Raw genomic sequence first — 60,948 nt, 5'->3', positions numbered from 1 at the left:
CAAAAAGTTAAATCGGAGAATTTCTTCGAGAAAATTTCTGATACACAGTTAATGCTAAATTATATTCATGCTAAATTATCACACGCAAAATTATATTCACAAAATGCAAAAAATTAAATAAAAAAAAGAGCAACATACACAATTATTTTTGTATTTGAATAAATATTCTCCTGGATGCAAAACCTGAGAAATAATTTTCTTTGCACCGTTGGTATGTTAAATTTCACAGAAACGAAGAAATTAGGTTTTTATTAACGAGAATAGTATTTTAAATCCGTATAGATTTTTTACGAAAATTGTCAGCAGAAGACGACAACTAATATATTTTAGTTCGCGGGCCACAAAAATTGGCTTCGAGGGCCGGATGAGGCCCGCGGGCCGCCAGGTGCAAACCACTGTTTTAAATAAAATATTGTTCGCCGATTTTTGTAGACTCCTGATCGAATTTTATTCTTGATATCCTAACCTTAATATTTTATGTTTAATTAGTATATTTAATAATAATAACTAATAACTAATATTTTATGTTTAATTAGTATATTTAAAAAAAATAACTAATATATTTTTGTTCGCGGGCCGGATGCGGCCCCCGGTCCGCCAGTTGGAAACCACTGCTGTATAACGTTTGATCTAATGATTGGATCTTCACGTATGACTCAATCTTAATGGTTCGAGAGGTTGACCTCAAATATGCTAATTAATAAGTGCAGACAACATTAGGTGTTTTTACAATTAAGTTTAGATATTGAAGAAGTCACCAAAAATATTAGAAAAGGATATTTAATTCTTGCACAAACTGAATGGTTATGTCTAAACAAAAGGATCGATCTAAACCAGGGGTTTCCAACTGGCGGCCCGGGGGCAGCATCCGGCCCGCGAAGCATTTTTTTGTGGCCCGCGAACTAAAATATATTAGTTGTCATTTTCAGTTCGGACAATTTTCGTAAAAATTCTATATGGGTTTAAAATACATTTCTCGTTAATAAAAACCTAATTTCTTCGTTTCTGTAAAATTTAACATACCAACGGTGCAAAGAAATTTATTTTTCAGGTTTTGCATTCAGGAAAAAATTTATTCAAATACAAACATAATCGTGTATGTTTGTCTTTTTTACTTCACTTTTTTTGTATTTTGTGAATATAATTTAGCATGTGCGTATCAGAAATTTTCTCGAAGAAATTCTCCGATTTAACTTTTTGAAACCACCCATTTTGTATGAGAATATTTGCACACACATTTGTAAATTTTAAATTTAAAATGTAAATATCTATTCTCTGGTGGTTGCATCAGACAAAACCTCAATTTTCTCATTGAATATTATAAGTTTTAATACCTTAACAATTAGATATCTGTTGCACATTAATTGCTTAATACATAGGAGCACATTAAAGTTATTGTAGCCCGAAATGTTATTATTTATTTAATATTTTTAAAAATATTATTAATAACAATTAAATCTTTTTAAAAATCTACTTCTTATTTTAATTCGTCATTCAATACTTTTGTTTTATACAACTTGGTAAAACTCTGACAGTAATATTTAATATTCCTTCAAACATAAAAGAGTCCTACAAAAACTTTTGATAAAGTTGCGGCCCGCCATTTGATTTGCGTTTTTAATTGTGGCCCCTGACCTCATGTAAGTTGGAAACCCCTGATCTAAACGAATGTAACTATATTTTGCTTTTTTTTATAATAGCTTACAAATAATATATTCTGCACATTTTACTAATATAATACTTCGTTAGGAATGTTTTTTATTTCATTTTTAATAACTCGTATTCGTACTTAATTCACATAATCAACTATAAACAAAGCATATGAACCTTCAAATAAAAAAATAGGAAAAATATTTTTTTTTAAATCTATTTTTTTTTGAACTGTAAGAATTAGTTATCGAAATTCCACACTTGTTCTATTTTTTAACAGAATAAAAAATCAAGTATGTGAACATCTATAGTTTGTATTGAAATGTATTGTTTGTATTCTTTTGGTTCTATATAAATTTAATTATTGCACTTTTCTAATATCTGTGATTTTTAAATCTAATATGTAAAAAGTTTTGCCTAATTCGGTTATGAAATTTTTTGTATGAATGAATTGTGTATAGCTAGCTATGTATGATTGCACTATGATCTTAAATTATGATTAATAATAAAATGAAGAAAAAAAGAGCCCGTATTTAAAATATTCCCATTCTTTCATTTTTTGACAGTTGATATAAATGAAGTAAGTGAAAACGTAATTTCAAAATTAGGCTGTATAGTCCTTTTTCTACAACAGGGTAGGGTATCTGCTACATTTTAGATTTTCAAATTCATGACTAGTTCCAAGAATTTTTCATGACTTCATGAAGCTACTGTTTTCTCCCACAAAAACACAACAATAAATTTAAAATAGCATTATAATAACACTAATTGAAATGATAGTTACAACCAAAGCTGTTATACTCTGCATCTTTATATTTATAGATTTTAAATTTAAAAAAAAAACAGATAATTGAAAGAGTTGAAACAATAAAATAGCTGAAAAAAATATAAAAGCAAATAATTTTTTGCAGAATTATATTCTAAAGATACTTTTCTTGTTCATCGGAAAGGAAAGAAATACTCCTGATTTTTCTATTATCATTTTGGAATAAAAAAAATTCGCCAATGACTGGCTTGCTTCAGCTACAATTTGAAATTGATAAAATAAAAAATAACAAAAATACTGAAATCACAGAACTTCAAAAGATAATTAGCTCTAGAAAGGATGTTTTTTCTCTCATTTTTTAAAAGAACACCATAAAATTTAAAGAACATGATAAAACATTTTATATTTTAATAAAATACGACTGTGAGTGGGGATTTTGTTACAAATTCAGATATTAGGAACACCATGAAATTTGGGGGGGGGGGTAAATTCCATTTTAAAAAATAGATTTTTCGGCGACCTAAATCCATGAATTCCTATGATTTTTTTTTCTTTTTGTAAAACATAGTAAAAATTATGACATTTCATGACAAATTTTGCTCAATACCGAAATTCATGACTTCCCACGATTTCTCATGACTTTCCAGGTGAGCAGATACCCTGTATTTAAATCATTTTAGTTCTACTTTTCAGCTTGTAATTAAATTTTTGTTTTACACGTAAATGTTAAACAGTTATGAGCATTTTAGTGCTTTTATACCGTATAATAACATTCTGAATAATTTTTTTAACCTTACAGGAGTATATATTTAATATTTTTGAAGAATAAAAAATTTACGAGATTAGAATTATCTTCATTTGTAAGGCATGCGCATGCTAGCGCCAATTAATTGTAAATCATAAATCTTAATTGATCCTTATGCATAAATAATCATATGCAAACCATCTAAAAGTAGATAACATATTTTTTATTACATTTTAACATTTTTTTGCATATTTTTTAATTTTTGTTGCAATGAAATGATCATTCTAGAATTGTTTTTTATTAATTAGGTGAAAATTTTACTCGAATCAAATGCTTTGAATTTTCATTAAATCCATTAATATTAGTTAAAACATAAAGCATTTACTTTTTAATTTAACTTATTTACCATTTTTCAACTAATATAGTGAAGAGAGGATTTTATCGAATTTTATATTTTATGCAGGAAGTGGATTGGTACTCGGAAGGATAAAATATTATTTAAAAAAATTATTTTGTGTGTTTTTCAAAATTAATCAATTAATTACAGATAATTAATTAATTATCTGTAGATTTTTGAATTGAAGTTATTAGAATAATATTATTAAATATTTGAAGAATGTAATTTATTTTTTTGCAATTAAGTATTTTAAGGAATTTTTATAGATATAATCCTTAATATTTATACAGGGTGGTTCCAAATTCTTGGTACAAATTTTAATGGTAGGTGCTGGACATTGTAACAATCATTTATTGTAAAGGATTACGTATCATTTATTGTACGGACGCAAGTGAGACAGTTAGGCGCCAACACACAAAAGAAAGAGACAAACGGAAAAGACAAATTTTTTTATTGAAAACGTCGTTGACAAGAGTAATGTTTACAATAACTTGTCAAAATTGCGTTCACCAGTAGCGATACGTGCTTGACAGCGTCGGTGGTGCCATTGGCGCGCACGTTCAAAGATGCCAGTTATTTCACACACACGTGCAGCCCTTTCGGATATTTGAGCAACTGAAGTGGGCTGGCGCATCATCATGCTGAAACCACATGCGGTGACGAATCTCGATCGGAACATCCTGCAGTAGTTCTGGCAACACATGTTCTAGAAAAATAAGATAACATTCGCCATTAAGTCACGTCAGTAGTAAGAATGGGGCAATCAAGAAGTCGTTGACAAAACCAGCCCACACATTCATACAGAATCATTGTTAATGCGCATGTGGTCGCGTTGCATGTGGATTCTCGGTTACTATACACATGGGAATTGCGCGTATTAAAGTCACACTTTCGCGTGTAAGCGTCGCCTCATCTGTAAATAGTACATGAAGTATAAAGTACGGCTGCAGCGCCCATTGCTGTACCACCCACTGAAAAGCTCAGGCGGAGAGGATTATCTGCCGGATTCAAAGCTTGTACTCACTGAAAATGGAAGGGGAGAAAGCGATTTTAATTTAATATTCTACAAACTGTCTGATGACTCAGACCTACATGATGAACAACAGCTTTTGTACGAACTCGTGTCTATCAGCCACAATGTTCAAGATGCTTTCTTCCAGGCTTGGACTGCGTACAGTTGTTCGACGACCAGTTTCATGTCTGGTGAAGTAGAAAAAACCAGTTTCGCGAAGTTCACGATGTAACAGCTGAAAAATTCTGTGAGCCGGCATTCGTCGATCTGAAAACTGCGCGTGATACATTCGTAGCGCAACTCTGCCGTTATCATTTGCGCTGCCGTACATGCAATGCATGTCTGATTTTTCGACATATGTAAAGTCTCCCATCGTAGAAATTAGCATAATTGAGAATGGGGCTTTCCTTTTCTGAGATGCATCAAGTTGAACGGTGGTTAAACATCCACTGCACTCTGCCGGCAACGCAACCAACCGATAACTAAATATCTCTTTCTTTTTATTTCTCCTGTTTCAGCCTCATCGCTTCACTTGCGTCCATACATTCCTGAACAATAATGATTGTTACAAAGTCCGGTATCTAACTTCAAAATTTCTACCATGAATTCGGGACCACCCTATTATAAATATATATATATATATATATATATATATATATATATATATAAAATCATTGCATATCTCCAAGTTTACTGGAAAAGCTATAAGCATGTTTTTCGACTTAAAGTACAATATTGCTGTCTGAAAATTTCATTTTGACGTGTACAACTTTTTTTTGGCAAACCTAATTATGTATATTAATTATTCCTTTTTTAAAACAGTAGCGTTGTAAAGCATTTTTTACAAAAGAGTTGTAAAGTTTGGAAGATTGTTGTGCAGTAGTTTTCCATTGTCACCACCTTTAATATTGATTTCAAAATTTTTGTCAAAAGTGAAGTAATGCATATTAGTGAACTCACATTATTATTTAAGCGAGGAGGAAAGAAAACATACGATCAAAAACTGTCGATTCAAAGGTAAGGAAAATGGGATGAAAAACATCAAAACCAGTAACTGATTAAAGTAGGAGTTTCTAAATCACATTTAAACTACTCTTTCGTTTCTTTACGGCATTCAAACACGTTTCGATTTTTCAGTAAGTAGGGGAGAGTGGGGTCAATTGTAACATTTTTTACTTAACTATTTTTAACTAACAAAAAATCCAATATATTATTAGTATTAATTGACAGACGAGTAAAGTAGACTATCCTCTACTAGAAAAAAAATAAATACCTGATTTTAAATATTATTATATTAGTTATTAACAATTTTTGACAGTCGTGCAGTTGTTACAATTGTCCCCACTTACGGGGTCAATTGTAACAGTTCATAAATTCAACTAAAACATAGTTAATTATTCATATTATCATAGTTGTGATATATTTTTTTATTGATCAAAATAGTAGTGATATTTTAGGAGTAAAAATAATAATGAGCAGAAACCTAAAGGGTTAAACTTTTAACTTTAAGGGGTTAAAACTTTTAATTTATGCTGTGAAAGGTGACAAATAAAATAATGCACATGCAACACAATATAAATGATATAAGAAACTATTGATGGTTCTTAAAGAGTTAAGTAATGGTTTGTAAACATAAGATTATTTATTTTCAGCTGTTACAATTGTCCCTTTACTTATTGTTACAATTGTCCCCAAGACGCCCTTTCAGCTTCATTTGTTAAAAACAATGCTAGTTAATAAGCAAAACTAATCTTTTTTTTATTGAAATGTTAATTAAAGTGTCCACTTACATATTCGGTTACTAATTTTTATTTGTTTAAACAAAATTACTTTGTTACAATATAATATTCTAATACCAAAAAAAGTACTTGCGTGGCGTGAAAATATCTTTTGTGATGTAACTCTTTCAAAAGTACAAAAAAATGGTTGCCATCAGGGGTGTACATGTAGATTTATTAAATACACCTTGTGCGCCACCTAGGAACCAAATCTAGAACCCGACACTCGAAATTTTTGCTCTGTTACAATCGTACCCTGTTACAATTGACCCCACTCTCCCCTACCATCTTCAGTTTGATAGATATTTTTTCTCTTTTCTGAAATATTAGTTATGTTAATGTTATATACTATTTTGCTTAAATAAGAATTATAAAAAAATGTATATAAAGGGCAATCGTTATGAAATAATCTGTATGCGTAATTGTTTGTTAGCTAGTTAATTTTGAAAGGTGTTCCGTAATTACCACTTTCAGTACATATTTTTGAAATTTTTGCCAAAATTGAAACAAAGAAATTAACAAATTAGTGCTCGTCAATTAATATTTTAGTAAAGCAAGAAACAAAAAACTATCCCAGCGAATCACTTTAAAAAGGAAAGCGAGGTTAAAACAATCTAAACCTGTTTGATTGCCAAAAAAAAAACTGAGAGTAGTTGAAACCAGATTTTTATGAATATTTCTTACTTTTATAAGACAATCAAACTAGTTTTGTTGTCTTTATTTTTCACTTTTGGCAAGAAATTCGACGAAGTTTGATGATTCATTTCTTTATTCTCTAAATATTAAATTATTTCCGAATTAAGATTAATTTGCATCTCCCAACTTGTTAACTTATTGTTTTTACTTTTGGCAGGGGTACTGAAAAGTCCTATACTAAGGGTGATTAGTTCAAGAATCCAGTATATAATTTCTTTAATTCAGGTTTCTTGAAGCATAATTCATATATAGTCTCTGGCATAATCGGGAATTCCGTCAGAGGACAGCAAAGCGCCATCTTATGATTTTGAACTGATATCAAATACCACATGTTACGTGAGTTTAAAACTTATAATATTTTCAGTATAATTATTGAAGGCTGAAACTTGATAAATTACAAGGCAAATATAATAAGTTAGGCAAATATATAAAATTAATAAGTTTCAAGGCAAACCAAAATTTTTATAAAAAGCGACACTGAAAAGTTAAAACATTTATTTATGCAAAAATATCACCTTTTCACACTAATAGAGGTCTTGGAATAATTTATTTAGTTTAATTTATTTTAATTTAATTTTGAATAAAGTTAATCAGCAAATAGTCAAATGAAAATAATTTCCTTATAGTTTATTATAAGTCACCAAACTTGTTTGATTAAATAATAAATTCATAAGTAATAAGTTAAAATTTTTCGCCGGAATGAATAAATAAAATTAAAGTAATAAAACATAAAAACCAACTTTTTTACTAGAAAACCTATTCATTTAAAATGGTAAAACTTCATTACTTATATGGAGTTAAAAAATTTTGATTTCATCATTTTTAAAAATGTTTTCTTCGTTATAAAGAAAACGAGGGGGCGAACAGGAAAATCCTTTTGTCTGGAAAAGTTTGTGTGTATAAAAAAATTGAAGTTGATTCTAGTATATATATATATCGTTAGAAGCACTTAAGAGTTCTTTTTATTTTTTGCGAGTGAAGAAAATAAGAAATTTTGCTAATGATGCCTTTTAAGGAATGTTTTTAACAATCTTTTTGGAGATTTTAAGAGAGCTAGTATCTCCGAGAAGTTATTTAAAAAAAACGGTTACATGAATGGTGTATAAAATTTAAAATTTGCAATGTATAAGACAGTTAACAAATAAAAATAAGGATGGAACTTTTTACTTACATTCTTTATCTTTCAAAAGCAAGAATTCCTCTTCTTCTGCTTAAAGAGAAAGAGGCAGGTAATGTTAGAGTCAATCTAGCAGATTCTAATGAGTCAGGCATACACTTTTATGTCGGGTAATTGTGAACAAATCCTCAAAAGCTGAAAAATAATAAATTAGAATTTAAAATCAACCGTTTTTTCTGATTACAGGAATCGTGAAAAAAAATTGTAAAGAAAATGTGAAGTAGATATTTGAATCCATGAAAGCAAGAACCGAAAACGAGTTGAATTTTTTTGTACCTGAAATTTTGAAAAGTGAATGCTTTTGAATAATTCATGCTCATAGGGTTATTACAGAATTATTGATATTTGTATTTGTTATTTCAATTAATTGATATTATTCAATAGTTTACCATATTATTTGTTTAAATTAAAATATTAAAATTTAGTGCTTTCATTATATTTTTTTTCACTTTTGATTCAGTGTGATTATAATTATAATTAATGCCTAAATTATTTTAAGGAATCACTATCTTTTTATTGCATTATATATCAGAGTATATGCTTTATTGATTGCATAAGTAAAATTTAAATTTTTATTTTATTATGCTGTTCTTTAACAGCAAATAAGCTATTCAAATATTTGAATTTTTTTTCTTTTAAATTAAATATTTAATAATTGAAATTTATTTTTAATGTTGAATGTCCTAACAGCGTAGCAAATTATAAATTCAATATGATGACCAAAAATAGCGTCACAAATAATTTTGAAAATCTGTAAAATATTATTTTTTAAATATTGAATTTAATGAAGAGAGACCCGAAGAGAGTTCCGATATTTCTATAACAGACCAAGTTTATAAGAGAGAGAAAGTCAATCTTAACATAAAGATCAAGTGACCAAACACAAATTGACAATGAATAGTACCCGGATACACTCAAAATACATTCAAAATAATTTTTGCGATTGAAGGAAATAAGAAATTTTGCTCATGATGCTTTTAAAAAAATGCGTTTAGCAATCTCTTTGGAGATTTTAAGAGAACTAGAATCTCCAATAAGTTATTAAAAAAACTGGTGCATAAAATTTAAAATTTGCAATGTATAAAACAGTTAGTAAAGAAAAATAAGAATGGAACTTTTAACTTACATTCTTTATCTTTCAAAAGCGACAATTCCTCTTCTTATGCTTAAAGAGAAGGAGGTAGGCAATGTTAGAGGCAGGCAATGTTAGAGTCACTCTGGCCGATTCCAATGAGTCAGGATTTCACTTATATGTCGGGTAATCGAGAAAAACCCTTAAGAGCTGAAATATACTAAATTAGAATTTAAATCAAGCGTTTTTTCTGATGACATGAATCACGAAAAAAAAATTTGAAGAGAAAATGTGGAGTGGATAGTTGAATCCATGAATGCAAAAACCGAAAACTGGGATGATACTGAAAAATCACACTGAAGGGAAAAAAATTTGAGGGAAATTGAATGAAGTGCTGTGAAACATATTAGATATAAACCAGAAACCAAACTGAAAATTACTTCGGAAAAATATGGTAGACATAATGAATGAAAAGCTAAAACTAAATGAGAAAAAAAGAAATAAAAACTGGAAAAAAAAATCTAAATCAAATAGGAAAAAAAATAAGGAAAAAATTGGAAAAACGAAACACATGGAATGTAGAATTCGAATTGGTAAATAAAACTGAATACACTGATAAGAAATTATAACACATAATTAAAAATTGAAAAAGTATTTTGTAAAAAATTTAAACCCATACTAGTATTGAAGCATGCAATGAAACAGACACTAATTTGAAACAATAAAAAAAAAACAGGACATAGAAAAAAAAACGAAAAATTTGAAAACTGATAAAAAAAATGGGATGACAAAACATGACCAGACAATTGAACTTCAATTGATAAGAACAAAAAAATGGTAAATACATTGTAAAAAACCGGAACTAAAAAAACTAGAAAAAAACGAAAAGAAAAAAGAAATAAAAGTTTATAAGTTATTAAAAAAAATAATAACTTGAAAATTTGACAGGTAAAAATTTGAATAATAGAAATATGGAGAAAAAAAACTGACAAATGAAAAATATTGAAAAATACAATGACAGAAGTCACGGATGGAATTTATCAGATGTAGTAAAAAAATAGAAAGCTTAAATTTAAGCAAAAATGAGAAAAAACTGTAAAACAAAGAATTGCGAAAAATATGGAGAAAAACTGGTGGAAAAGACAAGATTGAACACACTGAAAAAAAGTATTGAAAGAAAATCAATGGAAAATACCAAAAAATATTTATTGAAAACGCACCAAATACTATGGAAAGCAAAATGCAAAAATGGGAAAAAACGTAAAACACATTAAAAAAACAAACAATGGAAAACACACCGATTGAAAAATCAGTGGAAAAACAAACTGAAAAAATCCAACTGAGAACACACACACAAAAAAAGATAAAATACCAATGGAAATTACACTGACAGAACTGATGAACCACATTGAAAAAACCAAATGAACAACACTGAAAATACAACTGATATGAAACTAATTAAATAAATCCAGATAAACCACATTGAGGGAAAAAAAAATTCCGACGAAACAAACTAATAAAACGCTGAAAAGTTATTTTTAGCTAATTAAAAAAAAAGACACAAAGTTTGTTTTAAAAAAAATTATGAGATAACATTAAAAAAAATTGGAAAAACTTAGAAAAAGACGAGAAAAGCAAAGAAAACTTTGAAAAGACGAAGCACGCGATACAAAGTTTGTATCATTTAAAAAAAGAGGGAAGGTAAAGTGACGAAATAGAGATGATTCGTCAAATGCAATAGAGAAAATCTAAATTGTTATCAACTATAGGAAGATTGAAAAAAAAAACGCAATGGGAGAAAAAAATGAAAAAAGAGAAAAAAAAGCTTTGAAATTTCACAAAAAATGGGAAAAAACAATAGAAAAATAAGGAAAACTCAATGGAAAATATGGAAAATTTCACACAGGAAAAAAATCGAAAAAACACTGAAACAATAAAAACAAAAACATTGGAAAAATACAATGGATAAAACTGAAATTAAAAAAACTCCATACGAAAAATCGGAAAAATACAATGGAAAAAATAGAAAAAACACAGACTGGAAAAATGTAAAAAAACGATGAGAATACAAAACACACAATGGAAAAAGAATTAAAAAAAACCTGGAAAAGGAATTAAAAAAAAACCTGGGAAAAATCAAAAAATACACTGGAAAAAATTCAAAAAACACAACGGAAAAAAACAATGGAAGAAACACAATGGAAAAATGGGAAAACACACATGAAAAATGGAAAAAACAATAGAAAAATAAAGAAAACACAATGGAAAAAAGGAAAATTTCACACAAGAAAAAATCGAAAAAACACTGAAAAAATAAAAACAATGAAAAAATACAATGGATAAAATTGAAATTTAAAAAACTCCATACGAAAAATCTGAAAAATACAATGGAAAAAATAGAAAAAAAAACACAGATTGTAAAAATGCAAAAAAACGATGAGAATACAAAAAGAACAATGGGAAAAAAATTAAAAAACCCTGGAAAATCAAAAATACACTGGAAAAAATCAAAAGAACACAATGGAAAAAAACCGAAAACATACAGAATGGAAGAAACACAATGGAAAATACACATTCGAGAAATGAAAAAAACACACTGGAAAAATGGAAAAAAACAATGGAAAATAGAAAATATCACACAGGAAAAAATCGAAAAAACACTGAAAAAATAAATATAAAAACAATGGAAAAATACAATGGATAAAATTGAAATTAAAAAAAACTATTGGAAAAATAAAATGGAAAAAATAGAAAAAAACACAGAATGGAAAAATGTAAAAATACGAGGAGAATACGAAACACACAATGGAAAAAAAATTAAAAAACCCTGGAAAAAAAATCAAAAAATACACTGAAAAAAATTAAAAATACACAATTAAAAAAACCCGAAAAAAACAGAATGGAAGAAACACAATGGAAAATACACAATGGAAAAATGGAAAAAACAATAGAAATATACAGAAAACACAATGGAAAAAAGGAAAATTTCACACAGGAAAAAACGAAAAAAACACTGAAAAAATAAAAACAATGAAAAAAAAACAATGGAAAAATAGAAAAAAAAACAGATTGGAAAAATGTAAAAAAACGAATACAAAAAAAAACAATGGAAAAAAAATTAAAAAACCCTGGAAAAAATCAAAAAATAAAGTGGAAAAAATAGAAAAAAACAAAATGGAAAAAAACCGAAAAAAAAAACAGAATGGAAGAAACACAATGGAAAATACACATTGGAAAAATGAAAAAAACACACCGGAAAAATGGAAAAAAACAATAGAAAAATAAGGAAAACGCAATGGAAAAATAGAAAATATCACACAGGAAAAAATCGAAAAAACACTGAAAAAATAAATATAAAAACAATGGAAAAATACAATGGATAAAATTGAAATTAAAAAAAACTATTGGAAAAATAAAATGGAAAAAATAGAAAAAAACACAGAATGGAAAAATGTAAAAATACGAGGAGAATACGAAATACACAATGGAAAAAAATTAAAAAACCCTGGAAAAAAAATCAAAAAATACACTGAAAAAAATTTAAAATACACAATTAAAAAAAACCGAAAAAAACAGAATGGAAGAAGCACAATGGAAAATACACAATGGAAAAATGGAAAAAACAATAGAAATATACAGAAAACACAATGGAAAAAAGGAAAATTTCACACAGGAAAAAATCGAAAAAAACACTGAAAAAATAAAAACAATGAAAAAAAACAATGGATAAAATTAAAAAAACTCCAAAGCAAAAATCGGAAAAAATGGAAAAATAGAAAAAAAAACAGATTGGAAAAATGTAAAAAAACGATGAGAATACAAAAAAAAATAATGGAAAAAAAATTAAAAAACCCTGGAAAAAATCAAAAAATAAAGTGGAAAAAATAGAAAAAAACAAAATGGAAAAAAACCGAAAAAAAAAACAGAATGGAAGAAACACAATGGAAAATACACATTGGAAAAATGAAAAAAACACACCGGAAAAATGGAAAAAAACAATAGAAAAATAAGGAAAACGCAATGGAAAAATAGAAAATATCACACAGGAAAAAATCGAAAAAACACTGAAAAAATAAATATAAAAACAATGGAAAAATACAATGGATAAAATTGAAATTAAAAAAACTCTATAGGAAAAATCGGAAAAATACAATGGAAAAAATAGAAAAAAACTCAGATTGGAAAAATGCAAAAAAACGATGAGAATACAAAAAGAACAATGTGAAAAAAATTAAAAAACCCTGGAAAATCAAAAATACACTGGAAAAAATCAAAAGAACACAATGGAAAAAAACCGAAAACATACAGAATGGAAGAAACACAATGGAAAATACACATTCGAAAAATGAAAAAACACACTGGAAAAATGGAAAAAAACAATGGAAAATAGAAAATATCACACAGGAAAAAATCGAAAAAACACTGAAAAAATAAATATAAAAACAATGGAAAAATACAATGGATAAAATTGAAATTAAAAAAAACTATTGGAAAAATAAAATGGAAAAAATAGAAAAAAACACAGAATGGAAAAATGTAAAAATACGAGGAGAATACGAAACACACAATGGAAAAAAAATTAAAAAAACCCTGGAAAAATCAAAAAATACACTGGAAAAAATCAAAAAAACACAATGGAAAAAAACCGAATGGAAGAAACACAATGGAAAATACACATTGGAAAAATGAAAAAACTCACCGGAAAAAAACAATAGAAAAATAAGGAAAACACAATGGAAAAATAGAAAATATCACACAAGAAAAAATCGAAAAACACTGAAAAAATAAAAACAATAGAAAAATACCATGGATAAAATTGAAATTAAAAAAAACTCCATTGGAAAAATACAATGGAAGAAATAGAGAAAAGCACAGACTGGAAAAATGTAAAAAAACGATGAGAATACAAAACACACAATGGAAAAAGAATTTAAAAAAAACCTGGAAAAAATCAAAAAATACTATGGAAAAAATTAAAAAAACAATGGAAAAAAACCGAAAAAACAGAATGGAAGAAATACAATGGAAAAATGAAAAAACACACCTGAAAAATGAAAAAAACAATAGAAAAATAAAGAAACACAATGGAAAAAAGGAAAATTTCACACAGGAAAAAATCGGAAAAACACAAAAAATAAAACAATGAAAAAATACAATGGATAAAATTGAAATTAAAAAAACTCCATAGGAAAAATCTGAAAAATACAATGGAAAAAATAGAAAAAAAACACAGATTGTAAAAATGCAAAAAAACGATGAGAATACAAAAAAAACAATGGGAAAAAAATTAAAAACCCTGGAAAAATCAAAAAATACACTGGAAAAAAATCAAAAAATACACTGGAAAAAAACTGAAAAAAAAACAGAATGGAAGAAACAGAATGGAAAATACACAATGGAAAAATGAAAAAACACAACAGAAAAATTAAAAAAAAAACAACGTAAAAACACAATGGCAAAAATAGATAAAAAAAATACGGAGGAAAAAAAAAAATTACTCAATCGAAAAAAAAGATTGAAAAGAGACAAAAAAAAATACACTTCGAAATTACACACAAAAAAAATGGAAAAAATAAAAAAATAAGGAACAATGGAAAAAAAGTAAATTATGCACAGGAAAAAATAGAAAAAAATACTGAAAAAATTAAAAATAAAAAAACAATGGAAAAATTGGGAAACGCTGAGGAAGAAAATGGAAAAATTCAATGGATAAAATGGCAAATAAAAAACTCCACAGGAAAAAATCGGAAAAACTGTTGGAAAAAACACTGGAAAAAAAAAGAAAAATACACTGGAATAAATTAAAAAAAACACAAAGTAAAAAGCACAATGGAAAAAAAGCAATAAAAAAGTAAATAAAAAAAAGCAATAAAAAAAATATAGAAAAAGTACTAAGGAGAAAATATAAGAATTACACAATGGAAAAAAAAAGAAAAAAAATTGAAAACGAAACAATGAAAAAAATTTTTTAATGCATCAATGGAAAAAAATTTAAAGAACAAGCAAAAAAAATTTGGAAACGAATAAAACGTGTTGGAATAAAACGTGGAAAAGGCACAATATTCGTCGCATATAATTAAACGCGGACGTAAGAATGATGAATTTTGCGGAATGTGTGACGGGATCCCCCGAACGAAAATGTACCAAACGGAAAAAAACCGGACAAAATTTTACCCCACCCCCTTTTCTTTTTTTTTACCCTGAAGAAAAAAAACGCAATATTAGATTACTTACTCTACCTTTTTAGGATTACTTTGAATATCGTACAAACAAACATTCAGGATAAATAAATAATTTACATTATAATTAAGTATTATTAGGAAGCTTACCTTTACAAAGCACAGAATCATACCATTTCTTGAATAAATAGAACTTAATATTTTTTTAAGCTTGTAAAACTTACCGATAGTTACCTTACCTTACCATTAATGACTGTTAGATGTCTTTACAAGGCTTCTTGCTCATTTTTCTCTATATCCTGAGGAAAAATTAAAGATCATTAAATCTTAATGTCGTAAACGAAATATAATTATTGTATTTTAATAGATTATTTTTATCTCCACCTTCTTAATTTTCCTAACATTAAGAAAACTAGGATGTCGGAGTCAAGAATCTCTATCAAGATAATTTGCAGATTAACTGAATTGCTCAGTTAAAGTGCAGAAGAATTAAGTATTTTCCTCATTTTCCCTAGCTGATGAGCACATAAACGACTACATGCCATTAAAGTTAGAAAATTTGTTTCTTTCATTCTATCAACTAATTTGTTGGCTATATTTATTGACTTGATTCTAAAAATAAATGATTTTTTTTTTTAGTAATAATAATTTTTAAAACCATTTTATTCATTGTAATATGGTTTTTAAAGTGACTAACAACTATTGTAGTGATTGTTGCAACTTTTGAGTTTAAGTTTTCATAAAGTTTTTTTAATTTTTCTAAACAAATGGTAATCTAAAAGTGCCAAATTCAGACTACATGGAGGATGTTGAACCGTATCCCAATGAAATGTCTGAAACTTTGGTTGCGTTACTTCGGTTTTTGACAAACTTCTTTTTTTTGCATACTTTTGTTTTGTGTTCAAAATTCTAGGTACCCACCTAGCTGAGATTTTTCTATATTCCAAATCGTCATGAATTATGCTTTGCATACTTCCATAACTCCACAGCACAAATTTCTCGAACTTTCATTCGTCAGTCATTATTAAGGCCCGGATTTTGATGGCATTTGCATTTTTTTGCATTTTTTGCATTTTGGACATTTTTTGTCTTTTAGAGCATTTTTTTAGATTTATCGGGCAATTTTCTTTAAATTTTGGGGCGTATTTTGCATTTTAATGCATTTTTTAAAGTTTTTTGTTAATTTTTTCCAATTTTTACTTTTTTTTTTATCAATTTTCATTATTACACTGGCTTCCAAACAATGAAGAAAATCTATAGAATATTAACAGGAGAAGCAAAATCATTTCAAATTGAAGAAGAATTGTAAGTAAGTGAGACCGTCTTTTTCAAGTACGCACCTATAACATCAGTAGACGTTGAAAGAAGCTTCTGCAGGAATGAAAATTTACTTTCAGACAAGAGACGCTCGTTTACATTTCAAATTATCAAAAAACATTTAATAATCCAATGTAATTCTGATATTTAGTAATATTATGAGATGGAAGTTGTTATATCCATTAAAGTTTCTATACAAAATAAATATATTTTGGTGTCAATATATTTTCCTTTTTTTGTTATTTTAGGATATAAAACATATTTTTCAAACTTTAATAAACGTAGAACAAGTATTGCATCGCTTTATATTTTTTACATGACTCATAATAATTTTAAAGACCAAAATATTTTTTAATTCAATATTTTTACTTTATTTAAGGCATTTTTTGCGCAATTTTTGTATTTTTAAGGGCATTTTCGGCCCTTTTAAGGGCATTTTTTTGCACTTTTTAAGGTCATTAGTTGAGATTTTTTAGGTCATCAAAATCCGGGCTCTAGTCATTATGAACAAGGTCTGTAGTAAGACTCAATCTTGGTTGAAGAGCATGAGACAATTTCAATTTCTTAACGGCCTTGTTTAAATGACTAGTGCCGTTTGCATACTTGAGCTCTAGACAGGATATCATTGCCAAAGTTTGCCTGTGATCTGTTCAAATTGTCAGTACATTTGATATTTCCTCTTGTTAAAAAATTTATTAATATGTGCTCTGAAACTGCGTTAAGAATGTTACGACCGCTCACTTATGATTAAAGTAACTAAAAAAAAAAAAAACTTAACGAAAACTAAACAGTGCCAAGCTATTGCTTATATTTTAGATAAAGTTTATTGTTCCATTGATAATAAGAATAAAAATCGTATGCTGCTATTAGAAAGGTCTCATTTATATTTGATCCACCAACGAAAATTCAGAATGCATTTAATTTTGGTTTTAAAAAATTGCTGTATTTTGTAAGATAAAGAAAAAAATGCCCCTCAAGCAAAACACGTATTTAAATATGGATCATGGAGATATCTATCTCCGTCTGTTATTTAATATATATATATATATATATATATATATATATATATATATATATATATATATATATATATATATATATATATATATATATATATATATATATTTTTATATATATATATATATATATATATATATATTTATATATAACTGTATATATATCTATATATATATTTATATATAACTGTAACTCACTTAACATTCGAATTAATCAACACCGTTCTGATATTAACAGTAATAAGACTATCAATAACTTGGAATTGAATCATTTTAGAGTACATAAATTTAACAGTGTCAAAATTAATATCTTAGATATTATAGAGGATTTAGATTTAAGACTACTGAAAGAAAATTACTACATGCTTTTATATAAAACAATTTTGCCTTATGGGCTAAACGATTCCTTCCAACATACACAGATTAACTACAATAACTCATCAACTTATTCACTTTTTCATATTAAAGACAAGCGTACTAATCGAGGTAAACGGGGTTCAAGAAGTAATAGAAACTCTCTTAATAGTGACAAATTAAATATAAAATTTCTTTCTAATATGGAAAATGACTTTAATAAACAATATAGCATTAAACCAATTAAAGATTTTGTCTTCTCCCTTAAGAATTATGAAATATATAAATTCCACGATCTTATTATTAACTTTTCTTTCTTTAATTTACATTTTAAAATTCTTTGTTTCGATCTTATAAAAGCCAAAATGAGCAAAATTTTGCCTAATAAAAAGAAAAGTTTAGATAATTTATATTTCGTTATTAACTTTCAAAATCCTATTTTCGATAAGATCAAATTTCACAACATTTTTGAAAATTTTAAAGCTTTATTTCCATTAAAAGATTTTAACATTATTAAAAGTTTTAAATATAACAAATATCTTGGTAGAACCATATTTAACTATAATAATATAAGCAAAAATATAGGGAGTATTAATATATCCGATTATGAATGTCACTGTGAGGAGGATAAATATTTTGATTTTGTTGATAAACATCATAAACATATTATTACTGGTAATTTAAATATTATAGAAAACTTGGAACTTAGGAATTTAATGATAAAAGGCACAAAGTTTAGACCCATTTACCGTATATCAATCAAAAAGATTCTAAAATACGTTCTTAATGATCTCAATAGTTTTTGTTTAAAGATATCAAATAGATTCTCTTTACCTTTAGGTATGCTAACAGAATGGAAATGGGGAGTTTATTATTACTTTAAAAACGTTATTTTCAATAATAAGGATAATTTAAATAAGAATAACAATTCAACAAATTTTTCTAATATTGTTCAATCAATTAAGCAACTTCAAAAAGATTTTGTAATTACTCCCATAGACAAAGCTAACAATAATTATGCTATATTCTGTAAAAAATTCTATGCTGAACTTTTAAATACGGAATTAAAAAATAGTAAAAATTTTGAACTTAGTAATTTCAATAATAATATTGTCATTAAAAAAATTTTAGCTTTTTACAAGAGATTAAAAATTAAAATTAGCAATATACAATTTCCTTACTTAATTATCAGTCCTAAATTTCATAAAATTCCAATAAAATTTAGAACTATCACATGTGGGTCTAATACTTATTTAACTAAACCTGGCACCCTTTTCTCTAACTACTTAAATAAGATTATTAACTATATTACTAAAGAAGGTTTCTCTTGGATTGTCACTAATAATCAACCGATTTTAGATTTCATTAAACATAATAAAATTAATTCTATTGCGACTTTTGATTTCCAGGATCTTTTCAATAGCATTCCCCTTTCTAAACTAAAAGATGTCCTTTTGAATTATTACCATGATTTTAAAAATACCCTTTGTTGCGATTTTGATTATTGGGAAATTCTGATTAATCTTTGTCTTTTTAATAATTATCTTTACAATGGAAGGGATATTTTTCTTCAAATTAATGGAATACCACAGGGATCTAATTATTCATCTCTCTTAGCTAACTTATTTTTGCATTATTATGAAAAAATTTTTACTCTTAGTATTAAATTTGTTTTTAGATATATTGATGACTTAATTGTCTTTAATTTCCTAGATTTTACTGTTTTATTGAGTGATATATACCCTGAGGAATTAATCTTACTTCGCAATCATGATGATAACATTAATTTCAATTTTTTGGATTTGGGTATTATGAAAGTTGAAAATATCTGCTTTGTTGATTTATACGATAAAAGAAATGATTTTAATTTTAATATTAATAAACTAGTTACTTGGAATTCTAATGTTTCTAGGAGCATCTATTTAAATACCACTTTTAATGAAATGAACAGAATTAAAAGAATATGTAGTAATATTTATTTATCCAAAAAACAAATCGATAAACTCTTTCAAAATCTGATAAAAAACAATGGATACCCAACTAATGTAATAAAATTTTATATAAAATCATTGAATTAATCGTATATTTTGGTGGATATATTTATTAAACATTTTTTTGTTAATTTTTATGATTTTCCCATGTGTAAATCCATTTCAGGTAAATCCATTGCCAAAATTATTTCTTTGTTAATTTGTATAATTTTTCCATGTGCAAATCCATTTCGGGCAAATCCGTGGTTAGAATTATTTACTAAAAATTCCTTTACTAAATAATTTTCTTTGTAAATCTATACAGTTTTTCCATGTGCAAATCCATTACGGGCAAATCCGTGGATAAAATTGTTTTTTAAAAATTTCTTTATTAATTTATACAATTTTCCATGTGCAAATCCATTTCGGGCAAATCCGTGGCTAAAATTATCTACTTAGGTTTTTTCTTTGTTAATTTTTCCATGTGCAAATCCATTTCGGGCAAATCCGTGTCAAAATTATCTATTGAAAGAATTTTTTCTTTGATAATTTAAATAATTTTTCTATGTACTAATCCATTTCGTGCAAATCCGCGGCTAAAATTATCTGCAAAACAGGCAATTTATGTTTCTCTTTTCTATTTTATACTTTTTCTTAAATAAACATCTATCTTCTAAAACTATTTATGATCAATTTTTAAAATTATCCAGTATAATAGTACCTTGCGCACATCCATTTCGGGCCCATCCTTGGTAACTAACAAATCAAAACTCAGAATAACAAATCACTTCAACAGTGCAGTAAGAACGACACTTTAAAACCCTCTTGTTACACTCGATTTGCGCTTTTGTTTTCATCTTTTGTTTTCACATTTTGTAATCTGGCAATCTTTCTGTGAAAACATTTTTAAATCATTCTTGAAAAATATTCGTCCATGTAAGTTGAACTGATTTTGCTGCTCGCTTTATAGTCTTCCCTTTTTAATGTTTTTTCTTTTTATTTTATTTTATTATCTGTTTTTTCATGTTATTTTTACTTATTTGTACTTTTTGTGATCTATTTCATTTGTTGTTATTTTTTAAAAAAATTTTTTGAGTGCTCCTCACACTATTGTATTAATTTATTTAGCTTTGGCTTTATTGATACAATATCAGAAAGCACTCTGTTTTGCGGATATAATCGTGTGGGCTGAAGAAAAGATTATATCCTTTTTTCCGGTTTTTTTTCCGGTTTTTTAATTAACATTTCATGATTTTTTTTTTTTTTTTTTTTTTTAATAAACTGTTGTTTGTTATTTTTTACTTATTATTTCCCCCCCTTTTTCATTTGTCTTTTATTTTTCTTTGTTTTATTCTTCGTTGAACTTATATATTTATATATATATATATATATTTATATATATATATATATTTATATATATATATATATATATATATATTTATATATATATATATTTATATATATATATATATATATATTTATATATATATATATTTATATATATATATATTTATATATATATATATATATATATATATATATATATATATATATATATATATATATATATATATATATATATATATATATATATATATATATATATATATATATATATATATATATATATGGGTAATTCTTTGGAAACATGACAATTCGGAAAAAAAAGTTTCTTCAAATTTAAAGTCTTCAAAATAATCTAAATTTTTTTTATATATTTATTTAGTTACATTTATTAATATTTTACAGACAGCAGCGTAGTTAATCGATATTTTCTCAAAAAAAGTAGGAATTCACCAAATTTTGAATACCAGAAAAATGACATATTAGATTAGGAGTTAAGAAAACAGTCATTTTAAGCTAATAGTAAGTAATTCAACTTAAGAAACTCAAGAAGACAAAGTTGAAAAGTTAATTTTACATTTTTATGTAAATAATTATTGTGAACAATTTGAACATACTATTTCTTCTCGGCTTCCCGTTTTTTTTCTCAGTTTACTTTTCCTTGATTTTTTTAGGCCCCATGTTTTAAAATAACCCAGTAAAATTAATTTTATAATAATTTACATCGGATTTTTTTATTATATTATTTTAATTTAAAATATTTCAAATCATTTTATTTTCCAACTTTATTACATTCTTTAATTTATACACCCAAGTAGAGTTTAAAGACTATGACAGAATTAAATTGTACAGTGATGTCCTTCATATTTTAACTATCTGTGTTTTGAAAAAAAAATAACCTAAAGACTTTGTGTTATATGGACCATGAATTGTTTAAATTAATTCTTTTATCCACTGCTAAAAGAATCAAAAGTAATTTTGAAGCTGATATGTACAGAATAATATTGTGTATAATAATCAATCATTAAATAAGTAGATAACTTTGTACAAGCATATTACAATCTTACATAAACTGGGTATTAGGTTAATATTTGCGTTCACTCTTTACATTATACTGCTTAAAAAATTTCTGGTAACTGATGGCATTCATAAGCTAGGAAAATGACAGGCAGGATAATGACAATTAGCCATTTACAGCATTTATTTTAATTTAACATTTCGGCCTAAGAAGTTTACTTTCCGCAGAAAACTATAGGGATTTATTGAAATAACTCATGTAAATCTATGTAGTTCATGTTATTGATTTCAAGAACACAGTAAAATGACAACAAAAAACCTACTCACCTTGTAAAATTCTTTGAAATAGATTTTGAACCAGAAAGTAAGTTCTTAAATCCTGAAATAAGACATGTTCTGATAGGATGGTATTCTAATCAATCGCTTAACCTAAAATGACTATCTATTTTAATTTTAAATTACTAAAAAAAAGTGGCCAGTAAAATGACTGCTTTTCATGTGACAAACAAATTATTGACAGAAAAAATTATTTCTAAACAAGGTTTTTGGAACTAATACCTCTGTATATATTCTTGAAATGCTTACAACGGTTGAGATAAAAAAAAAATTAGACATTGAAAAATTCGAGGGAAGTTTTAAAGCTAGTTATTATTGGAAATATTGCTTGTGACATACCAGGAAAATGACATTTTGATATTCAATTAAATTTTTTAAATATACAAAACAGTCAATGCCAGTGCAAATTTACATTTTAAAATGCTAGCAGCAATGCTATTTATTAAGAATTTTTATAAAAAGTTCTTTTAGTAGTACAGTATTGGACCAAAAGACTGTACTATTTATACAAAATGCATTGTTTTTAGAACAATATCCATAGCTGCCAACTTGTACGGCAACTGAGATATAATTTTCTTAGTATTACATTAACATTCAACATAGGCGTTTTGGGGTATTAACTCTTGAAGTTTAAAGTTTCAAAAAAAAATTTACTACGACAAATCAATAATTTTTAAAAAATTTGTAATTAAAATCTATTTCATGGCTAATTATGCTTAGAGATGTCTTGATAGTTTTGTTCAAAGAAAATTCCTACGAATTTAATTGTTTTACTACCACTTTCTAAAAAATATTTTTTTAGCGATATTACAAGTTGGTAAGTATGATTATCGTAAGTTTAATAAGATTTGTCAAACTAACCTAATTTGGAAAAAAGACCATCTTTTAAGTGTTTTCTGAAGATTTTCTGCCGTCTTCATCTCTGTCTATTAGTAGCAGACACAAAGTCATTCATTCTCAGGGAGGAAACCAATTGATACTGTTTTATTAGTTGAACTGAGCATCTTAATGAACTAAAATGAATCTATAATACTTATTAGTTTTACCTGAAAAAAATTGACATTAGAGCCTGAAATGAAAACAAAATTTAATAAGTAACTATTGTAATCATTTTTAAAGAGGTAATAAGTTGACTTATGACGACAGACGCACAAAAATTAAAATTAATAACAAATATTTTCTCTTAAATTTGGTGATTGAAAAAAATGAAGAAATATTTGAAAACTTTTTCGCAATCAAAGTTAAAAGCAAAAGTGCAACCATAAAATTAAAATGAAGATAAAAAAAAATGAGCTACAGAAAAATAATATCTTAGAATTTAAAGTAGTTCTAATCGATATAAATCAAACTATACTTTGTCATACATAATCAAAAAGAAAAGGCACAAAACTTGAATATTAAAATTTGATAAAATGCGTTTGGTTTTAAATTAGTTCAATCTATTTTTATAAATCCACACTTAGCTAATCCACAAAGTAATAGTGTGGGAAGAACTTTTACTATTTTTAAGTTTCCTTTGAACCAAGAACTCAGAAGACATTCAAATCTCTTCATTATCCATATTTACTTAAAGTATTGGCTTCTGTTTTATTTCATAAAACAGACTTTCTCAAATTAATCAAGTTAACTTAGCATTCAGGGAAGTCTTTCCATAGATTAATAATATAGGTAGACTGTTGAACTTTGACAGTCCATTTGGCATCTGGGAATAGACTGCCCAAATGGCAATCTGAATAAGATACAAAATGACCATAGCTTACAGTGCTTGAGGCTACAACTACAACGAAAAAATACGTTTTAAAAACGAAATATTACAAAAAGAAAAAAAATGGCGTTCTTGCAGTATTAAATTTCCTATCAAAATGTTTAGACACTCTTAAAATGTATGTACTAAAAAATACCTTAGTAGTAGGAGCAAGCTTGGTGATAAATATTATAGTTCGGAATTAAATTCACATTTTAATCATTAGAGGTGATGAACATTCTATATTCCAATTTTGATTAACTTATGCGTAATGTTATTTGGAAAATGTATTATTGATGTAAATATATATAAAGAAATTGGATAATACTTAGACAGGGGGGAGTGAAGTAAAACCGGCACATCGATTTTAAGAAAATTAGTTCCGTCTTCTGCGGACAAACTCTAAATTACATTTTACTAGTTAAAAAGAAGGTCCTACTATATTGGCCTCTTGTTGATAATTAATTCACGGCGTCAGTGTAGATAAGTTTGCTTCATTATGCAAACTCTCTAATGTTCCCTCATTTTAAAGCTATCCTTATTGATGATTATAATTATAAAAATTATTTTTAGTTCAGCCTATTATATGTTTACTAAAGATTCATACCTTAAAAAACAATACGGATTTAGCCCGATAATTAGCTGAACCCACAAAAGCTGCAGTGCAGCAGAGGAAGAAGATAACTACATCCAAAGTTGAACAAAGGTTTTACGGGTTCCAGAACAAAACATTTTATGAGCCTTAGCCTCAAAGTACAAAAAGCCTGATTCTCATATATTATAGAATTTTTGAAGGCCCTTTATACCAAATTTACATTTTCGTATAGATTTTCTCTGCTATTTTCTTTCTTTATTGAATAATAATTAGATTTAAATTATATTTTTTTCATTTGATTTATTAGTAAAAATAAAACCATTTTTTTATTGTTGCATTCATGCTCATAATGAACAAACTTTATTTTCTTAATTAATACACACGAGAAAGATTTTTATGCTTAGAGATTAAAATTAAAGCATGTCTCTATGATTATTTATATATCTCTTTTAAAACTCAATTCAGTTAAATACTTACGATATTAGTTAACGAATTGTAAAATTAAAATTTTGAGCTCAAAACTTGTTGTTTTTTTTAAATCTGAGAGCAAAATACTTTCGTTAGAAATAATTCAAATTTTCCAATTAAAAATTATTCAGAACAAGTAAATTTTTGCAGAGAAGATAAGCGCAATTGGCAGAAATCTCTCTATATTACCGATATTTCGGAAAATTTTCGCTAAGCGAGTGCCTCCTACTTCCATAACTCAAAATAAATTAAATAAAACAAAATGAAATTTTGCATACTTCTAGAGATTTAAAAAAAAGCATTCTGATATTAAGATGTTATTAATGCAGTCATCATCATTATTACTTTTTTAAGAAGGTTTATTTAGTTTAGCAAAACTATTAGCAGGGGATTTAAAAAATTTTTTTTTTATTTATTGTTATTTTCTTTTTTGGCAGCCACCTACTTTAAAAACTGAAAATGCATAACAGTAACACGTCTTATTTCATTTAAATTTCGTATTACTTTAAGAGTAAGTAAATAGTTCATATTGACCAATTTTCCGATGTAGATAAAAAACGATCAAAAAATGAAACAAATGAAATATTTATTGAATAATTAAAAATGTTTGTAACCATGTTCTCTTAAGAAAGAAAAAACTTTACACTTTTAAAAATTTCAAATTAGCGTCAAAGTTATTAAAATTTAAAATGCTGGTTCTGTTTTATATTACTTCGAATGGTTGAGAAAAATTTAATATTTTTTCTGCCTTGGATAGAATTAAACTCAATTATTAACCATTCAATTAGAATAGCAATAGCATGCAAGTAACAGAACCATCTAGTTTATAAGAAAATAAATTTTTAAAATTGATAATTTTTGTCAAACCCACGACAACCAATCAATGTTAATAATTCTTTTTTTTTTTTTTTTATGAAAAAGGGGCAAGGTGGTCTTTCAGAGGAAGTGTGCCTCAGGGTTAGGGGGGTGGTTTGCGCGATCAGTCTAATCCGATTTTATTAGTCTATGGATAATTTTAGACCCCAGAACTGAATGCTAAGCTAACTAACAAATTTTTAGATGCTCTCTATCTACAAAAGTAGAAAAGAATATGATTGTATATTATAGTATATAATAAATACTTTACAGGAGAAACATAAATAAACATATACTATTTTACTATGTGTCAAGACAGGAGTCTATCTCATAGTAGAAGCCCGTAATAATAGCTCATGACTATAAATAGAAAGTCTTATAAGTTATAAATTCTAAATTTGCATATCTGTGATCTCAGTTGAATCCAGAATACTTTAAAGCATAAAGAAATAAAATATTTTTAGAAAGCAAGATTCATAATTTGATTGAAACCACAACCAAAGATTGTACTATTAAAACTTTCTATTTAGGTAATAAAAAAAAACAATAAAACAAGTTAAGCTAAAGAGAATTTTTCTCCATCGAAGAATAAAAATTGTTAATAGAGAAATATGAGAATAAATGGAAAGTTTCAAAATATATAGCTGTTTTTCTTCATTAACCTTTCAGAGAATTTTTTTTTCAGTTTTCTAAAAGTATAATTGTTAAATTTCCTTATTCAAAAAAATTTTCACCATGTATCCATTAAGTGCAAATAAAAATTAAATAGATTTAGAAGAGAGGATAAGTCTTTAAGACTTATGTGTATTAATTTGTGTTAGAATTCTTATTTCTATATATTGCATATCTGGGCCATATAATTTTGAAACTTTCTTTTTAAAACAATATTTTATAACAAATATGGAAAACACTTTCTTTTCCTATCAGTAACACATTTAAGATATGCATATTTATGATGCATCATGTATATATAAGTATACATGATGCACCATAAATATGCATTTATGCATTTTTATAATACTTATATACATTTATGCATTTGCATTACACAATATTGTAAATACACGATTTTTTAAGCAGGATGATTCAAAATTTAAGTAATCATACTTTGCTTTGCCATGAAATAATTTAAGCAGCATTTTTCAAAATCAGAAAGAAAATAACTATACTTTTAATTAAAACAATTATTAAAATTTTACCTTCTAATTTTTTTACTTGGTAAAATGCACAATAAATGGATAAAACAGAATTATTTTTCGCCTAATCATTAATCACATCAATTTCAAACAAAAATTTTATAATAATCAATATAGAGAATTTTTAGTGACACATTGCTTGGTTATGATACCATCAACAATTATTAATTTTTTTCCCTTATCTTTTTGAATTTCGTATATCATTTCTCCAGTTGAATTATTTGAAGAAGTAAGTTAAATATTTTTTTCCTATTTCTAAGCTTTTGCGCTTAAAGTTTAAAAATTCAAAAAAAAAAAAAATAAATAAATAAATAAAACAAATTAATTATGCTATTTTGTTTACTGCCATAAATGCAAAAGCTGTAATTATTAATTTAAATTACGAAGGATCTCAACATTTTACATTTGAAATTAGAGTGAGACTGTTTTCTTCCTTCACACATACAAAAAGTAACGTACTCGTAGTTTAGTTATAAATTACATGAAACAAAATTTCGTGAACAAATCAATGTATTTTAAATGGCATGATGAAATCCTTAGCTGAATAAAATATATATAAATGATTTTGTTGTCGATTGAGTGTGATAATTGAAAAATCATTCAATTATCATTCTCAATAATAAAAATAATTTTTTTCTTCAATTTTTAGAGAATCCCTCATGTTAGAAAAAAAGAGATTGTATTTTTGCAAAGAAAGGAAAGTGAGTATTATAAATGTGAAGCAAAATTAACGGTCACACTGGCCAGAGGATGATTAATAAAAAAAATGCTATTAAGAAACTGCCTCTAAACCGAGTCCTTTTTTTTCACAGAAAATGCAATTATTTTAAACTTGTTTTGAAATAAATTAGTTATGTTTATCATTAAATATAAATTTCATGTTGCATTGTTGGATCAAATATTCAAAAAACCCTAAATTTTATAAATTGAAAACGTTACATACAATGCTTTAAATTTAACGTAAATTTATTTAGAGAGGTCAGGAAAATTTTTTCATCTTCGAAATAAACCTCGTAGTGTTTTCAAATTTTGAAAAATGCTTCACAAGAAGTACTTTACATAAATATAATTAGTTATTTTCCATTCCTTAGAATTTTCAATTCTGTAAAAGTTGCTACTAAAGGCCTCTGGCTGATAGCAACAGTTTCTAATTTTGCAACTATGATAACATAGAAATTGTTCGAAATGGTTAATGTGAGTAAAAAGTTTTTTTTTTTATTATTTTTGAGAACATATACATATTAAGCTATGAGTTCTCGATTCATTGCTTATTCTTCGATTTTATTTCATTCATTAATTTTTAAAGACAGTGGTTAATTTAATTTTTCATTTCATTTTTTTACATTACATCATTTCATATCATTTCATTACATCAGTGTAATTAAAACTTCACAAAATTCCATAGTTTTACATTTTCACGAAATATAAATACACAATTTAAAAACTATAAATCAAAAGTTTCTGCACTTAAAGAAGCCATTTAATTTTCTGCGTCCAAAAGGAAAAAATTATTTTTAGAAACAGCAGGGAATTTCATTACCTAAATAATTTTTTTTTGTTGAAAAATGTATGTTAATAAAGAGTATATGATTCAAACTTTTGTGATGTGCTTTTACTTCATTTCAAAGAAAGATATTTTTTCTCAAGCTGATTGATTAAGCTGGCCAGAAATTTGAACTGTGTTTTAAAACACGTGAACTAAATGCCATAATTCTGCTACTAAATTCTCTGAGTTCACAGAAACTTGAACTATTGAAAAAAACAAGTGTATTAAATTTTGTTTTCGGGCTACATTCCACGTTCTCTTCTGATATGAAAATACTTACCTATGATCCCAAAAAACAAAATTTATGTGGCACAATTTTTAAATTAATTGGCTCTATGTCATCTGGCTGAACAAATAAACCACCACTCATTAAAATACATGCACTTCAATAATTAATAATTAAATATTTTTGAAATAAAGAACATGTGTATTAGAAAAGAAAAATCCTTCTAAGGGTATTTGATTTTCCATACATAAAAAAACAATATTGAAACAGTTTAGTAAAAGAAAGCTCTAAAAATAAAAGTGCATTGGACAAACCAGCACATATTTATTTCAATCCTTATAAAACACATTAAACGTTCTAACCTCAAAAATATTTTTAAACAAAACTGATCTGATGAATTCTTTTTAAATAAGTACAATTGGATAATGAAGAAACTCACTTTAATCCTATTGACACCCAAAATGAATATACCTATATCTCATACAAAAATTGGGATATTTTTAAAAAAATTTGACAAAACTATATAATAATTTTTTTAACGGATTAATGCAGTTACTTTTAAGAAAGCGACTGACATCTTACGTAATCCAATTTTCTCTTAGTAAAAAAAAAAGAAATTTAATTTAGCCTAAATCACCGTAAGCTAGATAAAAGTTCAAAAAACTCTCTAAAATAAAATACTCAGTCACACTTTGCCTTAAAAAGACAAAATACCGTCCATCTTCCTTTTCATGCAAACGAAAATAATTGTTACAGATATCAAAAATTACGAAAATCAATTTCGAAAGTATATGAAGGAAGTTCAATATTTAAACAGCATGCTTTTTAGCAACTTAGCTCTCAAAATTTTTCCAGTTATACGTTTAAGAAATATTCTTTAAAAAATTGAAAAATAGTAACATTTCAATAATCTGCAAAAAAATATATAGAAAAAAGTTTTAAGTGGCATCTATCAAGATTAACGCCAAAAGTTGCAAACATAAAAGAAGATGGACGTCACTGGGGCACCCGGGTGCGTGAAGCTCCGTATTTGCTTAAATCTACAATTCTTATTTATGCATATCAAATCTTTTTTTAAAACAATTTTTTTTTTTGGAATTTAGAAATCTTTAAATTTTCAAATTTATAAAAATTTTTAAAAATCGGAGATATTTTCATTCAGGTATTCTTTAAATTTTAAAAATTGCTTTTAATTCGTAAAGAAATAAGTGATTGATTTTTTTTTCTTTCAAGAATTCAAGATATTTGAAAACAATTCGAAATATTTATTAAAAATGAAATATTTTACAAAAAAAAAAAAAAAGAAACCGTATTGTAGATTTAAACAAACCCCCTGGGGAAAAGAATTTTTGAGACAATTTTATTTTTAAGCAGAAAAATTTAATATAGCTTTGTCAACTGTAATTTTAAGTAAATAACTTTTAAGTCTCGATAATGAGCTCTCGTTTCAAATATGTAATAAGTTAGAATTTCAGTCTTGGGACTGCACCCAAAGCCTAAGAATACTTAAAAATCAATAACTCTAATGAAATACAGATCATGAATTACATTCATCCGTGTCATACACTCATAAACGTCACATACAGATTTTTTTTTAGTATTCCGCTCCTCGAAGTTTGTCTTCTGAGTTCGATTAAAAATTTCAATGTTGTATAGTTACTTTATTCACAAAAACTCAAATCACGATGTGAGATGTAGTCCAAAATATCATGAGCATAATTCGCTGCGAATAGAATTCATCGTATATTCTTATTTAATTAAACGCAGAGCAAAACGTTCAAGTTTGAACATTGCACTAACCGGATCAGAATTTTGTAAGACGCAAGCTTTAAATGAGAAAATGCAGTTAAATACTTCTAATCCATCAAAATATAAGTTAAAATATCGGACAATCAAATCATAACTTGACTATAAAGGTAATTTCGTCATTAAATTTTATAAAGGACAAAAAATTGATTGTGCCTTTTCAAGAAAATTTCAAGCATTGTTTAGTTTCACAACTCAGAGAAAAAATAAACAGTAAAATTAAATAATGTATATATAGAATCAAATTAATGAAAATAAATAAAATCTACTAAGAAACTGTAAAAAAACAAAAAGAACTATGGACTAAAAAAGGGGAAAAGGACACAAGAAATTGATATAATTAAATGCCTAAATTAAAAATGTAAAAAAAAAACAAGTCACAAAATAACTCGGAATATAAAAAAATAAAAAAATATTCATGAAAAAAAATCCAAGATTTTAAAAAAAGGAAACATGCAAAGGAAAGTGGAAACTAAAAAAAAAGTGAGAAATGCAAAAGTTAGTGAGTGATATGAGCAAAAGGAAGTAAACAGGAAAATTATGAATATGTTTAAAATTTGACCCTCCCCCTTATTTTAATATTACGCATCAATAAGATGGCAAATCTAAGAGAAATAATACTTTTATGTTTTCGCAAGGAAAAACTATAAAATTGTCTGATGTGCTCACCTGTATACAATGAATTAGGATGAAATTGGAATTACCACAGCACCCCCCCCCCCCAAAATGAATGGAACATAGCAGGTCATACGCATGAAAATACTACTTAATGAATACACCATCGAGAAATCTCACTGTCGTAGAGTTTCTTTTGAGTAGAATGCTCTTCAATGATGTACTCATCGAGTAGTGTGTCCAAACGCTTGACCTCCGACATTTCGCACTGACTGAGACAACTAACGGATGTTTTCAATTTTATAACCATCCTCATTGCATGTGGAAAAAAATCATGCATGCGAACAAGAACTTGATTGGTGAGTTTTTTACTGGAAAATTTATTTCACCAATCAGGTTCTTATCCGCATCTCTGAACTCGCATGCAGTGAGAACAGTCCGTAACTCCAAGCATGCACGTGTTCACATCAGATAATCCAGGCTGCTCCTGCAAAAACCCAAAAAATATCTTCACCTTTAGATTTACTTTGTTTACCTCCTTTTGAAAACAATAACCATGAATTTTAAATTTAATGAATTGCAAGGAAAAGTAAATAAAAAAAGGTAAATTTATATTGCATTTAATGTCTAAATATTATTTTGAGTTCGTTGAGAAGTCCGAGGAACTCCATCACTTCATTCATCGTTGCAGAAATGAAATTTTTCAAGGACATTCTCAATTCATGTTAGAAACCCTCCTTATTTTTCTCATGCATTCGAAACAAGCAATAGTTCTCGGTGAAACAGAACTCAATTTGATTTCTCCCACATCAATGCATCACATCCTTACGTTGGATTTAACTCTAAGTTATTTCGGACATTTTTGAGATCCACCATTGCTGCATTTCCCCCTTTCTCACATAAGCAGCAACTTCTCCATGATTTCATTTTTGAAACGATTGTTATTCGTGTTCTTTTTAATCAATTTGCCACCACTGCTTTCCTGTTAACCATGGCGATTCTCATACTTTATACTAATATACAAATTAGATAAGAACGAAAATAGTTCTTAGAGGTTGATTAATGGTGTAAACTGAAGTAGAATCTAATTTTGTGGGTTAGAATTTTTCGTTTTTTATGAACAATAAAACACCATAAGCTGCTATATTAAAATGAAATCTAAACTAACTTTTCTTGGGCAACAATTTTAAGCAATGCAATTTTATCCCAAAGTAACAATTTTCTTAAAGAAATAAAAAACAACTACTACTCTTAAAATAATATTTGAAAAAGGCCACACATCTCTCTGTCGCTTTTAAAGTTCTTTTTCCGATCTAGAAATCTTATTATAACCTAACAAATCCCAACCGAGAACAAAGATACTCGTTGAGTTAGTAGACCTTTTAGGTAAGTCTTGCACGGGAAGATAATTATCCAATGCAATTTTGTATGGTTGAAAAATTGCGACAATGCATTTTTAACCCTTTACTCGTTTGCAGTGAGAAAAAGTGAAAATGGTAGCTACAATATCTGTTATAAAAGCAATAATAGTGAGTCGGAGGAAAAAAAAACGAGGTGGAAATATTGTAAGAAGAGGTTTTAAACTAATAAAATCTAAACTAAACTCAATGGCGCGACAGCCCATAGAGGGCCAAGGCCTAATGTGCCCATCTCAGTTTTCTTGACCTTGGGCTCTGGGGTGCAGGAGCAGATGTGATCTGACCAGAGGATCGAACCAGGGACCTGTGGCACGACAGCGCTTAAACTAATAAAACGAAACAAAATTTAGGCAAGCTTTTATGCTGAAAAAAAATTTTTTTTTGTGTTTAAGTTAAATAATTTTATTTGAGTGAATAAGAATTTCTGCTAAACAAGAAATGAATGAAATTTATTTTCATAGCAACCAATAATTTAAATTAAATTGCTACGATAACAATCAATATAAACTTTTAAATGTTTCCTGAAGCTGAAACATTATAATGAAATTGACTGATGCTCATATATATTATCCATAAATTATGTGCGTTTCTTTTAATTTCTCTTAATCTAATAATAAAGTAAAGCATTTCCGCAACCACCCGCTGTGGACCAGGGGTGCCATGAAGGTTCAGAAATTATACAACCTACAGCATGAATAGGACAATACAATTAATTTAGCGCTCAGGCTGCCTTTTGTTTCGAGACAAGCTTATATCCATCGATCTGAATTTGGGCGAGTTGCAAGCAGCCGCGAAGGATCAAACCTCATTCCTTCACAATCACAGTTCAGTGTTTTAATCACTCAGCCATTGCCATTCAACCTAATGTATGCCTTAACTTTTCGATACTATGTGAAATTTATTAAAACAAATTTTAAAAATATTTCTGCTCGAAAACTATTTTATTAGATAAGAAATACATATAACTTATGTATAAATATTAATAAATAATTGAATTAATTTTTTTTACTGCACATTGTCTTAAAACCAAGTTAGGGGTGTAGTTAAGAGAGTGGGGAATCCATGAGGTTTTCCCAAAACGAAAATATTAAAATAAAACATAAAAATTACATTTAGATTCAGAATAGTATGACGTTCAATTTAGGGGAACATTGCACGTAACTTTTCAAAAATGCACTTGCTTAAATATTTAGTTAAAGAAGAGTAATATGTTTTCAAATTAAATTTTGAATTAATTAAATTATTTAAATAATTATATACAAAGCATTTAAAAAAATAAAGATTGTAAGCAAATTACATTCCGTATTTTTGTTTATACAAGTCAAAAATTCAGATACAAAATCAACATTTTTCAAAAAGTGGGGATCATTCCCATCTAAGCAGTGTAATTTTTTTATTATTTAAAAATTTTAGATATTAATTAAATTAAATGTAAGGTTATTTTTACTACATCCACAATGAACAGATATTTATCCAGTCCACTATGCCTCGAGTAAGCGGTACATAAACACTGAACAATATTAATAAATTATGACTAATTATTCCAAAAGAGCTTATGTTAAGAGATAATATAAGAGATAGAGATTAGATTATACAGATTGCATGTGCATTTATATCTCTTATATTATATAATATAAGAGATAGAGATATAATATAAGAGATAGAGATATAATATAAGAGATAGAATATAAGAGATAGCGATTTTAATATAAGAGATAAGTAAAAGTATTAAACTTCATCTCTTTAACTACAAAGCCTTTTTTATTTGCCTATTTTATGGATGACTTTATAGGCCCCTTGTAAAATAAAATCTAAAGCACGACTAAGTAAAAATCTACTATCGAGTCAGATAAAACATTTAAACTTTCAGTTGATAACGCAGTCTTTCGAAAATAAAATGACTACATTAAGTATACTGAATATACAGCTATTTATGGAAGGTTTACAAATAATTTAACTAAAATTTCTGCATTAAAATACATAATTTATGATTGCTCTTAATTCATTTTTAGTACTAATTGGTTAAAAATTCATTAAATCTTGTTTATATAAAAATAAAGAAATAATTTAGATCTTAAATTTTGAATGCGAAGCCTAACTGTAGGATGCTTTCAAAATACGATTGAATGTAAACATTTGGTTAAAACATCTTCAGAAACATTATATAGTTGCATACCTAGTGATATTACATGAAGCAATGTCTTAAAAAAGAAATTTAACGAAGATTAAGATCAAAAACAAACAAGCATTTGAATTTTATTTTGCAAAGACATTCTATAATAGTATTGTAATATACTAGGATTGATATGATAAAGATAGATTGATTTAATTATTTGCTATATTTTTTGGTGACCAAAATTTTCAATATTGAAGCTATATATTTAGATAATTTAAGCTCAAAATCTGTATAAATACTTCAGCAAGCAAAGGGCAAATCAAAATTAATTTTACACCTACCCGACATTTTAAATATTTGCACTACTTTTAGAATTAAACCCAAAAATAATTTAGGTAAGAAAAAAGTAAATTCAACAAAACATCCATCATATCAATCAATATTGAGTTATTAATCACCTCTTTATAAGTATACTGATAAAAAACTCTTTCTATTAAATCAAAATGACAAAAGTGAAAATTTAAATTAAAATGCAGCTTTGAGAACGAAATCAGTTTTAACGATATCAGTTTTTTGTTAAATCTGACATACTTTGATGTTACATAAAATATTAGCACTTGTTCCATCACTGGGCAATGTTCCAATTTATGAAAATTAAACTTAATTATTATCTTAAATAAAAAGTGAGAACATTTAACTGGAAATTGTACAAGAAAATCTTTTTACCAAAAACTTCTTGTCATTGCTGTTTTTAAAATGTATAATTGTTTTTCTCTTAGTTCCCCCCACCCCAACTAAATTAAATAAAGTTTCTGAAAGGTTCTGCTAAGCTTTTTTCGAATTGACTTTTCGAATTTGTTCAATTGATAATATAACCATTAGCTAAATCTTAAGACATATTTTGTAAATAATTTTTTACTAATATGCGATTATTCAAGCTAGTTCACTTGCAGACCAAGTTAAAAATGATTCATTACAAATCCATCTTTTTTTACTTAAATAAAGCTATGCTTTAAAAATTTACAAAGCATTTTACTAGAGGAGTGTTTAAAATCTATGTTGATTTTCATGGTATAAAATATATTGCACATATATTGCTGTTTTAACAAATTTCAATAAGCAAAATTTCATTACTAGGTCACTTAGTGTGTAAAAAATAACAGCACATTTGAAATAACATTTTAGAAATCGTATAATGTTTTTGAATTTTTCAGAATAAAAAAAAAGAACGAAATAAAAATTTAATAGTTTTGTATAGTGATACATCTGTAAAAAGTAGGCATCGACTGAGAATTTTTTTTCCCAAAAAATAATGATGTTAATAAAAGTCCTACCCATTTATTATTTTTATAAACAATAAATTTGTAACTATTAAACACATTATTTTAATTCCGCATATATTTTTCTGCCTCATAAAGTTCATTCAATTTCAAGAGGAAATATCTTTATCCGGCATTAAAAAAAATACATATTTTTTTAAACTGCCTTTCTCGCATAGTGAGTTGTTATTTTTAAATAAATAAGTTATTCTAAAAGTCTTTTTAAATAAATAAGTTATTCTAAACTGAAATGTTTGTCAACCCGCAGTTAGTTTGAGTTACACAGTTTTGCCATTTCGAAAAAAGTTTGAAAAAAATTAGATCAATGAAATCAATTTCTGATTTGATTATTTTGGTCGACTTTTCAGTAATTAATGACACATTTCTATTTAAGTAATGACATGTATTTGCACGTCATTGCATAATTGCATTAATATTTTTTCAAAGTAATTAATTGATACAATCAAGAAAAATTGCACCATTTTCTCACAGATTATAGTGCATACATAAAGATCTATTTAAGGGGATTAAACTTGGAATTCAAATTAATAGAAATGCTTATGGAGCCGACGCCAATAATAGATTTGTAACTAATGATCAATTATTATTGAACGACTAAATTAGGTTTCTTCAAACAACTCCAGTCTTTATTTTTTTTTTACATTATGTAATTTTGATCCCCAATTTTTCGGACTTAATCAATTAAAACTTTTTGGATCCTTGACATTTAAATTATATTTGTTGAAAGCGACTTTAAAGAAAAAGTTTAACAATTAAAACAATATTTTACTTTATAGTAGGAACTATACGTGCTTTCAATAAAACATAATCCTGAGTTTGTCTTCATTTGATTAAAAAAAAATTTGAAAATACATTTTAGCACCAGTTTTTAAGGATAATTTGTTTCGATTCTGAAATTATCTTCACTTGTAAAATATCTACTTCAGAAACATAGATAAGCAACCATTAGACGATTTAAACTTAGGATTGTTTTTATTTTAATAATAAAAGCAAAAATCAAAACTACTGTACTCAATTATTTATATTGTATTTTTTCTAAAAATGATAATTTTTCAATCAAGATAATAGAAATAAAATTTTTTGCTAAAAACATAGTTATACTTTAAGTTAAAAAATTAAACAATTAAAAGACATGTGAAAATAACCATTCTAAAAAAAAACTAACATTCGGGAAAATAAAAAGGATAAGTTCTAAAAATTATTATCTTTTGTAAATTCATGAATATCAATGTAATAATAAAAATAATTTCTAAATAAAAAAAAAATCTATACCAACTAGAAGTAATTTCCGATTAGCAGGACCTAGTCTAAGTATTATTGCACTAGTAATTATCGTTTAAAGAAAACCATCAATTCAAAAGGAGATGCCTAGAGTTCCGTTATTTCAAAGGCTGTCTGTGTGTAAAAATAACTGCAGTTAGGAATTGAGTTCGCGGTTTTAGATTGTTTTTTTAAATTCCCTCTTGGACAATCATGACCCACAAAAAGTTTACTTAACATTGATTGTTGTTTTAGGCTATTAAAGAACTGGAGGTGAGATTGTTCTTGTTTTCCAGTGGAGCCATCAATGGCCAAGAGTTCGACTTCTTCTACACTCATACGTCACACCCGTTCATGGGGAGCAACCATTCATTCATCCACAGTTCGTAATTTTGATCTGAACTAGAGGACGATAATTTCCAATTCAGCACATATCCAGAAACATAATTTGTTAAGGGAACATGGAGGACTTTGTGACCAGAGAGATTTAACGTACACCAGTCACCATTTACTAAATGGGGGAGTCTTTGACCGGCTGGATTCGAACTCTCGTTCTCACTAATGTGCCCAACAACCAGACTATACGGACTTACTTAACATTTATAATATAAATATAATTAGTTGCGACTGAAATTAATTTTGAATTAATATCAAATTTTCTAAAAACTAGATTTTACAAACATACCCACGACTGACAAAACAGTAAACTTAAATTGGACGGAATAAATTTTGTTCGCAAAAATCGTAATTCCCATTAAGATTTGCAATAAATTCATAAAATAAAATTGCGTATATCGGGCAGTGACCTTATAAACTTAAAAAGAATTTAGTATGCGGAATGTGGGACAAGCGTGCGGGATCATTTCTCCTAAAGAAAAAAAAAGTAGAAATTAGAGTAAAAATATGAATTAAAAGGGGTTATTGAATTCCTGCATTCAATCCCGATTGAATTTAACAGGTTCTAATTCTTGATAGGCTTGAATTATTGAAAGGATGATCTCGATTTCCAGCCGGAAAATCAAAATAAGCGCCGTTCTAAGCAGCAAAAATAACTCAAATACATAGTTTTTTGAGTTAATCCGAGTAAACAATAAATTTTGTATTTATTCACAAGCAAGATTTTATTTCAGAAAAAAATGTAGAAATTATAGAAAAAAATATCAATTAGCAGTAGTAGGGGAAAAAAATTGCGTGCAATCATGTGGAATTTACATTTACGAATCAAGAATTTATGCTAAAATTTTAGCTTTTCAGATAAGGGGAAAAATCAAAATTTTACAAAATTTAGACAATTTAATATTTAATTAGCGCGAATTCAGCTTTATTTAAATTTGATGATTACGAATTTCGAATAACTTATTGGAAATTTCAGGAATTTCGTTTTTTGATATATTACTTGAAAATGAGGATAATTGCGAGTAAGAAAAATAAAATTATAAAGCGGCTATAGCAAACAATTTGTTAAAAAATCAGAAACATTATTTTGTTCAAGATAAGTGAGTTGTGATTAATGTCAATAAGTTTCGAAGTATTTGATTAAAAACAGGGTAAACCTATTTTGAATATATCTTAATATACGTCTAATTTGCCTTTACATAGGAATGATAGATTACAATTGTTTAAGTTAAGTGTATAAGAATAATCAGAATGAAAGAAGAGAAATAGTAATGCTTTTGCTTTTTTTTTTTAACCTCTTTCGTGGTATCTATGTTGTTACATTCAACCATCAATTGTTCATTCAGAAGAATTCCAGGCCACTCTTTCAAAAATTCTTTTAATGAACGATTTATTTATTTTACGTTTTAATTATAGTAGCATGAAATTTTTTTAAAGACATTAATTTTATAAATTTTAATTCTTGCACTTTTTTAAATCTTTTCCTTCTCAGAAAGTTTTTGTTAACTGTTAGATTAGTACATCTAATTTAAGGCATTTTAACTTTCACACCACGTCGCTAAGTTTGTTTTCTGTTTTCTTCTCAACTCATTTCAGTTGCATTTTTATGTTTAAGCAATCTACACCCATTATAAAGAGTAATTTTTATCTTAGGATAAACATTCTTTATTTTGATTTATTACAATTATTATCGTAAAGGAATGGGTCCCGAAGAGAACCTTTGCATTTTCCATTTAAAAAATTCTTTATTTTACTTTATAATTCTTCTTTGTGTGTGATTCATGATTATTGGTTTCCTTTTGACAATATGCTTAACTAATCATCGATTGAAAATTCCAACCATATTTACAGCAGTTAGAGAAAAATCAACTGCTCATTATTGCAGCTTTTACAGTAATTTAATATAACGTCTCGAATATAATGTGTGTTAAATAAAAAAGAAATTAAATGCTGGTTATTTTTATTTCTTTCAGCAATATGACCATTGTTTTAAAATAAGAAACAGATAGTTCAGCAAGACAGTCAACTGCTGTTATGATTTTTTAAATATTTAACCCATGGTACTGAGGCACATTGGCATGAAAATAAATCAATTAATTTAGAATATCGCTTTCCTTTTGGCAATATGGAACTTAGGAATGGTTTAAAATGCTTTTACATTAGTTAATATTTCAGTTTTTATCATTGGTGAAATATTGAATTAGAAAGAGTGGAAGCACATTCAAATAAAACACCGGCTACTGTTTTGAAAATATGACAAATTAATCATTTAGAAGGTTTTTTTTTTAGTTTAAAAGATTTAAAAGGTTTCGCGCCATTTTGCTTATAAACGATCAGCAGGCACTGATGTCATGTCACATGTGGGGGTATTGTGATCTTCTTGAAGTGAAAGTACCCAATTGTGAATGGACTGATTTGCTTTGATATTAAGTTTTTCATAAATTACACCTAACCGCCGTTTTTTATTTGAAAATCTGTTTGTCACACAAAGTACCTAAACGCATTTAAATTGCTGTTCTGTTTTTCAAAAATCGCATCAATCAGTAAATTGTAACCATTATTTCATTCTCATAATTTACGTAGAAAACATTTGATTTCAAAGGAAAGATAATCCAAACATATTTTTAAACATTTTTGGATAGCATTTATAAGTTTAAATTTTAAAAAAGCGTTAAAAATGTTTTCCAGAGTTAGGTAACTGTCATTGAAGTGTTGTAAAAATGTATTTGCTTTGGAAAACAAAATTTTCCAAGAAAGAATTTAAAATCAGTAATCATGAACTATTCATAGTTTGGATTTTTTTAAAGTTGATTTTAGTATTTGCGTACAATTAATTGCACATAAAAATAGAAGAATTCAAAAAATAACAGTAAAAATGACAATTAAAGCAGTACATGATTAGTCTTCAGTTATTTAATTTGGAGGAAAAAATTATTCAAGAAATTAAGAAAATTACTGACTCAAGAAATTAAAAAAAAAAAAATTCTTTAACTTTTTTTTAAAACTAATATGCACATTGCAAGTGTTTTCTGTTAAGCAATGCGTGCAGTTATATAATAATACTGAATATTTAATACGGCTATAAAATCAAAACTGATATGCCTCAAAATTGGCAATGATATTTTTGTAGTTAAATCTGAAACAAAATTGTTGTTCGTTTATGCAAACTTTTCACCAATTTTTACACTTTCCAAGTAGATGAAATTCATCTACCAGAAATATTACCCAGCTTCATTTCATAGATAACTTGATACTTATTAAAAAAAATTATACATTTTTTTTTAATCTGTTACAGCAATCTAATAAATTAAGCGGTATAAACAGGTTTAACCATTATTAACCTGTATAAACAAGTCTTAAATTAATTAGATTTAATCTAAATGATAAAATACCTGTTTAAGAGTCGTTTAGGATTGGACTTCTTATACTGATCTAACGTAGGAATAAAAGATTGATCTATTCATTTCATTATTCACGTGATTTCATTATTTTCTTAATGACCATAAAAAATGTCTCTTAAAAAAATGATTCTAGGCTCTTTAGTAAATGCTGTCATTTGAGACAATTGCCCTCGTCTTCTTAACTGAGTAGCTGAGTTCAATATTAAAATTAAGGGGGATGTTGAATGTTGAGAATCAAAATTTGGTTTTTATTAAAACAATATAACTAAAGAAAAGTCTTATAAAAAATAAAAATTTTGATTTCAATAAATATAACAGGAAACAAGTATCAACACTAAGTTTTTAAGAATGACGTTGGCTATCATGTCCACTATAATTTTATTAAGATTTATCTACATTATGATTTTGTATTGAATTTAATTTTGCTTTGCTCTTCTAAACGATACATTGTACTTTAGATGCCAAAAAAATAGTTTTTAAATCAAAGTGGCTTATTAACAGAAAGAGACAAAATATTTTCAGCCACAGACCCTTACAGAAAAAGTGAAAGTACTGTTTTTTTTTCCAAAAATAAAAATAAACAAATTTGGAAGTTGAAAGTGTTAAACTACCGAACAGTTTTTTAGTTACGACTTAAAATACATGGACTGAAAATTTTAACTAGAAATAGAAATTTATTTTTAAAAATATTTTGTTCAAGGAAGTTTATGTTTACTAACTCAAGAACTGCAGCTTTTTTTTAAAAAAATGCTTTAACGTTTTTTACGCATACAAAAAATTATATTCAAGGCTAAATGCAAGATCAATGCACTTTGATCTGATAAATTCTTTCAATTTCTTTTTTCATTTTAATTTTTCAAGCAGAAACTTTTATAATTATTTTCTAATTTGGGTATTCCTACAATCAAATTTTAGGATTTCGTTAAAAGTTATGAGAATTTTGCAAACACATTTTCGAAGGAAAATCTTTAGTGAACGTGTATTTCAGCTACGAAATTACAATGGGAATAATGAGTTGGTGAAATTAATTATTTAACTATTTATTTACTTTGGATAAACTTGGTAATTAAGAGTGTGAGATAAATACTTTATGGTGATAAAGATTGCCGTTATCTAGCATACACTCATTTCAGCAAAATTTTGAGTATTGCCACCAAAAATAGCTCTAATATTTTCCAAATTGAAGAATAAAAATAGTTTTAAAAATTTTATACTTGAATAGTTTTCCAAGATTCATGTCCGGCCAAAAATCATTTTGATTGGGTTCCAGGCTCCCAGTACATGTTTTTTTCTTCTTTGAAACTAAAGCTCCACTCTACTTTTGAAAGCGTTTTATATTTTAGTAACTAAAACTTATAAATTAGAAAATAGTAGGTTCCACTTTTAAAAAACATCATCAACATCTCAAATTGTAATATCCATTAAAGTTAAATACTGAAATCTAAATAAACATATTTCAGTAATTAATCACCCATTTGATTCAATGTTTTTCCATTCATTGATTTGAATCATTTGATTCCAATCTATAACTGTAGTTTCAAATCGAACTTTTAAAAAAGAATAGTTTAAAGCATTTTGAAAATGCTTGACAATTTCATCGTTTTGAATCGTTTTAATTCATTTTAATCAACTCTATTATTCACATAAAATTAATTTCGTCAAAAATATAACTTTAACCAGAAATTTTCGCAATTTCAATTTTTTTTACGAATTTTAGACATTGGTATCTCACTCAATTATTTGTAAATGTTAAGAAAAAAAAGCATAAATACTGATGCCAAGATGTACTATTTAAATGAATAAAAGATTACAGAATACATAATTTCTGCCACTTTCAATTTTAACCTGTCGATACAAAAAAATAGTTTATAACGTGTAAAATGCTTGAAAAAAAGCTAATCTCTAGTAACTAATAAATACTCAAAATTTTAGAAGTCATTATAATAATTTTTTAATATTAGTAACGTTTCCTAATAATTACTAATATTTGGCACTTTTCCAGCAACAAAAAAATCTAGAAATCATGCATAAAGTTACTTTTCAGTCCCTTTATCAGTTGAAGATTAATACAATGCATGCAAAATAAAAGATAAATCACCAAGATAATCACTATGATACAAAATTCTAAGTTGGTTTGCTTTTTATTCTTTCTTTTTTTTTATTTCTTTTTTTTATTATTATTATTACTATTTTTTTTTTTTTTTTTTTTTTTTTTTTTTTTTTTTTTTTAAATTTTTTGTATTTTTTTCTGCTTTCTTTTATAATTTTCATTTTTTCAAATTTCGAGCAATTTTTTTTTTCAATTTTTAATTTTTTTTTTAATATTTTTCTTTTTTAGCAAACCATTTTGTTCTTTACACAACAATTCGTTACACACAATCACAATCTGGAACACATGAAATAATAAAATTACAAGAATGTCGCATAATTGAATGTAGGTAAGTAATAATTAAAAATAAAGCTGTTAAACTCCTAGTTCATAAAATTTTGAAAACAGAATGAAACGTGTCTTAATTAACCACATTTTGTTTAAAAAAAAGTTCTAAATAACAGCACAGATGAACAAATAAAATGCAATAAGGTTCAAAAGTAACTTACATGCAATTAAAAGGAATTCTTTTTCTTAGCAAAAAGAAAAAAATAATATATACTTATGAAATAATATTATAATGGGTAGATTGTGGAGCATACTTGAATTACATAAAAATTATGAGAGATATTGAAATGAGATAACTATTAATTAATGACGTGAGTAAGTATATTCCAAAATATGTCATATGTAAGAATATATCAGTAAATCAATGAAATTCTTTAAAAAACAAATTTAAAGAAATAAAATTTTTAAAAAAAAATATGATTTAGAATAAAAAACTTTATACAATTTTTTTTGATGAGGCAAAATGTAGTATTTTATTGGAATAAACTAGCTACAATTAAGTGATTTAAATAGATATTAAAGAAAAATAACTTAAAAGAAATATAAAAGAAAAATAACTTAAATACATTTTTTTAATTTTTCATTGTTGCATTGGATGGAATCTTCTATTAAAAATTGTAAAAACTAAAACATATTAAATATACGTTATTATACTCGGTGTAATGTTAAAGTAATCATTTATGATAAAAATATGATATTGAAAAGGTTACTAAAAATAAAAATACTAAATTTTAATCACTAAAAAATTAATGACTTGAATAAGTATAAATATATAAAATATGTAAGCATTCAAAATATGTAAGAAATTCCATTCAGTCCGTCAACAAAATTTAAAAAAAAATTATTTATGGAAATAAAAAAAATGAAAATAATTTAAAATAAGAAACTACGTCCCATCTTTTTTTTTTCTTACGATGGGGCGGCGGAATGGAACTTCTTAATGGAATAAATTATATACAAATAAGTTATTAAAAATGGTTATAAAAGCATTGCGCACAAAATATATAAGAAAATCCAAAGACCGTAAACATTAAAAAAAAAGCATTTAAGGAAATAAAAAAAAAAAAAAAAAATTAAAATATAATTTGGAATAAGAAATTATGACCCTCTTTTTTTTTTTTTTTTTTTTTTTTTTTTTAACAATGGGGTGGAATGGATTTTCTTAAAGGAATGAACTAACTGAAAAGAAGTGATTTAATCAGATATAAAAATATTACATTCAAAATGTAAAAGAACGTCCATTCAATCCGTAAAAAAAAAAATTTTAAAAATGCAAATTTAAGGAAATTAAAAAAAAAATTTTTATTTAGAATAAGAAACTATGCACCCTTTTTTTGACGGGGTGGAATGGATATTCTTAGATTAAAAGTAAGAACATGATTTAAATATAAAAAGTTAAAATTATCTATTAATCTGGCAAAAAAAAGAAATTAAAAAAATTTATTTGCTACTAAAAGAATAATATTAACAGTTTTCTCGACTAACTAAGTAAAACATAATATATGCCGCATTTTGAATATGACAATAAATATGTATATAAATTAACAATCACTCTCACATACCTCCATAAAAATTAAACAAAACATTCCTTACATTTACATAGAAAACACTTCAAGAGAAAACACTTCAAGATTACAAGAATTTAAAAAAGAGAATGTAATAAATTAATTAAAGCATATTGTTCAATAAGTTTATAAATAGTCTAATTTGTTTAATCACCCCCATTTTATTTAGTTTCGTTGTCTCTCTTATTCAGCATCAATAGTTCGGTTAAATGGAGAAGGCATTTGATGTGTGGGAGTTGGGTCAAAGCTGCTTTTGTCAGATAATCGAGAAAATCTTGAGAGGACATGTCGAGACATTTTCCAAATAAGTCACAGGCAGAATTATTGTGCATGCGTACAAATGTCACTGGGATGATTTTTAAAGTCAGTATAGGAACTATTTCTATCAAAAACAGTATCTGAGTATTGGGACTGTTGTGGAATGCCTTTCACCTCAAAATGTTTCTCAGCGCACATGGTTAAGTCAACTTTTGACATTTAGTAGTTTTAATTATTAAATATTAAATAAAATGTCAATTTATATATTATATAAAATCACTGGAGATCTGTTTAAAGCAGGATTTAGAATGTCACTAATATACAGTACTCTGGTAAATTGAGTTAGCTCACTCTTTCAAACTAACATATTTTGGGGAGCATTTTTTTTTCTGATTAGGAGTACTTTCGTTCTGGAAGAGTTACTGAGATTTGAACTCTTTTATCACTGTAAAACTCTTTTTTCCACTGTCTTTTTTAATCGGTCATGTCAATCTCTTCATTTAGTTTCAGTCAAACTAAAATTGCACCTACTAACAATTTAGATCTCACAGTTTCTATTTCTGAAATATTTTAATATCGATGCATCATTCAGACAGTACAACTAGTCATGTGGGTGCTCTACTAATATATTTCGAGTGCTCAGATTTTATATTTTATAAAAATTAAAATGTTTTCTTCTTAACTAAGTCTAGTTGTTATGGTTCACTCCTTGTAGAATCAAGAGGCGTTTATTTTAGTGAAACAAGTAACTGTCCACATTCTAAATGTAATTGTGTTACTCCCTTAGAAACATGCTGAATTTCTTTTAGAGCAAAAATAAGTGACTACTAATGTTCTAATTCCTATGATGTAGTTCTGGTAAAACCATCTGGTATTTATTTGAGAGAAAGATTAAGTAATTGTCCATATTCTGGTCGCTATGGTGCCATTCCCAGGGGAACATTATGTTACTGTCCAGATTCAACTTGGCACTTGGATGATTCACTTTCGTACCACCAAATTCCAATTGATATGGTACAATATTTGGAACAATGTGGCGTTCTATTCAAAAGAGCATTATGTAACTGTCCAGATTCTACTTGCCACTTCCACCATACTCTAGTTACTGTGGTACAATTCCTAGAACAATGCCGCATGAAATTTAGGGTTATAAAATGTAACTGTTCAGATTTCACCTGCCACTTCGGTGATTCACTTTAGTTACACCATATTCTAGCTGCTATGGTGCAATTCCTGGAGCAACGTGGCATTCTACTCAGAAGAATATTAAGTAACTGCCCAGATTGTACTTGCCACTTGGGTGATGCACTTGCAACATATTCCAGTTGCTATGGTACAACTCCTGAAACAATGTAGCATTCTATTCAAAAGAACATTATGTACCTGTCCAGATTCTACTTGCCACTTGGGTGATTCACTTTCATCAGTTTTAAAATTTCTTTTACATCAAAAATCTGTTTTTCGATGAAAATGATTGAGTCAACATTTATTTAGCTTCAGTAGTCTTAGTAGCTGTCAATAGTTTGTTACAATGGTTAAGTGGTAAAACACTGTTCTGAATTGTTCACGTGCAGTTAGCTCTCTTCTTCCAAACTATAAAAATAAGTTGACTAGCAATTCCGATTTTTTTTTCTTTGCACAACTAAGATAAATTAGTCCCAGGTGCAGAACTGAAATTTGAGATCCTTTCTTTGGGCATAACCACTTTTTGTATCTCTTTACTACACAGTCTATGTGATCTTCCCATCATTAATCGCCTCATTTGGTTTCATTCATTTTAAAACCATTCTACCAATATATTATGTCCATGTTTCTAGATATTAAAAGCTTCTTTTCTTTGATTCTAGTTTCCAAGGTTCTTTTAAACTGGAATAACTAAACTCAGTAAAATAATTTTCAAGAGCTTTGTATCTTGCTTACCATAAGTGACAAATGTTTCATGTAATTATGAGGAACATAGTAAAACTGCCCATATTCCAGTTGCTATAGTTCACTTCTTGTAGAATCACGAGGCGCTTATTTTAGTGAAACAATAAGAAACTGAATTCTAGTTGTAATTATGTAAAACTTGGCTGCATTTAATTTAGTGGAACAATTGAGGGAATGATGAATTCTCTTTGTATTCTTCCTCTTATAATTTGTGGAACATTTTTAATTTTCTCGTACGCTATACTACTTGCGTAGATGCGACTTCTATCCATCCATTTTGAGTCCTTAGATTTTACTTTTTTCTTCCTACTGATGAAATTCTCAGCTGATTCCAGTATTTATTATTCTTAATAACTGGTGTAATGGGAAGAATTTAGGAATTATTTTATCTTTGAATTTTGAACTTTTCTTAGGTGATGCTTTCCGGATGATGATTAATATTTTTAACTGGTACAACTTCTAAAGACAGAGTTCAATCTGGAGTATAAAAAAACACATGTCGTTGATTTGTTTCTCAGACATTGCACAAGGGGTCAGTACTGTGAAAATTTATTTATTATCTGTCCTTTTTAAGTCATTAAACCACTTCCTATCAATAAAATTCTTTTCTTAACTTATTCTAGTTTATATTCTTACTTCTGTGGTGCATGCCAGAAATTTAGAAATATGTTACCTTTTATATTCAAGCTTCTTTCTAGGTGATAATTAATCTTAATATTTAATGGAACTGGGAATTTTAAAGTAAAAGTTCAAAATTTGGAGCACAAAATGAACAAATATCGCCTAAATGCTGCTTTTTCTGCAGCTTCATGACCCAACTCAAAAGTCACTTAAAGCTGTTTAATTTAAGCATGGCATATTAGGGGGTGATTGTGGAATTCAGTCGAAAAAATGTTCATTAATTTTCATTGATTATTTTCAAAAAATGTTCATTAAATTTCAAGGAAAAAAATAACATTTCTGGTAACAATAGCAAACAATACCATTGCTTCTACTTAACATAGTCAACATACATCAACATTTTATGCCGCAAAAATTGTCTTGCATTTTGTATTTTTTTCTTCATTTAAGTAAATAAAACCATAATTAAGAACGACAATTAGAAGGACAATATACAACGATAATTAGGAGTTGAAAAATATTTTGGATGAACCATCTTAATAGCCAGAAAATAGTTTATCACCAATATAACCAAATAAATTGTTTGTTTGGTATTTATTAAAACGGAAAATATTTTTAAAAAATCAACCTTTTGTTTAATAATATTGACGTATTTAATACTTGAATTGAGCCAGAGATTCATGAGAAATAAAGATTCAAACGTTTATACGGAAAAATATTTTTTTTGTTATTTCCCTAAACTTAAATATATTTTAAAAATTTTAAGTAGGTTAGAAAAGTTGAAAAAAAGATACAAAAAACCTACGCAAAGATTCCATGATTGGTTAAAGCAAGATTCTTAGTTTCAATTGTTTAGTTTGCAGGAATTCCTCTGCCGGACAAATTCAATAGCACGAAAAGATAAATGTCGTTAGTTATGTAGTAATCAAATGAAAAGGGAAAATAAATTTTATTTTTTTAAACCAAAATTATGTTTGGAGTTTTTCTATGAAAAGAAAAAGTTATAATTTCCACATAAGTTAAATAAAAAAATAATTTTAACATTGAACAGAAAACTACTAATTCTAACCAAAAAAAATATGTTTCATAAAAAATTTCAAAAAAAATGTCAAAACTAATGTAAATATATTTTTTACATAAAAAATTTAAAGTAGAAAATGATATAATAAAATTAATTATGTACAGACAAGAATTCTATTACACAAAATTTAAAGATAATTTTTCACATAAAACATAAAGACCATACAGTATGCATATCAAGTAAGAATTTTATTACATATTTTGATAATTTTTGTTTAGTTTTTTTAACATATTTTTTAGTTTATTTTTCAAATTTTTCTCTTTATTTTGCTTTCTTGTCTTTTATAATTTTTTATACAAAATGTTGAATCTATTAATTGGCCAAATTAAACCAGATATTTATTAAAACAGATTAATATAAACAAAACGTGATAAGGTTGCCCAGCGTAAGCTCATTACGGCATAATTTTGATTGTTGGCACTAAAAAACTTTACCAATCTTTGTCAAAGTGAAATAACAATTTGGATTTATTACGATTTACTTTTAAGAAACGGGTTTGTTTGATGTAAGTCAACCCCAAAATCTTTTTGATTGGCTTCCAGTCTTCCAGTAAATGAAATGACATTTTCTTTTCCAACAAAAGCTCCACTCTACTTTTAAAAGCATTTTATCAATTTCATGACAAATACTTAAAATTACACATTAATAGGTTTCACTATTGAAAAACATCCTTTTAATAACATCAAATGGTACTGTCCAATAAATTTAAATACTGAAATCTAAATACACATAATTCACTTATCAATCATTCACTCGATTCACTGCTTTTTTTTATTTGAGTTATTTGATTCGAATCTATAGTTTCAAATCAAACTTTTCAGAGCATTTAAAAATGCTAGACAATTTTAAGATATTCTTTGAATAAAAAATTTATTAATAGAATTATAAACAACTATTAAGCAACTATAATTTATATTTAAAAAAAAGATTTTGTCAAAAAAAGATAACTTTTACCCGAAAAATATTTTAGTTTAAATTATTATCAGGAACTCTACACAATACAATTCACTCAATTAATTATAAATTATGAGAAAAAGTATAAATACTGATGCAAAGATGAACATTTTTTTTAAAAAATATTTATTTAAAATATATTATTTGTGGTATTTTCAAAATTTTCTTTTGACAATATAAGTTTGAAAACTGTGAAATGCTTAAAAAGTAATCAATCACAAAATAAAAAAAAATTATAGGTACTTAAAAAATGATTTTAGAAGTCTTCAAAATAACTTTAATATTAAAAATTCTTGAAATTGTGTATAAAATTAAAAAAATATTCTCATCTTTTAAATATAAGGAATAAAATAATGAAAGTAATTTTTCAACACAGTACTGTACACTAAATATAAAACTAGACGCATGAAAGCTGTACCCTCTTTTTTAAGTTGAACACATATAATGCAAGCAAAATTTTTAAAAAATGCAAAATATTTCACAAAATAAAATAACAGACAGTTTGCTTTTCCTTCGGTAATTTTTTTTTTCAAGTTGTTTTTTTTTTTTTTTTTTCAAGTTTTTTTTTCAAGTTTTTTTTTTTTTTTTTTCAAGTTTTTTTTTCTTTTTTCTTTTTTTTTTCCAAGTTTTATTTATTCTTTTTTATCATTTTTTTTTTTTTTTTTTTTTTTTTTTTTTTTTTTAGCAAACTGGGTTGTTGTTTAGAACATGATTGGGTACAAACAATAACAATCTGGAAAACAAAAAATTTACAAAGAAATTACAAGATTTTCATGGAGGTCAAATAGTTGAATGTAGAAAAATAATGAATATCAACTAAATAGTTAAACTGATAGTTCAATAAATTTAGAAAATAAAATTGTTCGTTTTTTTATTAAAGAGCTTTTCTAAACTTAAAACAATCTAAATACCATACTTAAATAAAATGGAATACGGTTACTATTAATATTTTATAAATATTATAGAAATAAATATAAAAGAATAATAACCCAAATGCAATTTTTTTTATTGCATTGGATGGAATAGAATTTCTTCGATTAAAAATTGTATGAACTTAAAAATTTAAAATACGTTATTATACTCGGTGTAATATTAAAGTAATTGTTTATGATAAAAATATGATATTGTAAAGGTTACTAAAAATAAAAATACTAAATTTTAATCACTAAAAAATTAATGACTTGAATGAGTAATAAAAATTGATATAATAATAAATTGAATGAGTAATATATAAAATATGTAAGCATTCAAAATATGTAAGAAATTCCATTCAGTCCGTCAACAAAATTTAAAAAAAAATTATTTATGGAAATAAAAAAAATGAAAATAATTTAGAATAAGAAACTACGTCCCATCTTTTTTTTTTCCTACGATGGGGCGGCGGAATGGAACTTCTTAATGGAATAAATTATATACAAATAAGTTATTAATAATGGTTATAAAAGCATTGCGCACAAAATATATAAGAAAATCCAAAGACCGTAAACATTAAAAAAAAAAGCATTTAAGGAAAAAAAAATTAAAATATAATTTGGAATAAAAAATTATAACCCATCTTTTTTTTACAATGGGGTGGAATGGATTTTCTTAAAGGAATGAACTAACTGAAAAGAAGTAATTTAATCAGATATAAAAATATTACATTCAAAATGTAAAAGAACGTCCATTCAATCCGTAAAAAAAAATTTTTAAAAATGCAAATTTAAGGAAATTAAAAAAAATATATTAATTTAGAATAACAAACTATGCACCCTTTTTTTTGACGGGGTGGAATGGATATTCTATGATTTAAAGTAAGTACATGATTTAAATATAAAATGTATAAATTATCTATTAATCTGCCAAAAAAAAAATTTAAAAAATTTATTTGCTACTGAAAGAATATTAACTGTTTTCTCTACTAACTAAGTAAAACATAATATATGCCGCATTTTGAATATGACAATAAATATGTATATAAATTAACACACTTCACATGCCTCCATAAAAATTAAAAAATGTAACAAAATATTCCTTATATTTACAAAGAAAACACTTCAAGAGAAAGCACTTCAAGATTACAAGAATTTAAAAAAAAGAATGTAATAAATTAACTAAAGCATATTGTCCAGTAAGTTTATAAATAGTCTAATTTATTTAATCACCCCATTTTATTTAGTTCGTTGTCTCTGTTATTCAGCATCAATAGTTCGGTTAAATGAAGCAGGCATTTCATGTGTGGGAGTTGGGTCAAAGCTGCTTTTGTCTGATAATCTAGAAAATCTTTAGAGGACATCTCGAGACATTTCTCTAAATATTCTTCATTTAAATATGTATCTTCTGATCGACTAATTTCACTCATTTTTAAAGCTGGATATCTTATAGAGCCAAACCTAAAGCTGTGGCAGAAATCATCTCCTTGTCAATACATTTTTTGGACATTTCACACACAATTGGGTATACAGTATTGTGCTACATTGTTTAGCTACAGATTCAAACGTCTAAAATAATTTGGTTAAAACACATTTTTTTCTTTCTTTATTTTTAAAATTAGTATATTCTGCACTCAGTCAATGGATACAATCACCTTAACTGTCGTTCAAACACTGTCTTTTCAATCAAAAGCTTTTCTTTCAAAGGAATTCAGGTTATTTGCAACTACTTTATCTGTCGCAACTTCCAATTTATTTATTTTTTTGTTTGATATGATGTTACATTATTGGACTAGAATTAAGAGTAGAAACCTTATTTTCAAATTTTTTTAACTTATTAAACGGGACATTTCAGAGTGAAAATTCAAAGACTGAGACAGAGATCAATAATTTGTCAAACAGTTCCTTGGATATTGATGACGTGAATGATAAAATACTGTCAAAAATTAAGGGATGGTAAAATACTGCCCCCACTTTTTCCAAGCAAAAATAATTTGACTGGCAACTTCGGTTCTATTTTTTTTGTTGCAAAGCTAAGGTTTATTAGTCCTGGATGGCAGAACCAAAATTTGAGTTCCTTCTTTTGGACATCATCAATTTTCGTATCACTCTACCAATCAGTCTATATAATCTTCTCTCTTCATTTTGTTTCATTCAAATTAAAACTGGAACTATTGACAACTTAACTGTCTCAAATTCTGTTTTTGATATATTTTATTCTTGGTTCTCTTTCTTCCAGGACTTCATGTGGGATGGATTATCTAACTGATCCATTCCGAATGCTCAGCATTCCGTCTTTCTAATGCATAAAATCTTCTTTCTTCTTACATATTTTCCTCTATTCTTAATGGTTTCTACAATTGGAGATTTCAAAGTAAAACTTCAAAAGCTGCATCACAGATCCACAGGTCATCGTACAGTTTTTTAGACATTGTATGCGTAAAAGGAATAATACTCTGGTAAATTGAGTTAGCTCTCTCTTTCAAAATAAAATATATTGGGGAGCATTTTTTTCTGATTAAGAGCACTTTCAAAGTTTAATTCTTTTATCACTCTTTTTCCACTGTCTTTTTAATCGGTCATGTCATTAATCTCTTCATTTAGTTTCAGTCAAACTAAAACTGCAACTACTAACAATTTAGGTGTCCATATTTCTATTTCTGAAACATGGACACCTAACAGTACAGCTATTACAACCTTAGCCTTTAAAACAGTACAACTAGTCATGTGAGAGTTCCACTAACACATTCCAAGCGCTCAGATTATATTTTCATGAAAATTAAAATCTGTTTTCATCTTAACTAAGTTTAGTTGCTATGGTTCACTCCTTGTAGAACCAAGAGGCATTTATTTTAGTGAAAAAATAAAGATTTTCCCTTAGAAACATGCTGCTTTTATTTTAGAGGAAAAATAAGTGATCATTCACATTCTAATTCTTATGATGTAGTTCTGGTAAAACCATCTGGTATATATTTCAGAGAAAGATTAAAAAAATTTAAATATTCTGGTCGCTATGGTGCAATTCCCAGCACTATGCGGTATTCAATTCAGGGGTGCATTTTGTAAGTGTCCAGATTCTACTTGCCTTATGGATGATTCACTTTAGTTACACCATATTCTTCTTGATATGGTGCAATTCCCAGAATAATACCCCATTAAATTCAGGGGAACATTTTTTAACTGTCCAGGTTCTACTTGCCACTCTCATGATTCACTTTAGTGACACCATATTCTAGTTGCTATGGAACAATTTCTGGAACACTGTGGCATTCTATTCCGGGGAATATTTTGTAACTGTCCAAATTCTACTTTCCCTATGGGTGATTCATTTTAGTTACATCATACTCTCTTTGATATGGTACAATTCCCAGAACAATGCTCCATTAAATTCAAGGGGACATTTTTTAACTGTCCAGGTTCTACTTGCCACTCTCATGATTCACTTTAGTGACACCATATTCTAGTTGCTATGGAACATTTTCTGGAACACTGTGGCATTCTATTCCGGGGAATATTTTGTAACTGTCCAAATTCTACTTTCCCTATGGGTGATTCATTTTAGTTACATCATACTCTCTTTGATATGGTACAAATCCCAGAACAATGCTCCATTAAATTCAGGGGAACATTTTTTAACTGTCCAGGTTCTACTTGCCACTCTCATGATTCACGTTAGTGACACCATATTCTAGTTGCTATGGAACAATTTCTGGAACAATGTGGCATTCTATTCCGGGGAATATTTTGTAACTGTCCAAATTCTACTTTCCCTAAGGGTGATTCATTTTAGTTACATCATACTCTCTTTGATATGGTACAATTCCCAGAACAATGCTCCATTAAATTCAGGGGAACATTTTTTAACTGTCCAGGTTCTACTTGCCACTCTCATGATTCAATTTAGTGACACCATATTCTAGTTGCTATGGAACAATTTCTGGAACACTGTGGCATTCTATTCCGGGGAATATTTTGTAACTGTCCAAATTCTACTTTCCCTATGGGTGATTCATTTTAGTTACATCATACTCTCTTTGATATGGTACAATTCCCAGAACAATGCTCCATTAAATTCAGGGGAACATTTTTTAACTGTCCAGGTTCTACTTGCCACTCTCATGATTCACTTTAGTGACACCATATTCTAGTTGCTATGGAACAATTTCTGGAACAATGTGGCATTCTATTCCGGGGAATATTTTGTAACTGTCCAAATTCTACTTTCCCTAAGGGTGATTCATTTTAGTTACATCATACTCTCTTTGATATGGTGCAATTCCCAGAACAATGCTCCATTAAATTCAGGGGAACATTTTTTAACTGTCCAGGTTCTACTTGCCACTCTCATGATTCACTTTAGTGACACCATATTCTAGTTGCTATGGAACAATTTCTGGAACACTGTGGCATTCTATTCCGGGGAATATTTTGTAACTGTCCAAATTCTACTTTCCCTATGGGTGATTCATTTTAGTTACATCATACTCTCTTTGATATGGTACAATTCCCGGAACAATGCTCCATTAAATTCTGGGGAACATTTTGTAACTGTCCAGGTTCTACTTGCCACTTGGATGATTCACTTTAGTGACACCATATTCTAGTTGCTATGGAACAATTTCTGGAACACTGTGGCATTCTATTAAGGTAACATTTTGTAACTGTCCAAATTCTACTTGCCCTATGGGTGATTCATTTTAGTTACACCATACTTTTGTTGATATGGTGCAATTCCCAGAACAATGCTCCATTCAGTTCCTGGGAACATTTTGTAACTGTCCAGGTTCTACTTGCCACTTGGATGATTCACTTTAGTGACACCATATTCTAGTTGCTATGGTACAATTTCTGGAACACTGTGGCGTTCTATTCAGGTAACATCTCGTAACTGTCCAAATTCTACTTGCCCTATGGGTGATTCATTTTAGTTACACCATACTTTTGTTGATATGGTGCAATTCCCAGAACAATGCTCCATTCAATTCCTGGGAACATTTTGTAACTGTCCAGGTTCTACTTGCCACTTGGATGATTCACTTTAGTGACACCATATTCTAGTTGCTATGGTACAATTTCTGGAACACTGTGGCATTCTATTCAGGTAACATTTTGTAGCTGTCCAAATTCTACTTGCCCTATGGGTGATTCATTTTAGTTACACCATACTTTTGTTGATATGGTGCAATTCCCAGAACAATGCTCCATTCAATTCCTGGGAACATTTTGTAACTGTCCAGGTTCTACTTGCCACTTGGATGATTTACTTTAGTGACACCATATTCTAGTTGCTATGGTACAATTTCTGGAACAATGCGGCATTCAATTCTGAGGAACATAATGTAACTGTCCAGATTTTACTTGCCACTTGGATAACTCACTTTAGTTACACCGTATTCTAGCCGCAACTGTAACAGTACATTTCTATATTAGCTTTAATTGTTGATCAATTGAGGAAATACTAAATTATTTGTATTTATTTTCTTCCTCTTATATTTTTTGGAACATTTTTTAGTTTTTGCACAGGCAGTACTACTTGTGTAGATGCGCTCTTTATTAGACTTTTATTAAGTCATCACATTCCAAACTTTTTCCTTTTATTAAAATTCTCTTTATAACTTATTCTAATTTCTATTATTTTTAGGTACCTGGAAGAAATTTAGAATATATTTCATTTTATTTTCAAGCTTCTTTCTAGGTGATGCTTAATCACAATATTCAATGTAACTGGAAATTTTAAAGTAAAATTTTACAATTTGGAGCACAAATATCGCCAAAATGTTTCTTAGGCATTGCATACGTAAGGGACCAGTACAGTTTGAAGTCTTTCAAGTGCAACTATCTCGCTATTTTTTAATGATGAAAAGGATTTAGTATATTCGTTTTCTTTTGACAGAAATTTATTTCCAGTAAACATTATCACACAGTCTTTTGAATAAGACCATCAATATTCTTTGATCTTGTTAATTAAACTATTTTCTAATTGTATCTATAAGCTACTTTCTTAGCGTGTTATCAGACTTTCAGAACAGTTTATTAGTTTCTTTTTCTCATTAAAATTTTTTTGTCCACAGAGTTTAAAAATTTCTATTTTATGCTTCATTGGATTATACTATTCTTCTCATTTCGTACTTTCAGTGATATCAAATTGCAGGGTTTTTCTGAATTCCTCGTCATAGGGATCGGTTGTTGGTAAGTCCTTACATAAAAAAGTTATTTTTAGAATATCTGCAGCTATGTGACCCAACTAAAAGTTAATTCTTTCAACTGTTTGATTTAAGCATGACCTCGTGAAGTTCCAAAACTTTCAGCTTTCACGAAATGTTCATTAGTTTTCATGAGAAATGTTAAAAAAAAATTTAAGATTAACAATACCATTGCTTCGACATTAAATAATCAAAATACATCAACGTTTTATCCCAAAATAGTTTTTTTCTGGTATTCTTATTTTTTTTTTCAATTTAAGTAATTAAAACCATGATTAAATACATAACTGCAATATACCTGGTGTTAAAAAAATACGTAAGGAGAAACATCTCAGATATAAAACATGGTTAATCACTTATGCAAAAATACAGTGAAATCTTAACTCGATACTCTCAAAAATTACAAAACCTTGAATATATAGTGTACAGTATGCGTGCATTATTTTTTTAGCTTTGAAAAAAACTTAAAACATAAAACTGGCACAAACACTACCTTTTAGTTAAACCTCATAGAGGAAACTATTCATTTTTGAAGATAAATTTGTTTTACAAAATTTACTACAAAAAAATTATTTAAAAAAAATTGGTAAATTTAAGAAAATGATGTTTAATACAAATGACATTATTACATTAATACTATAAAAATTAATCAGATGATATTTTTTTAATGAATCTTGTCTTTGATATCAGTTTTGACACTTTCCTATCAATCTTTTGAACCATGAAAATATATAGTTCTACCAATGAGTGAGAACAACGAAAAAAATATCTATTGATGTAATCAATCAAATAAGTAAAAATTGTTCGTTGGAATTCATCGAATGAATGATTGAGTTTAAATTATGCAAGGACTTTGGATTTTTTAAGCTTTTGATATATTATAGTAACTACTTCAGTTTATTTAATTAGATTATTATATTAATAAATTTGCAGTTATCATTTCAAAAACAAATGAAATTCCTTAAACCACCAATATTGAGAAATTGCATTCTTCGCATTTCAAAACTAAGAAATTTGTCTAATTACAAAAAAAAAGAAAAATCAACAGTATTGTTACTGTATTAAAAGGATATTGTGCAAATACAGTGAAACCCAATCTGTCATTTTCAATTTAAATTTAAATTTAATTTTTTCAAAAATGATATTTTTTTATGAAATAATTATTATGGAGATAGATATTTTTTTTTTAAATTTAAGTACTCTCACTGTAAATAATGTGAAACATACGTTTGTAAAATTCTACTTTTAAATACTTATTCAAGAATGTCATCCATCTCAGAAAGAAGAAGCCACCAAAACGATAATGGAATAAAGTATAATAATGGAATAATGTATAATGTTAAAAATAATGAATAAATATACGGAGTTTCTTGTAAAAAATAAACTATAGTGCAACATTCAAATTTATGTCTGATAATGAGCATCGCCAGATCGGTCTTTACCACGAGCTAAGTTAAAATATTTATATTAGTTATTTATCTGTGTGTTAAGAGTCCACACGAATATTTTTAGTAAACTAGCATTCTGCAAGCAATATGGAAACTGTCTGGTCAAGTAATTGAAATTAACAAACAAATGAAATGATACACTGCAAAGAAAATACAATAAAAAAACAAATTTAAGAAAATCTTTTTAAAACAAACGACATTATTATATTAACAGTTTAAAAATTATTCACATAATTATTTTTAATGTATCTTATCTTTGGCATCAGTTTTTAATAGTTTTCTTTCAATCTTTTTTTTGTGTGCTTTAAACCATTGAAATATTTAGTTCTATCATTAAGTGAGAATAAAAAAAATATTTGATGATCCGTCAACGTAATTCCCCAAACGTATAAAAATTCTTTGAAAATCGCCAACAAACAAAAACAGATTTTTATCACGAGCAATTAAAGAAACAAGGTTAATATATAAATGAAAAACTAATATAAAATTTGTAAGAATTCACAAGAATATATTTCTTAAACTAATTTTCAAAAAACATATATTTTTAATAGTTAATCATAGTAGTAAGAACAATGATTTAAATTTAAAAGATATTGTGTTGGGAAAGGAAAACACGAGATCCATCGTGAGCGATCATTGAAATCTATAAAAGTAACTATGGGCTTTATGTACAAGAGGAAAAAAGGATCCTATAATCTTAAATATGTCAGTTATGAGAAAAAGTTCAACTAAATGTAAAAGACTTCTAAACAAATCCAAAAAAAATTTACACAGCTCAAAAAATTAGCTACTTTAAGTTGCTTATTAATGATATACTTATAACTTGATTACGAGTATGCCTCTAAAATTTAAAAGTAAATAGCTAACAACGGAGAACTCATTCTAATCGAATGAAGTATAAGAGAAAATATTTTCTGATAAAAATTTAGATCATACGGGAATGTTTGTGCTAGTTAGGAACACATTAACTTCTGGTGTCCATATGTTTTTCTAATTGTTTGCAATCAATTAGCAACTAAATAAATATTCTTGTGGCTGAAAATACCCTTTCTCTTCCGAAAGACCTTGTCTAGTCAAACATTAAGAGTTCTTTTACTATAAAATTTTCATTACGAAACTTCAAGCATGGTTTTTTACTATGGACGATTAAAAATTACGATTTAAATGGTTACTGGAATCAAAGTCATTTTTATAGTTCGACACTCGACATTGTAAGTTCATACACAAATTTGACAACTTTCTCTGCCAAATTGGATACGGAGAATTAGGAATAGATGACAATTGAAGTAATGACATGATTTTCTTAGTCTTAAATATTTTACGTACCATGAATATTAAATGTTCTGGGGGAAAATGTTTTGAATATTAAAATATATTTGTAATTGTCTTTTGTCAATTATACTGAAATTCAGAATATTCTTTTTATTATTTGATTAGTTTTATAAAATACTTGATGCACCTAACTCAGTACTTTCCGGCATTATAATATATTTAATTTTTGAAGAAGAAAAATTATACATTGAAGTAAAAAAAAAAAATTTTTTTTACCTTTCTTCTTTATCAAATTGATTTCTTTATTATATAACTATTTCGGTATTGAAATCGGAAACTTTTTTCAGTTTTTAAAAAAACTACATTTAACAGCATTTTTTTAAAAATTTACTATTATATAATACTTGTTATAGTTTTTTAAATAACTTACGTGCATACTAGAGAGCGCTAGATCAACATAA

The 60,948-nt window shown here is 27.0% G+C and overlaps 2 long non-coding RNA genes across 2 annotated transcripts; both read right to left on the bottom strand.

Annotated features, from left to right (window-relative positions):
* Window positions 1-4,002: 4,002 nt before the first annotated feature.
* Window positions 4,003-13,016, bottom strand: LOC147801110 (uncharacterized). The gene is made up of 3 exons (XR_015430827.1): window positions 9,348-13,016; window positions 8,216-8,356; window positions 4,003-4,264 (listed from the first exon to the last, which is right to left on the bottom strand). It is a non-coding gene; the product is annotated as an uncharacterized LOC147801110 (long non-coding RNA).
* Window positions 13,017-15,116: 2,100 nt separating this feature from the next.
* Window positions 15,117-23,850, bottom strand: LOC147801109 (uncharacterized). The gene is made up of 2 exons (XR_015430822.1): window positions 23,688-23,850; window positions 15,117-15,771 (listed from the first exon to the last, which is right to left on the bottom strand). It is a non-coding gene; the product is annotated as an uncharacterized LOC147801109 (long non-coding RNA).
* Between the last annotated feature and the right edge of the window lie 37,098 nt (window positions 23,851-60,948).

The sequence above is a fragment of the Parasteatoda tepidariorum genome, chromosome 12 (assembly GCF_982258835.1).
Source record: "Parasteatoda tepidariorum strain Cologne lab strain chromosome 12, Ptep-v5.0, whole genome shotgun sequence".
Taxonomy (NCBI): Eukaryota; Metazoa; Arthropoda; class Arachnida; order Araneae; family Theridiidae; genus Parasteatoda; species Parasteatoda tepidariorum.
This window is presented reverse-complemented; position numbering and strand designations above follow the sequence as displayed.